The following is a 72,089-nucleotide window of genomic DNA, read 5'->3' as shown; positions in this document are numbered from 1 at the left end:
CTGCTTCATCGCTGCACTACCACAGTATCCCAACACCAATGCGGCCTTCCTTTCAGCTTCACCAATACACTTCAGTCCTGCTAAACCCATGTAATCCACAAAAGTTCTGTTATAGTAGTTGCAAGGAGAGATTTGCTCATCTCGCATCATACGTTAGATTCTGCTTCTCCCTGTGCCAAACAAGGCTAAATCCTATTTTGCACGTTTATCTTTATTTACCCTTGGAAACAAGTTTGTCTATCCTTTATTAATACAATAACTCTGTTTTACTTTGTTGCGCTTCCAACTCTGCTTGTGCAATTATAGTCTGAGCCTTCACTGTTCATCCCTGTTCATCCCTGAACTGTCTGGCTATCTCATTGACTGTCATCTTATTTGATGTGTGGTGCTTGCTGTGTCCAGCTTGTTTAAACATTACTCAATGTTGAATGTGAACCATTGCGGATTGAGAATTTATAGAAATATGCTATTGAAGTACAAATCTCTTGTAGAATAGACACATTTTTTGTGCAGCTGCTCTTACTGTTAGAATAGAAGCTTGTAGTTTCTGCACATAGTTAAAGGGAAATTGTAAATCTGAAATGTCATTGACCCCTGCGAGCAATGCATTGTCAATACACACAAGCGTTAAGAGCAAATGACCTACAGATTATGGACACAGCCACATCTTGTTTTTAGTCAACATAATGAAGATAAAGCTGAATGTTGATGTTCTGGGGAAGTTATTAAATAAGGAAAGTAAAGCTTATTTACACTGATAACAATGATACAAGTGCATGTAACAAGTAATTCCATATACAGGCAGTCCCCGGGTTACATACAAGATAGGGTCCGGAGGTTTGTTCTTAAGTTGAATTTGTATGTCGAAATTGTATATTTTATAATTGTAGATCCAGACACAAAAAAATTTGGCCCCAGTGACAATTGGAGTTTAACCGGTTAAGGACCGGGCCCTTTCCCGTTTTTTCATTTCCATTTTTCACTCCCCACCTTCAAAAATCTATAACTTTTTTATTTTTACACGTAAAAAGCTATGTGATGGCTCGTTTTTTGCGTAACAAATTGCACTTCATAGTGATCGCATTGAATATTCCATGCCATGTACTGGGAAGCGGGAAAAAAACTCCAAATGCAGTGAAAATGGTGAAAAAACGCATTTGTGTCGTATTCTTGTGGGCTTGGATATTACGGCTTTCACTTCACGCCACAAATGACGCATCTAATTTATTCTTTGGGTCAGTACGATTACAGGGATACCAAATTTGTATAGGTTTTATAATGTTTTCATACATTTACAAAAATTAAAACCTCATGAACAAATTTTTTTTTTTTATTTTGCCGTCTTCTTGTGCTTATAACTTTTCCATACTTCGTTGTATAGAGTTGAGGGTGATGTCATCTTTTGCGACTTTTGATGATGTTTTCAATTATATTATTTTTAGGACTGTACGACCTTGATCACTTTTTATAGAATGTTTAATTTTTTTTTAAATGGCAAAAAAGTGCCAGTTTTGACTTTGGACGTAATTTTCCGTTACGGGGTTAAACGCAGTGAAAAACCGTTCTCATACTTTGATAGATCGGGTATTTTCGGACGCGGCGATACCTAATGTGTTTATGATTTTTACTGTTTATTTATATTTATATCAGTTCTAGGGAAAGGGGGGTGATTTGAATTTTTAGGTTTTTTTATTATAATTTTTTTTTTTTACTTTTTTTTTATTTTCATTTTTACTATTTTTCAGACTCCATAGGGTACTTTAACCCTAGGTTGTCTGATCGATCCTATCATATACTGCCATACTACAGTATGGCAGTATATGGTGATTTTACTGCTCATACATTACAATGTGCTGATAGTACATTGTAATGAATGGGTTAACCCGAAGTAGCTTCGGGTCTTCGTGAGACCCAAAGCTACCATGACGTCACGGGGAGCGACGATCCTCGGAAAGATGTCCTATCTTTTACCGTAATACGGCGCCGTGCGCCATTACTTCCTATGGAGAGGGGCGGGGGTGAGCTGCGCTCACCTCCTCCTCCTCTCCCTGTACACTGCCGTTGCCCGCTACGGTACGGGCAGGCAACAGCAGTGTGAATATAGCCTTATACTGTATTACTTGGTAAGATATCAGGTAGATAGCTCTCTTAAGGAAAATATTAGCATATTAGCAAAAAAACTCACCACAAGATGTATTTAGAAAAGAGAAAGGACGCTGTGGAATGGCGCTGCTGCACTGGCGTATGGACGCAAAGTGTTTTGTATGGGGAGAGCTCAGCTTGCTGTCTGACAAAGGCGGGTGTGGCTGAAACGTCACTTTTACACTGGATTATATAAACACGTTTCAATTACACAAATTGTGCACAGTCTTTTTTCAACAAATTATACAATGGGGGGCAGGGGGCTGTCTGGCTATATACTAGGGGGCATGAGCTGGCTTGCTATATACTGGGGGGGTATGGGTTGGCTGGTTATACTGTAGAGGGCTTGAGCTGGCTAGCTATATATTAGGTGGAAGCTGTGACCGATCCATTTTCCACCCTAGGCTTATACTCAGTCAATAGGTTTTTCAAGTTTTTTGTGTTAAAAATACTCAGCTAATACTCAGGTCCGCTTATACACAAGTACATACGGTAATCACATTGCAAAAAAGCATGATACAAGTGGGCAGTGGTTGTGAGGTCACCTCAATGGATAGTGTGACGCCTGTTTCACGGTGTGAACTTCTTCTGGTTTTACGCCATAGAACATAATGTATGTTGCCCAAACATTCAGTGTATCCAAGCCAGCTTGCAGCCTATAAACATGCTCCATAGACTAAATGGTACTACACAGCTTGGTGTCATCTGCAAAAATTAATCCCATCTTGTATATCATTAATAAACATAACTGTCACCAGAATTATGCTATCCACAGGGCTCCGTTGACCTGGCATTTGGCAAAATAATGTTTCATAGACTTAGACCATGTATATGCTATGTTAAAAATGTCTTCAATGTACAGTGTTTGCCTGCTCTGAATTTAGTTTTTATGTAAATTTTACGTTCACTTATGCTTTTAAAGAATTTTCATGTTATATCATAATAGAAGATTATTATTTTAATTATGAATTTCATGAGCATATCTTAAATACTGGACTTACCTTTTAACCTCCTTTTAATTGCCTTCTCCAATTATTCCTCCAAGGGCGAGTGAAGAGAAATAGAGCAGCAATTCTTGCTCATGTACTGAGCTTACTGTCTAGGCCCCCCTCTTTGTTTGCATTTACATGAATATACATTTTATATAGCACATTTAGCATAACCTCTTATATTTTACTTCTTACTGTGCTACTGCTTGAGGTTATTTGCCATGTGAACAGTAGGATGAATTTCCCTGGCCCCTTCCTGACTCCATTAACGTTAAATAATTTTCCAGGCAAGCATCTCAATATATATTAATTTTACGTACACTACATTGGCTATCATATCCTGCTGAGATAGCTCAGTTCCTGGATTAAACATAAATCTCCTCTACATCTAAAGTACAAATGGAATACATGGAACATTAACAATGTAATTCATGATGATCTTATTTAAAAAGGATGGCAGTTGTTCTAGAATGCAACAGTGCCACCTAGTGCATTCTGGGAATAAGACAGACCATTATATGTGTTCCAAAAGCAAACAATTCTTCTGGTTAGCAAACAAAAATCATTTTTTTTAACAATTTAGCATTTTTTACACAAAAGTGTTTAATCACACATAATAATTTGAAGCCAAATCATTTATTTGCAGATGTAAAACAGGCATAAATATGGAGGGAATTGGTAAAACACACACACAACATATAGGGGATTATAGGAGCCCTGAAATAATTGCAAATGCTAGTTTATACCAATCTGCCACCTCTCCGCCCGGGGGGGAACTTGAAACGAGGAGTGGGTCGGTGGGGAAAATAATGATGTATCCGTCTACGCCAGAGCATCGGCAGGGCTACCATACGATAAAATAATCCCCTATGTCTGTTTTTGGAGCTCCGCTGCCCATGAGATTTATTAAAGTGGGTTTGGTCCTTTAATAAATGTTTGTTTGCTCTGGGATTTTTTTTAGCAAAAAGTTCCAGCACATACTCTAGCCTGGGACTGGAGTAACTATTCGACTTTTTATGGGACTTTTTGACAAAGTCCCACGTTATGAATGTGGCTTTGCAGAGTGTTGCACTAGCAGTAGTTCTATGTTTCTGCCAGATTAATAAAGTGGAAGAAATAGTCTGATGAGACTTTTTAGCAGTAAAAAGTCCAAAAAAATCGCAATGTGACTTTTTTGAGAATTTTTTACACCACAAAAGCCCAACAAAATCATTGATAAATAACCCCCATAGAATGTAGGATTATGAAGGGGTTGACCAGGTCAAATACAAAGCTGCATTAATAGCAGACAAGAGTGATTTCCCATGCTGGAATGGAGGGATCAGGTAAATGTATCTTACAGTATGTTATCAAAGCAGCTTTGTGTTTGACCCAGAAAACCATCACATGTTTAAATGCAAGACACTGAGCACTGGTAACCAATTGCATGCCTTTTCATGGATCAAGCCAAAGCCCATGGTGCTTGTGTTGCATTTGTAAATGCAATGCAAGTGTCACTTGTGAAAACAGGGCAACAGTGACCCAGGGGTCTGATGGGCTATTGGTGACTGGTTCCAATAGCCTATGCTGATTTTAATAAAGCCTTTGTAGGTATTCTAAACCATTTCAGTAGTTTATAATAGTTAAATTTACATTACCTGGCTCCCTGCGGAAGAGTGATAGCTGGTGGGACTGGGGCAGGTGGGAAAAAAAAGCGGCTGAGGACAGCTGTCGCTGCCGGCCGGACTGCATCAGCGGAGCTGCGGGGGAGCATCGGAAGGGTGAGTATATATATAGCTGCTGGCTATATACACAGGAAGGGGGGTCAGTTGGCTGTATACTGAAGGGGGTAGGAGGGCTGGCTGGATAGAGGGGGCAGGTTGGCTGTATACTGGGTGGGCAGGTTGGCTGGCTGTATACTCGGGGGCAGGCTGGCTGGCTGTATACTCAGGGGGGCAGGCTGGCTGGCTGTATACTCAGGGGGGCAGGCTGGCTGTAAACTGGGGGCAGGCTGGCTGGATGCTGATGTGAGGCAGGTAGGTTGGCTGTATTCTAGGAGGGCAGGCAGGCTGGCTGCATACTGTGGGGGCAGGCAGGCTGGCTGTATACTGGGGGGGTGGGCTGGCTGTATACTGGGGGGCAGTCGGGCTGGCTGTATATATGGGGGCAAGCTGGCTGTCTGTATACTCAGGGGGCTGGCTGTACACTTGGAGGGCAGGCTGGCTGTATACTGGGGGGGACAAGCTGGTTGGCTGTATACAGGGGGGCCAGGCTGGCTGTATACTGGGGGGGCAAGCTGGCTGCATACAGGGAGGGGCAGGTTGGCTGTATACTGAAGGGGGTTGGCTGGCTGTATACTGAGGGGGCTGGCTGTATACCGGAGAAGGCTGGCTGTATACTGGGGGAGGCTGTCTGGCTTTATTCAGTGGGGGCTTGCTGACTATATACAGGGCTATACCTATGGAGCCCCTCGGACTCATTTGCATAATCGTAAAATACTTTGCGGACGATGACACAAGTCGACACCTGGGACCGGAAACTAAGTGGCACCCAATTTTCACCAGAGCCACCAGTTCCACAGGTGCGACTTATTCGCGGTGGCAGCCAAGGTCGAAGTACCAACTCAGCAGGCAGTCTTGGATTCTGGAACAGGCAAGTAGTGGGGGCAGGTGGCAGAGATGCAAGGTCAGGGTCAAGTCCAGGATTACAACAGGAGAGCAAAACAGGAACACAAGGAACGCAGGAAGGAAGCTTTCTCAGAGGCATATAGCACAAAGATCCGGGGGAAGGGGGGTTGATGGGAGCAGCTGGCTTAAATAGAATACCCGGAAGTGGCCAGCGCCAATCAGGGGTGCACTGGCCCTTTAAATCTTCGAGAGCCGACACACATGCACCCTAAGGAAAGGGGAAGCGTGAGCAGACAAGCTGGTAAGGAAGCAGGTGCGTTGAGAGTGAGTGTCGGGGTGGGCGCAGCCATGGAGAGGGGAACCCGTGAAAATAAAAAGCTAAAAGAAGGGCAGGTCCTGCCAGGGGGAGCACATACCAGTATGTAAGTATGTTTGGTTTACAATCCTTCATCCTGGTGGTAGATGTCCTTTAAAACAAATAGTAACAGAAACCTTTTTTACAGTGAACGCAAAGTTGCATCAAGTTGTGTATAGCAACAGATTTTTACACCAGAAGTATTCTCCCTTTCTCCATTTACAAGCATTTTTTCCTTTTGATGGAAGAAAGTGGAAAAACTATTTTGTTTGTTATCAATGTTTTCTTAATTTGTCCTTAATGGACTCTGATGCCTTCACTCATACTTACATTGAATACCGTCTTTCACTGGCATTATCTTGGTGCCTGTCACTTCAACCCTCCTGAATGTGTAATTAAGATTCCCACGCATGTCAGATTTGGAATACACTATAGTCACTGTTTTGTCTCACTGTTTTAAAGTTAACTTTTAAAAGATATAGTTGAAACGTTGAAATTGTCACAAACTCTTTGCAGTCTTTTCTTTTTTCTTAAGAATAATAATTTTTGCTGTCTTTTATCAATATTAGACATTTGCAATACAAATTTAAACCCATTGCACAGATTCATATTCATTGTGCTTTTTTAGCATGTGGCCAGCATGGGAGAGTAGGTGGCGAGGGCGTGCATAATTAGCAGCCCGGAGCACCGGATGTCTTGTCCCCGTGCTCTGAGCTGCTAATTATAACTTTCTTTTCTAGGTGATCACAGCATGTCAAGCCTAGCGACGGACAACGCCGGGATCAAGATGAAAAGGAGTGGGCGTAAGTATCTTAAGCTGTTTTTTTTTTAAGTCGTTGGTTTCCTTTAACTAAAGAATCAGATGTATAGTCCCTGCTGAATATACAAGTCGAAATAAAAGGTACAGATGGGAATAAGTTAGCCATATTACAATAGTTCTCTAAGCTAGACCCAACTCAGTGAGTTTATGAGAAGCTATTGGAACTAGCACCCTGAGGTGGAAATAGGAGCAAATAGTTTCACCCAGGAGATGCATATATTACCCCCGCCTGCTGATCACAAGATAATATATACAGTATATTTGATTAAAAGCTTTTGAATCCAGGGAAACCTCAACACCTGCTGATATACAGTGGTTGCCGAAATCTATAATAACTGCATCAGCAGGAAATATAGGGTAAATACTCCTCCAGCTGAACAGTGACAGTACTACAGCTTAAAACAATACTACCAGCAGATCTCTGGGTCCATCTTGCAACGCCTGACCAATAAGTTAGATAAGGGCAAAAGCCCATAATTTTAACAAAATTTTGATTTGTTATAGTATTCTATTCAGGAAGACTGTAATTCACAGGCTCCCACCACACCGCTATCGGCCATAGTAGGAAATCTTACAGACTCCTTGGGCAACTTGTAACCTGGACAACCTTAGCCTGGACATCCATTCTTAATTTCAGCCCATAGATCCAGGATAACTCCCTGACCTGGATGGCCCACAATTGTTACCTGCACTCCTTGTTTGCAACACAACATGCAACCCAAGATGATACAGGCACTATGGAGGTCTGGAAGTTCCTGAAACTAGCAATAGAGGTCAGTATCCACTGCTTGGAGGCCAGATATTGTTCTGACGTCAGCACCCAGGGGCGTAACTATAGCGATAACAACCACAGCAGTTGCTATGGGGTCCTCAGTGTCATGGGGTCCTGGCATTGACTTGCCACACTAACTGGGCACAGCAGGATGGCAGGACTAGGCATCTCTTATCTACACTTCCTGCTGTCTACTCCCCCCATGTGATAAGCAGCCACTAAGACAAATATGTGGTTAGCAGCTACTGACAGAAGCTACTGAGACAGATACAGTTGTTTTGCAGAATACTGCATAAGTGGTCAAACCCCTAGGGTTTAAGTACCCTGGGGGGGCTGAAATAATATACCTTTTTTTAGTTTTGGAAAATATGAAAACATTTTTTAAAAACATTCAAATCACCCCCCTTTTAATAGAACACATATAAAAATAAACAAGTAAAATAAAAAACAAAGTAGGTATCACCGCATCACAAAATCACAAAAAAATATTACTGTTGTCAGAATATGGCAACTTAAGACAATTTTTTTTGAATGCAAGGCTTTTGTAGACAACCAAACTACATAAATTCGGTATCGCTGCGATCATACTCATCCAAAGAATAAAGAAAAGATGTCATTTCGACCACTTATTGAATGCTGTAAAAATCAGAATATGGCACAATTGTGTTTTTTTTCTGACAAGTCCGCCATTTGGAATACTTTTCCAGCATCCCAGTACATGGCACAGAATATTAAGTGATACCACTAGAAAATAAAACTTTTCTCGCCTTAATATAGCTTTGTAAATTAAAAATTCTAAAAGTTACAGCTTGCAGAAGAAGAGTAGAGAAAAAACAGAAACACAAAAAAAAGTCTTGAATGGCTTAAATAACTAATTTATCCTAAACTTCACTACACTCTGCAACAAGATCTTGTCGAACCTCTCCTCTTACTATCTCCTGACTTTCTCCCTGGTACTTAGACACAGCCTCCCTTATTCTCCTGCCTCTTGTACATCAAACTGAGTTGCTTAGTCCATTTTTCACCAATTCCAGATTGAGAACTACCCCTTTGAGATTCCAGATTTTGACCTTCGTTGAGCAACCCATCAGTACCAACACAATCTTTTTTTTACCAATTCCTCCTCTCCCTGACATTTCTTGGGACAATTACAAAACCTGTACACTAGCTCAGATATTAACACTCACCTGCATGGTTGTGGAAAAGAACGACTAGATTCTATCTAGCTGTCATATATGTCAAGTAACCGTTACCCGCTTCTTTCTGGAAGTTCCAGACACTTTCTCTCCTAAAACACTGCAGACAGATGTTTACTGATTTTTGTTCCTAACATTTAGATAATTATATTTAACTGAATTCTGAAGTTTGAAATGCATTGTTTCATTTACCCTTCTAGATGTATGTCATGTTTTTAGCATGTTGAAATAAAAGAATTATTTCTGATCGAATGCTGGAGGATTACAAGGCTTTTTTTCCACTGAACTGTATTTCCTAGTGGCTCTGTTAAACAGAGAATATGGTGCAGGCCTTGAGCTTACCCGCAACCTCTGTCACTGCCTACTTGGCAGGTGGCAACTGGTCGACGTTCCTTACTCTGAGTATGTGTTGAGAACAGATGACAACAGTCAAAGAGACAGTCAGACAAAAGAAGTCAGGATAAATGAGTCAAAACTAAGATGGCTAGATGGTCTAGGAAGAGTAAACTATCCAGGGATTGGCTGTGAAAAGTTAAGTCATTAGACGATATAGCAGGCTCTTTTATCTCTAGCTGTCAGCTGCTGTATGAGACAAGTGAGGAAGAAAGGCAGGGGGAAAAAAAGGACCTAGGTGCATAACTGACAGGACAAAACTGGGCAATAATCCCAACCATGGGGTTTGTCTAAGACAGACAAACAAATGGAAACAAGACAGACAACTAAGGAAAGTCAGAAAAACAAAGTTGGCTGCAAGATGCACAATATTGAAACACAAGAATAGTCTAGGTACAGGCAAAGGGTCAGTATAACCGCATTAACACAAAAGAGAAAGCATAGTATATCAAAAGAGCCAAAACAAGCACACGTACCTGTATTTATGTGAATGAGGAATATATGCAGTGATTGGACAATATCCCAAAAGCTGATTGGTTAAACACACATCAAATTGATAGGAGCATGTGCACACCCTTTTCCAACAGAGGGAGAGGCATTTCTCAGGCAGCCCTCTGCAGAGTATACACGTGGGTCTGGAACTACAAGCAGGAGAATTCAGACTGAAAGCCAAGATCCTGATCCTAGAGTTGTGTGATGGCTTGTTTCCTGCGTAACAAATTGCACTTCATAGTGACCGTATTTAATATTCTATGAGGTGCACTTGGAAGCGGGAAAAAATTACAAATGCAGTGAAATTGGTGAAAAAATGCATTCCCGACATTTTCTTGTGGGCTTGGATTTTACGGATATCACTGTACATCCCACATGACGTCTACTTTATTCTTTGAGTCGGTACAATTCGGGGGATACCAAATTAGTATAGGTTTTTTGCATCAAAAAACAGATAGGATGTGCATAAAATGCCTATAAACAAATGAATTGACAAAAAATAGAAATTTTATTGAATACACTAAATACACTGAGCACTAACATTTAAAAACATTTAAAATCAGCACACAAGGATGTTGTGCTGTAAGCAGTGCATGACAATAACATGCCCTGTTATGATCTCCCCCCTTTTAGATCATGGTGGACCTCTACTTGGCTTCTATTCAGATAGAGAGTGATGTAAACAATGACTGACTGTGCATTTGTAACCCTAAATGGTAAAGGTGCAACAGATATCCTAAAATCAATGAATGATACCTATATCCAAGGAAAACCTGCAGCAATATAAAGTGTAAAAGAAATAATATCACCAAGTATTATGTGGAGGAGATGCAGCGCCCCACACGTTCCGCCTCTGATGTGGCTTCCTCAGGGGTATAAAGTCTAGTGCCTCTAAACCATATATATATTGAATAGTAATGTGGGGGAGTGGGCTCACCTGTGCAGGGTGTTGGTAGCGAGATGACCATATGCATGTGTCAGTCTCGCAAGATCTGGGCAGGCACATGCGCAGTGGAGCCGCGGCACAACCTCACCTCTACACGTCATTCTGCTTACAGCACAACATCCTTGTGTGCTGATTTTTAATGTTTTTAAATGTTATTGCTCAGTGTATTAAGTGTATTCAATAAAATTTCTATTTTTTTGTCAATTAATTGGTTTGTAGCCATTTTTTGCACATCCTATCTGTTTTTTGATACATGAAATTTTTGGGAATGTGTGGCACTTTGAGTTGCCTATACTTCAATTGATTAGTATAGGTTTTATAATGTTTTCATACATTTACAAAAATTGAAACCTCCTTACAAAAAAAAAAGTTTCTGGTGCTAATAACTTTTTCATACTCCAGTGTACGGAGCTAATTTTTGCGACTTTTGATGATATTTTAAATTTTTAGGATTGTACGACCTTTTGATCACTTTATATAAAATTTTTTATATTTTTCAAAATGGCAAAAAGTGCCATTTTCGACTTTGGGCGCTATTTTCTGTTATAGGGTTAAATGCAGTGAAAAAACGTTATTATATTTTGATAGATCGGGCATTTTTGGATGTGGCGATGCCTAATGTATTTATGATTTTTACTGTTTATTTATATTTACCGTATATCAGTTTTAGGGAAAGGGGGGTGATTTGAATTTTTAGGGGTTTTTTATTATTATTTTTTTCACTTTTTTTTAATTTTTACTATTTTTCAGACTCCCTAGGGTACATTAACCCTAGGTTGTCTGATCGATCCTACCATATACTGCCATACTACAGTATGGCAGTATATGGGGATTTTCCTCCTCATTCATTACAATGTGCTAATCGCACATTGTAATGAAATGGTTAAAACGAGACAGCCTAGGGTCTTCGGAACACCCGTTGCTGTCATGGCGACCTGTCATGGTGCCCCGATGACGTCACAGGGAGCAACAATCCAATTTTTAATTTCATTTTTTTTGTAGCTGGGAGCATAGGGTGGGTTAATATGCAATATGCAGCAAAGACTTACCGACTATGAAGAGGGCTCAGCCTGTGAGCACTCTCCATGCACCCGCACCCGACGTGTGACATACTATTATGTCCCATTTCAGTAAGGGGTTAAATCCAGATAGATGTATCTTCAATGTTCATCTATGGACTGTCAAAGATCAACAGGAAGACAGAGATATGTAACTGGTCACATAGAAAAGAGCAGTATTTGTGCATTGTACATATATTACACATGTTTTGTGCTCTCTTTCTATGCTGCACAGGGAGATTTGTGTTGGAGTCACTTTTGCTTGCTGGTTATACACATAAGGGGGCGGGAGGAATAATTAAGATCTCCTCCCTCGCATAATGTTTACTAGAGCAAACAGATGAGACAAGCGATACACGGCTGATAGAAAGTGTTCGTCACTGAGTGGACTCTTGTATTGTAAGTATTCATCCGTATTGCTATAGGATCTTTCCATTAGTATGTCTTATGTTTCAGAAGACACGTGAACTCCTAGCTGCCTAAAAACACATTTCCAGAGCTGCAGGAAGCCAGATTTTTCATTTGGCTTACAGTGATGTGCTTGGCTATTATGTTCTCAGGCAGAAGTAATGTTTGATAAAGCAGTGAGCTATACTGTGTTCAGTATATCAAGTCACCATTTTTATCACAGCTGCAGTCTACACATCATGGATGGCACAGCTATTATTTAGGGATTGTAAAGACAAATAGATTCCCCTGTAGCTTACAAATATAACTATACTGGAGGTTACATAAAGCAGCTCAGCATTCTATGTAGGGCACCACGAGGACTCAAGGTAAGCAAGTGTTTTATAAGCAAGATGTAGAAATATGGATTTTTTTTCTTGTTTACTTCATGTTTTTACACATTTATCAGGCAAGAATAGCAAATTACAACAGGGGAGAGGGACATTTTATTAAGGGACAGAATGCATTCGATATTTCTAACAGCAAAGCTTGGTGAAAGGATTGTCTATTATATTTTGGGACAGGCTTGTGCCACACTCTTCAGTCTGATGATGAATTATATAACGTGATACCCACTGATTCTACAGTCTCCTCCAGTAATTTGACTTTAGTGCTCCACCTAGTGGCAAAACTCAATAGTTCTTTTATAACAATGGTTTAATTTGAATGTAACACTAAAGAGAAAAACTCTGACTCTTTCCTTATGAAATACCAATTTATTCATTATAAGTATAGGAGGAGTAGAAAAACTTATATAAAAGCTGTTCCAAAATAATTTTTCAGTAACATGTTGAACACAAAAAAATGTGATGTGATGGGCTCCACTGACTATACTGTAATTGGATCTGTTGGATTTCTATTATGATGTCCATTATTTGTCAGGCCTTAAAGTGCTGGATGCAAACCGTTTCGATGTTATTATGGATCAAATCTACACAGAAGGCTTCTGACAGAACTTGTGACACACATGTGATCATACCTTTTGTTATATGTATCCCTAAATGGGGCTATCAAAAAATACATCCCTTGCAAAATACAAGCCCTCTCAACAGTTATGCCAACAAAAAGATGTAAAAGATATAGATAGATACATGTCACTCCATATGGAACAGACGGTGCCCAGCAGAATACTACTCCTTTTAAAAGGGATTCCACTTTAAGTACACTACCCCAAATAATTGATATTGGTTGTATAATGAAATAGTTATAAAATACACTTTCTGTATCAATTCTATGTTTTTCTACTTATCTTCTTTCTGTCATTCAACAAAAAGCTTCATTCTTTACTTCCTGTAGATAAACATCGGTCCATGGTCATGTGATGTCACACAGGTGACACCTCGTTATATCACACAGTGTAATCAGAGCTGTGTGATACTTATAAGCTGGCCACCTGTATGACATCAACAGGAAGTAAACAATGAAGCTTCGTCTGCTGAATGACAACAAGCAGAGATCTAGAAAAATGTGAAGAATTGATACAGAAAGTATATCGGAAAATTGCAACAATATTAATTATTTAATGTAATGACTTTCAAGTGGACAATCCCTTTAAATCAAACTAGTAACTTGGTACTCAAAATTTTAGTATTCTTTTATTTAGTTGCAAAAAAGTATGGCAATGCACAAATAATTTGTGATGTTTCTATTTCAATCCACCTTCTTCACAAACAGGAGTGATGGTGGGAGAAGAATATGTGGAAAGAAGAGAGCTCCACAAGACTCCATGAGCCTTTTCTAGAGTGAGTCTCTACAAGGCCTTTAGCCTCTACACACTCTCCACTACCTCCAGCAATCCTTTGTCTGAGACCAAAACATCACAAATTGTCTGTGAATTGCCATATTATTTTGCAACTATATAAAAGAATACTAAACTTCAAGCTATTTTGAGTGACTGTGACACAGAACATTTTTTTAGACATTAATTCCTAAATGAGCCTGGAGTCATAGATACCTATATTTCAATATATATATATAAAATAGAACGTTTTCCCCTCTGCATTAAAAATGTACAACTAGAACCCTCTTATCCAAGAACTGTAGAATTTATAAGTATGAATAGGGCTGTAGTGCAATGCCAGTCACAGTGTCTGCTAATAATTGAAGGTGGTGTGACATGTTCCATTCCAAGAAAGCCAAAAATGGGGATCATGCGCACGGAGTGAGGAAGTCAGGCCGCTCACAGACAGTAGTACAAAAAACGTAGAGAAAAACTCCAGCGAAGATCCAAAAAATATGAAAAAAATCTAAATATGAAAATCAGAAAAAAAAAAAGACATATAAACTAACTTTTAATCCAAAAGTTAAAAAGCCATGTGCACATGGGGGTGAAAGAGAGCCATGACGCGTTTCAGAAGTTAATCCTTAGTCATATTGTATGACATGCTCCATTCTAGCAATTGAAGGGGTTACTACTTCTGGTTGTAGTAAATGAGTATCACCTGTGTTAGAAACCCCTTTCTTGCTAGCCATAGTGTATTTCAATATAACATATTGCAGTGAAGATATATTATACATACTTATAATAATAAATTTCTTTTCTAGTAAAACCATGCTCCGATTTCAGACTCAAGATGACATTAAGATTAAGTTTCAGCAAATGTAGATCCTATCTTTTAGGTTTACCGTCTCAATGAATGCTCAGAAAGCAATGTAAATGTTACCCCATAGTCATCATTATTTGTAGTACAAGCAGTGCTTCTAGTTTCTGGATCTTTACCTTCCTTTCCCAAGAAAATATACTTCTTATACCCCTTTTAATAAGCCTGATATTTCTAAAATTGTAATATTTCCTAGGGAACAGATATAACCAGTTCACAGCAATATAATGGTGACTGACTTACATGAAACAGGTGACACTTTTGGAGCCGCTGGAGTCAGGTGATCTGTACCTTAAAGGTGTCTACCACCAGGATGAAGGATTGTATGCAAATAGTCCTAAGGGGCTCCAGGCTCCACTAACACCTATGGAGCCTGGAGCCCCTGGGGCTAATTTGCATACAATCCTTCATCCTGGTGGTGGATACCCTTTAAGGGCTGCTATCCCGTTAAGTTGTAATATGTACTCCAGAGTTTGTTGACGGCAGCAAGTGAACACAGAGAAGTTTTTGGTTGCAATGCCCAAAAGGGATAAACCCATGTTTATGGCAGCAGTCAGTGAAAATGCGTCAGATCATGTTTGGCCTTCATCATTAAGTTAATTGGAATTGTAGTGAGAAGCCAGGCATGACAGTATGGCTAATCTTAAAAGAACCATAGAAGTAAATTAAGAGCACTCCGCATGCTAAAGTTCCTCTACTCTCACTGCAGTGAAAAGATGGAGGGTAGGGGAAATGTGTATGCAAGTATTATGATGCAAAAGAGCTTTGTAAATATTCTGTTTTTAACATAGTTCTTCATTATTAATCAGTACTTTTTTATGTTTTATAAAGTTATGCTTTGGAATGTCATGTGAAAATATTATGTATGTTTTGAAAAAAAAATTAATTAAAAAAACAACAATAAAATGCTTACATACTAAAAAAGATGCCCAATCATTGCAATGGGAATAATAAACCTTCTACTGTTTTACTTTTATGTTACATTGGCAATGTCAAGAGTATAGACTAAGGTTCAGGAAGGGAGGCTATCGGGTCATGCAGGACAACCCTCTGACAGCTCTCTCCCCTCCACAGTGAATTTAGCTGCCACCAATCATTATATATCAGACTGACGAGACAACTTGCATAAATTATGCCCATTAGTTAAATCAATCACTTCAGGTACTGTCTCTTGTGAGTTATGGAATCATTAGAACACAAGAAGGCACTTTTTAAGTTTTAATATCAAAAAGAGCAGTGCCCACAAACAAAAAGGGGTTATCAAACAAAAAGGGTAACAATTAAACAGACAAATATACAATGCAAAATTACCAGTTTGATAAAATAAAAGGGATAAAAAACTGAACTTAATACATTGTGTGATGTTCTGTCTGGGGAAGCAGAAATACATGATCAATTCTATCTGCTAGGGATCCTCAAAAGAATGACAATTTCATATCTCCAAACTTCTAACTAAATATGATTCTAACATCCCCCCCCAGTCCCCCTGCCTGTGATGACACAAAGGAGGCATGGAATTTGTTAATTGCTGTTTTAATTACTTGGGGTTTATGTCCCCTGTTATGATAAGGTTACATAGTTACATAGTTTATACGGTTGAAAAAAGACACATGTCTATCAAGTTCAACCAAGGAAGGGAAGGGATTGGATGAGGAATGGGTATGTGGCCAAAATATGAATTATGCCACAAATTCCTTTGATGTGTATAGCAAGAAAGTTGTTTCTAGCTGTGACCTAAAAGCCAGAGGACATGACCTCTTCCTGACCTCGTTAATAGACGTAGAGAGAATCTCTTCTTTTGCGTTATTGCCCCAGTGTCTGGTGTTCCTGAGGAATTTCAGATGCGAGGGGTGCCTACCACTCTTAATTTTGAGATATTCTAGTATTTACGCTATACCACTCTCTTTTAGATATTGGCATAGGTTTATTGATACAATTCTCCACCGTTTCTTCCTGGTGGGACAAGCCATCAGCATTGCTGTGATTGCCCCCATTCTTGTGCTGTATGGTGAATTCATATTGCTAAAATGACAAAATCATCTCAGCAATTTCCCATTATCACCTGCCACCCACTGTGAATCTGCACCCATACAGGTAAGGCTGTAGCTTCTGCAAGGATCACACAGTAGCCAAGAATTCTTTCTTTCCTTGGTAGCAGCTTTGTGCTTAGATAGATTATGAGATGTTCCTGCCCCCGGGTGTTCACCTGGCTGAGTTCTGCACCTAGGCCATACATGCTGGCATTTGTCTGTACCAAAAATTGGCACATGAGCTCTAGTTTTCTTCTTTCAATGATGTGAAAAACCATCTACAGACTGGAGTCCAATTGACATTTGGGGCAGTTTCATTTTTGTGAGGTCTGTTAGAGGTTTTCAAGGGTACTATTGTAAGGAATAAACTTCCTATAGTAACCTGCTGTTCCTCAAACAGACATCACCTGCTTTTTGTTTTTTTTGGATTGGGTCAGTGCGAAAATAGTATTTACCTTCCCTGGTTCAGGTCTCCGATCTCCTGCACCCCCTTGATGTCCAAGGTACTATACTTCTGTCATTGATATTGGGCACTTTCCAGGCTTGACTGAACTGGCTGTTTGGATTTGCTAAAGAACCTGTGACAGGTGCATAAGGTGATCCTCCCAGGTCTGTCTGAACACAGAAATGTCATCCAGGTAAGCTATGGCAAACCCTTCAAACTCATCCAGCAGCTGGTTAACCAAGCGCTGGAAAGTGGCAGGTGCATTTTACATCACATTTGGACGTATTTCATCATAGTATCATCATAGTATATAAGGCTGGAAAAAGACGCAAGTCTGTCAAGTCCAACCTTTAAGAATTAAATAAATGTTTTATCCCCATAACACGTGATATTTTTGCTCTCCAGAAAGGCATCCAGGCCTCTCTTGAACATGTACATAGAGTACGCCATAACAACCTCCTGTGGCAGAGAGTTCCATAGTCTCACTGCTCTTACAGTAAAGAACCTTTGTCTATGGTGATGGTAGAATCGCCTCTCTTCTAGGCGTAGAGGATGCCCCCTTGTCCTGGTCACAGGCCTAGGTATAAAAAGATCTTTGGAGAGATCCTTGTACTGTCCGTTCAGGTATTTGTACATTGTAATGAGGTCTCCCCTCAGTCGTCTTTTTTCTAAACTGAATAATCCCAAATTTTGTAATCTGTCATTGTATTCTAATTCCCCCATTCCCCTAATAATCCTGGTTGCTCTCCTCTGCACCCGTTCCAGCTCTACTATATCCTTTTTATACACTGGTGCCCAAAACTGTACACAATATTCCATGTGTGGTCTGACCAGCTATTTGTATAAGGGCAAAACTATGTCTTTATCATGAGAATCTATTCCTCTCTTGATACATCCCATAATTTTATTTGCTTTGGCAGCAGCTGCCTGGCTCTGGTCACTAAATTTAAGTTTGCCATCCACCAATACCCCCAAGTCCTTTTCAGCTCCAGTTTTACCAAGTAATTGACCGTTTAGAACATAATTATACTTTTTGTTTCCATGGCCCAAGTGCATAACTTTACATTTATCTACATTAAATCTCATCAAGCATTTCTCTGCCCACTCCTCAAGCTTCCACAAATCCCTCTGTAATGCTAAACTATCGACCTCAGTATTTATTACTTTACACAGCTTAGTATCATCTGCAATTATTGAAACTTGACTGTGTAAACCCACTACAAGGTCATTAATAAAAATATTAAAAAGAAGTGGCCCCAATACTGACCCCTGTGGCACTCCACTAGTAACCTCAACCCAATCAGAGAATGTGCCATTAACTCCTTAAGGACCAGGCCCTTTTTCGTTTTTATTTTTCACTTCCCACCTTCAAAAATCTATAACTTTTTTATTTTCCATGTACAGAGCTGTGTGATGTCTTATTTTCTGTGTAACAAATTGCACTTCATAGTGATGGTATTAAATATTCCATGCCGTGTACTGGGAAGCGGGAAAAAAATTCTAAATGCAGTGAAAATGATGAAAAAACACATTTGCGCCATTTCTTGTGGACTTGGTTTTTACAGCTTTCACTGTGCGCCCCAAATGACAGATCTACTTCATTCATTGGGTCAATACGATCACAGGAATACCAAATTTGTATAGGTTTTATAATGTTTTCATACATTTACAAAAATTAAAACCTCCTGTACAGAAAAAAAATTCTTCATTTTACAGTTTTCTTGCGCTAATAACTTTTTCATACTTTAGTGTACAGAGCTCTGGGTGGTGTCATTTATTGCGACTTCTGATGACATTTTCAACGCTTTTATTTTTAGGACTGTGCGACCTTTTGATCACTCTTTATTGAATTTTTTCTATTTTTCAAAATGGCTAAAAAATGCAATTTGCAACTTCGGGCGCTATTTTCCGCAACAGGGTAAAACGCAGTGAAAAAAGGTTATTATATTTTGATAGATCGGGCATTTTTGGACGCGGCGATAACTAATGTGTTTAAGATTTTTACTGTTTATATCAGTTCTAGGGAAAGGGGGGTGATTTGAATTTTTATGTTTTTTTAATATAATTTTTTTACTATTTTTCAGACTCCCTAGGGTACTTTAACCCTAGGTTGTCTGTTAGATCCTACCATACACTGCCATACTACAGTATGGCAGTATATGGGGATTTTGCATACCATCTATTACAATGTGCAGATCGCACATTGTAATAGATGGCCTCGATCATGACAGCCTCGGATCTTTGTGTGATCCGAGGCTGTCATGACAACGGATCGCCGCTCCCTGGTGACGTCACGGGAAGTTAACACCCCCGATCTCAGCCCGTGAGCCCTCTTCATACTCCCCCATGCGCAGCAAGACGTAAGGGTACGTCTTATTGCACTATGGGGTTAATGACGACCCTATGTTTTCTATCACTAAGCCAATTACTTACCCAAATACACAGATTAGTCTGACAGGACCGATCTCTCATAAACCCATGGTGACGCTGGGTTATAAGGTTGTGCACAGTGAGATACTCCAGGATAGCATCTCTAACAAACCCCTCAAATATTTTCCCCACCACAGCAGTTAGACTCACGGGTCTGTAGTTTCCAGGATCGCTATTTGATCCTTTTTTGTATATTGGTATGTATATTGTATATTGTTATGCGCCAGTCCTGTGGAACATAACCAGTCCTCAGTGATTTGTGAAGTCCAAACGGAGTGATAACAGCGGACCTCTCCTGCGCCTCTTTGGATATGGAGATCTGCCAGTATCCCCCACTCAAGTCCATAATTGTGATGTTCTTGGCACTGGTTAGCTAATTCAGTAACACATCAATAGGGGCATCGGGTATGCATGAAACACAGCTTTCAATTTTCTGTAGTCTCCACCAAAACGGATCATCCAATCCTTTTTGGGATTGTGAACTTGCACTTTTAAGGAGACTCAATAGGCCAGTGGTGGCAAACCTATGGCACGGGTGCCAGAGGTGGCACTCAGAGCCCTTTCTTTGGGCACCTGGGCCATCACCCAAGTGCACCAGACAGGACCCAAAGAATCTTCCTGGAGTTCTAAGCAACTTAAAAGATGCTGCATTCAGTCATATTTTGATACTTACTTCACTACTTGGGACTGTAGGAAGAGGGAGAATTATACAGGGTCAAATTATTTTTGGGGGACCTCCTGCTGGCCCCTGTGTACAGAGGGAAACTGGAAAGAAGCTAAAATGATTAAAAAAAATTCATCTTTTTACTGTGTTGCTGTCCTCAGGAGCCCAATATGATTGAAAGTTGTTGAACAGGGAGCAATAAGTCACTGCTTTAATTTTTGGTTGGCACCTCGGGATAAATAAGCAGGCATTTGGGTTGCAGTTTGGGCACTCTGCCTCTAAAAGGTTTGCCATCACTGCAATAGGCTGACTGCCGGATAGGGTGATGAACCGTGTGTCCACATGGTGGATTGTGAGCTGGGTTTTCTCAGGTTTCCCCATGAAGGTGGCTAAGAAAGGGTTAATTATGTGATATGTGTGCCTTCCCCCTTTGTTACTGCTTCTCCTTCTTTCTGTGTATACCCCCTGTGAATATCCAGGGTTAAAGTTGCCTAGCCCAGATTATACCCCAGGTATACTTTGGCATAGGCCAGATTTTACCCTGGGGTATAAAGTGGCCTAGGCAAGAGTATACCCCCATCAGTACATCAGTACATATTCCCATAGTATGATATACACAAGAATATTGGTGCATTCAAACTTTGTACTGTAAGGGTTCACTAGTAATCACTGTAGCCTGTGTCAAAATAAAGGTGCGGGTTATATCTGAGAACTATGCAAGGTCTGACCTGGCAAAACTTGAGATAGCTGACGTTAACTATGTCTGCAAAGGACTTTCTATGGATTTTTACACCTCTTCTTCATGTGTTTTTGCTTTACCTGTGTCATTTCTCATTATTACATGAAATGACAACTTAAAATATGGACATCTACGATTTGGTTCGATGTTACCAAATATGTGACATGCTCAATACTTCTTTCACAAAATATATGTATAATAAATGCAGGTATCCACCAGGATACATGAAGGTGTTTGGCATGGTCTCTAACCTTTGACAATTTATATATCTCACAGCTATATAAATATTTCTATGCTATTGTTTTCAGCCTTATATGCGGGTCACAGAGGTAATCCTGGACACGGAATTATTTATTGTACCATAGTTACGCTATGCTTAGAAAACTGATCTGTTTGCTATAATATAACGTACTGCTACAATATAATACAGTAAAAAGTTGTTTTGATGCCTATGAAGAGTGTGAAAATAAATATTTGAAGAAAAAAAAATTGAGTGATCTGTCAAAATGTTACAACAAATTCTGTCTAATAACTGGTAGGTACATCACCCAGAAACATAGGTGTCAGCTAACCATCAGACTTCTTGATATTTTATTTATGTCATGGTTCTCCAGAAAAACAATGAATACCCTTTTGCTGTTCTTAGTAATGAAGTTATAAAATATGTACAGTATACTGTATATCTGGGGTAAAGAGGCTTAATCTTAGTCAGTGTCTCAATGTTTAATGTAGCTGGTTTTATTGGCAAAGGAAATCCAACAGCTTTAAAGTGCTCCTTTTCATCACAATAACTTGTAATCCATGGAGATGCCACAGAAACAACATACCATATTTTTCGAACTATAAGATGGAATTTAAGCAAGAAAAGGTATTTCTAAAAAAGTGCCTATGTCTTATAGTCCTGGGGATTTGGTGACACTTTGATAAAGTGCTTTAAATGACCTCTGAGAGTAGAGCCTCTGTACTGCTCTCTTGCTCTACCGACTGTATTGTACTGTAACACAAGGATCAGTGGTGTCATCAGGTAATGTGACAGTCACATAACGTGGAAGAAGAGGCTCTGCCTGAGCTCTGTATCTACATGGAGAGTGTAAGTAACTGTGGGGTGCAGCCAGAGGAGCTGCAGGAGGGAAAGGCAGGTTATACTGAGGAGTGATGAGGAGTTAGGGGAACATTTTATATTACATTGTTCTTTACCCACAGCTTTGACATCTTGACAACAATCTTTTTTAGCTATGAAACTTTATTAAACAGATTTATCTATTTTAAAGATTGTACAAAAACATCATAACAATATAAAACTATTCCTACATGCCTCTCATACATAAGAAAGAAATTAAAATGTAGAAAAAACTTGTCACTCTTCCATCCTGCAAAGATAAAAAAAGAAAACCCTTATATTAGTGAAGTCAACAAAACATTTATTGGTTCTTCAAACTGGACACTTTAATACAAAGATAGAATGCAATTATAATATCGTGTATACTCGAGTATAAGCCGACCGAAGTATAAGCCGAGGTCCCTAATTTTACCACCAAAAACTGGGAAAGCCTATTGACTCGAGTATAAGCCGGGGGTGGGAAATGCATTGGTCACAGCCTCCCAGTATATAGCCAGCAAGCCCCCTGTAGTATATAGCCCCCAGTAGTATAAAGCCAGCCCCCAGTAGTATAAAGCCAGCCCCCAGTAGTACAAAGCCAGCCACCAGTAATATATAGCCAGCCAACCAGCCCTCAGTAGTATATAGCCAGCCCCTGTAGTATATAGCCAACCCCCTTTAGTACACAGTCAGCCACAGTATATAGCCAGCCAGCCCCCTTTAGTATATAGCCAGCCCCCTTTCCAATATAGCCAGCCAGCCCCCAGTTTGAGCAGCACAAAATAAACTGACATACCCACCTTCTCCGATGCTCCTCTTCTTTCTTCTCTCTGCTGTATTAGCCAGCAGAGACGCGTCCATGTGCTCTGCTGGCCAGCGCACACTATGACATAATCAGCTGCGACACTGCAGCATCATAGTGTGCACCGGCTAATACAGCAGAGGGAAGGCTGAAGAGGAGCTGCGGGGACGGGAGCATGGGGGAGCCGCGCAAAACATTGGGGGCGCTGGAAGGTGAGTACGTAAGTTTATTTTTTAAAAGACTTGTGTATAAGCTGAGGTGTGGTTTTTCAGCACACAGTAAGTTGTCCAAGCAAATATATTTATCTTAAGCAGTGAAAACCAGATATGAAGCAGATTTGTTGGGTTTCTTATGCTAAGTATAGGTCATTAGTATCAGATTGGTGGAAGTCCAACACCCATCACAGATCAGAAGTCGATAGACATAAAATCGATTGCAGAGAGCTCCATTCTCAGTGTAGTGGTTGAAACAGGCCACGGCAGCTTAGCTTCCATCCAAATGGATAGGAGCTGATGTGTTTTAACCTGGTCTGACAACTGCACTGAGAAAAGAGCTCAATGCTTCATGTTCCATTCTTTTTTACCAGCTAATAACAGTTGACCTGAGGGGCTGCCCAATTAAAAAATATTTTGCTGTAAAAATTGTGATGTATAGTCGGAACAGTTCCATGACATAAAATACAACTTCATCAGTGGAAAAACACATATGAACAACAGGCATTTAAAGGGCATCTTACATCACTCCCCCACCTGACAGCATCATACAAACTCTAGTTCAGGAGCGCATCCCCGTGCAGTCAAACACTCCCACAGAAGAATATCTGCGCAGTGTCCATGTGGCCAGTGACACATTTGTATACTAGTACTGCTATGCAGGGCACCACTGGCGTACACACTTCAGATTAGAGTGGGGTCGCGGTGATTGCAAAAGATTTGAATCAAAAGATTGCTGATGTCATGACAGAAGATGGAAGGAGAAATTGGCCAAAACTGAGCTTATAGGGGAGGAGAGAGGTGTGCCAGAGTGCTGCCCAAGCACAAGTTTGTAACATCTGAGCTGCAGCGAGAAATTCATTTGAATACGGAATCTGTGTGCGCTATATAAATAAAGAATTATTATTATCATAATAAGCAACATATTTTTCCACCAAACGTCTGATTTAAGTGTTTCAAAAAGCATTTTGATGTGACTAGAAGGACTGCAGGGAGCAGCATCCTAAAATATTAAAATAGACTAATAATAGAAGGGCACCCATACTCTAAATACCTCAAAATAAAGCTACATGAAGTAAGCTACAGCTGCTCAATAGAGATTACATCAGTTGGACATCAGAGGTAGGACTTTCCAAAGCAAATTAAGGCAATGTAAGATGAACATGGACATAAAACCTTACACTTTGAAAGTTGAAAGTGATACTTCAGTATGTACAAATTGCCCCTATGAAGGGGCTTAAACAAAAACTAAGAGGGGCAACAAATGCTAGCAAGCAGGGATGACTCTTGAGGGTAGGTATGACTACTTGTACTCTATTAGCAAATAGAGTTTACCATAACTCCTATTAATAGAATAGATACCGTATAGTATTACCTGATTAAACAATGACCTCCGAGCCAGAATGATGGTTCTTCTTCAGCCTGCGCATGTTATGTGCTGAAACCTTTATTGATCCTTCAGCAAAGGCATCTCCGACCATATTAGTAGCATGACATTGATATGTTCCTTCATCCTCTTTTGTCAATGGTTTTATCTAGAGATCAGATGTATAGCATATATTAGTCATATTATTATTACTTTGGTATTTTTCTGTATATATCATAAAGGTCTGAACCTACCATAACCCAGCTAGAACTTTCGTGACGTGAGGGGCCACCACGAACTTGAACAGCAACATTGACTCTGTCTCCAGGAAGCTCTTCAAACAGCCTTATTCCTTTAGGAGATTCAGTAACCTCCAATAAAAGGAAATATGTATTAAACATCAGTCAACAAAAATATATTACAAAAATGCTTAATTATCATCTGATTACGGTTCCCTTCATGTAGCAGCATGAAGGGAACTGGCACTGGCCAGTGTAAACTGAGGGTTCACTCTCTACAATGATGCAAACTAGATTCATGACAATCATTTGTTATAATATAGAGGTTTTTATAAACATCCATTTATTATGTAAAGGCCTTTGATCCATAGAGGACACAGTCTTAATTATGCAGCAATTTTCTTTCTTACATCGAGTTCTGAAAACCATAACTTTTTTATTTTTTTTATATTCTTGCACTATTGCTACAGATTCTTGCTACAGCTGCTCTTGGTCTGTGCAAAAGGACTGAGCTCCTAAATCATAATAAATTTTATCCTACAAAATTTATCACCAAAGAACATTCCATGTAGATATTGAGGCAGCTCTGAAATTCTAGAAATAAGTATGTAGGTTTAAGTAATAATTTACAGAGTCAATATGAGATATGCAAGCACTTTTTAATGTACATGAATTCTAAATACTTATATCCATCTGTCAGTTGTAAAATGTGTTGGTGCTATGGACCACATTGAACCTTATTACCTTTCTCCATAGGATACTAGGAGTAGGAATTGCCTTTACTTCACAGGATAAATAAACTTGAGCTCCAGTTACATTGTGAATCTTTTTTGGAGCCACAGTGATCACGGGAGCTAAAAGAAAGGAGAAAGACAAAATATTAAGATAAATGACAAATACATAATTAAACTTTAGATAGAAATTACAAAAAGCTTGGCAAAAATCAGACTGAACTCCTTTCACCATCCACAAAAGGGGAGATCACTGGTGACAGGCAGCACCTGTCATTTTCCAAAGGCAGCGGAAGTAATGCGTTTTCATGTTATTTTAGGATATGCAATTCTTTAAACTGTTAAGACCTAATACAAACAATTTTACAGCTGTGCATATACAATGAAAATAACATAAATATTTTCCCTTCATTCTGTTCATATAAAATCACCATTTGTGGGAATTAGAGGTCATGTTTACAATGTATACAATGGATTGTCCCAAATAGAAAATTTAATAGAAAGGCAGGTAAGTTAGGGTAAGTTAAATATCAGGAAAAGTATTCTATTGTGATACTTTGTGACATATGATTAATGAGCAATGTAATCCAAACATAAAATTAAGCCCTGTCCGAAAATGGTTAAAGGGTGCAGTTATTAGAAGAAATATTGAGTATTTACGAAATGAATTGCTAAACCTTAAGTTTTAATACATTATTCTTTATGAATACTTGAGCTAAAAGGGAACCTGTCATCAAGGACTGATACAATAAACCTTACTTACCCCAGCCCCCCCCCCCCCCCACACACACACACACTGTGCCTTTGTTGAAAAGTGCAGCACAGGCGTCCCAGCTTAAAGGAAACCTACCACTTCTGAAGGTAGGTATGAGATGTAAACACCGGGCACCAGCTCAGGGTGAGCTGGTGCCGGAGCTTACCTGAGCTAGTGTTTTAAACCGCTATATCGCGGTTTAAACACATTTTGATTTACAGCCCCGAGGTAGCTTCGGCGCTGCGCGCGGCCGTGCGTGCATGACGCCTCCGGCACTTCCTACGGAGGCGCGCGCGCGCACGGCCGCGCGCAGCGCTGAAGCTACCTCGGGGCTGTAAATCAAATGTGTTTAAACCTCGATATAGCGGTTTAAAACACTAGCTAAGGTAAGCTCCGGCACCAGCTCACCCTGAGCTGGTGCCCGGTGTTTACATCTCATACCTACCTTCAGAAGTGGTAGGTTTCCTTTAATCCCTTCCTGACATGTGACGTAATAGTACGTCACATGTCGGGTCCCGGTACATGGAGAGGGCTCGTGGGCATTGGTAACACCTGCGTGGTAACACCTGCGTGGTAACACCTGCGATCGGTGCCGACACCGATCGCGGGTGTTTTACTGCTGATCGCCACCGACAAAGGTGCCGGCGGCTTCAAAAAGATGGCAGTGCGCGGGCGCCGCCATCTTTCTGAGGATCGTCGCTCCCCGTGACGTCATCGGGGAGCAGCAATCCGTCGCCATGGTAGCTTCGGGTTTTCGTTAACCCATGCATTACAATGTGCTATCAGCAAATTGTAATGTATGAGCAGTAAAATCCCCATATACTGTAGTATGGCAGTATATGATAGGATCGTACAGATCGTACAGGGTTAAAATACCCTAGGGAGTCTGAAAAATAGTAAAAATGTAAAAAAAAATTATTATAATATAAACCTAAAAATTCTAATCACCCCCCTTCCCTAGAACTGATATAAATATAAATAAACAGTCATAAACACATTAGGTATCGCCGCGTCCGAAAATGCCCGGTCTATCAAAATATGATAATGGTTTTTCACTGCGTTTTACCCCGTAACGTAAAATCGCGCCCAAAGACGAAAATGGCACTTTTTTTGCCATTTAAAAAAAAAATACAAAATTCCATAAAAAGTGATCAAAAGGTCGTACAGTCCTAAAACATTGTAAACGTCATCAAAATCCGGAAAAAAACAGCACCATCCACAGCTCCATACACCAAAGTATAAAAAAGTTATTAGCGCCAGAAGATGGCAAAATCCTAAAAAAAAATTTTGTACAGGAGGTTTTTATGAAAACATTATAAAACCTATACAAATTTGGTATCCCCGTAACCGTACCGACCCAAAGAATAAAGTAGACATGTCATTTGGGGCGTACAGTGAAATCCGTAAAATCCAAGCCCACAAGAATACGGCACAAATGCGTTTTTTTACCAATTTCACTGCATTTGGAATTTGTTTCCCGCTTCCTAGTACACGGCATGGAATATTAAATACCACCATTTTGAAGTGTAATTTGTTACGCAGAAAATAAGCTGTTACACTGCTCTGTGCATGGAAAAATAAAAAAGTTACAGATTTTTGAATGTGGGGAGTGAAAAATGAAAACGCAAACACGAAAAAGGGCTGCGGCGGGAAGGGGTTAAACCTGCCTCCTCCAACCATTAAAATCGCTCACCAAATTTTTTCTGCCTTTGTCTATGCTGGCTCTTTTGCTTGGCTCTGCCCACCATAGTGTGCGTGAAATGGTGAGAAGATCTGCAGTTTGCCACACATTGCTCACTGCTCAATTCACCATGCAGTGAAAGGGACAGCATTCTGATACGGACACAAAGTGGACAGGGAGAGGACCTGTCTGTTCAGGACAAAATATGAAGAGACAAAGAACTGTCAATTAAAATAAAGGGAGGGTGTTTACTGGCAACCCAAAGTAAACATGACTCTTCTGTTCAGAAATTGACTCTTCTATGCACATTTGCATATCAGGAAAACGGCAATTATTAAGGTACAGTGCCTCAGTAGCAGATCATTTTAGGTGATATGAGGAGAACTTTTGACCCTTTTCCAGCAGGTAAGGGTGTGAATTGTAAAAATCATTTCATTTATTTTATTATTTTATTTTCTGTATTCTTGGGAATGGGGGCGGGAGTTATGATACATAACAAAAGCACTGTATATACTAGAATAGAGAGAGGGTAGTATACACTATATACAGTGCAGCTGTTACCTCACCTGTCTTTCCCCTGATCGCTAAGACTGGTTCTTTCCTGTTAGCAATAACTGATCATTTTAAGAAGAACCAAAAGAGTCACTTGAGGAAAGGTAAGAAAAAGCAGTATAAGGCAGCCGGAAGCAGTGACAGGTCAGACTCCTTCACTTGGCCAGCACTCCCTCCGTGAAGCCCTTCCCCTGCCCATATACCTCTTGCGAGGACCGATGTCCGTCTTCAGATTGTAAAAGCTACCACAATGGGAGGAGATAGATCTGGGACATGTGCAGTAGCTCTAGAGCCATCTTCTATCTCTATGCTGGCAATATGGTACTCACAGGCCATGTCTCCTGGCCGGCCCATGACTGTCTGTGGTCCAACTAAAATCCCTCTTTTGGCAGCCTTAATGTAGGAGATCAATGGTAACAGAGCTGTAACTTGCAGTTGCTGTCCCCAAATGCAAAATCTGTACCAGGCCCCCAACTAAGATGCATTGGTAAATAAATGGTCTCTATGTAATGCATTAAGTAAGTTGGTTTTATTATTGTAAAATGTTTTCAAACTTTATGTTCTTATATAAAATATATATTTTTAATAAAATAAAATGAATACTGAAGATAATAAAACTAAATTTAACCAAGGTGCAAAAACTGAAAAATATTACTAAATAACAATAAAAACTAAAATTCTTAACATGTAAATAATAGATGGCTATTAATTCATTATAGCATGATAATAAAGAGGCACCCCCTGTTTCATATCTATTATACTGGTAAATGACAGTGGCACAGTATGCCATGTACTGTTGGTATACAGTATGCTCACAGATTAATGATCAATCCACGTAGGAGGCAGGACTCCCATGGATACTTTGGCAGCTGCAAGAGGTCACATCATTTCTCCAAATTAGATGTGAGGGAAAGAAGGACCATCTGTCAAAAGACATGCCTTCTGAAAATTTACCATTGTAACAAGTATATCTGCATCTATAAGTGCCTAATTGACTGAGCTGGGAGATAATGCTGCTCTCACAAAATCCCCAAATTATTCCCCTTGAGGCTAAGCATTAATACCTGCCAAGTGTCTGACAGCCTCCTTTGTTGTCTGTGTGATCTGAAACCTACAGCGCATCAGAGATGACCCTTTAAAGAGGCTACAACAAAAGCAGTAGGTAGAAATGAAACAGAAAGATAGATGGATGTTTTATTTCCCTTTAAATCCAATCCAACATAAACATATTTGTCTTTTATTGATTGTTATCAATAATGATAATAATACATTTTTTCATTCTCCTTTGTTGGATTATAGTAATTGTTGGATTATTGTTGCATTTTATTACATAAATTATATTATTGCCAAGGAGAATTTATTTGTAGTCTTTTCCAGAATAGCCTCTTATACACCCTCTGTATATTTAAGGTCACTGCTTGCTGTCATTTACCCACAACCTTACATCTGATACCTGGACTGTAACTTGTCATGCCCCTGTCTGCTCAGATCATTATTAATACAAAAAATGACAAATGACACCAACCTGCAGTCTTTTTTAAAAAACAAGCTTTGCCTAGGTCATTCCTGAAACTGAAGTGTCAAAATGTCCAGCAGAATTCTGCTCATCAATACCAATTGGACTGCAGGGTCCAGCTGTAGAAGCTAGGACAGAAATAACTCTGTTCTCAGGTGTTTATCCCCATAGATGGCCACAGTAAATGCTGATCTCGGCATCTCAGCCCCCATGGAGATAACAGGGACTCCATGGGGGCTATGTATCATTAGGCTGACTCCTTGTGATAGTTCTATGTCGTTCTTGAGAGCTCCGATGCCCTTCTTATAGATGTCTCAGTTACAGGGGAAAACTTACAAAAGAAAATAAATAAATAAATAAATAAATGAAATTGTCCCCCAGGAGTCTTTTATGACATCATGTGGGGCATACAAGGTAAAAACACACCCCCAATAAATATTAATAACTATTCAGAAAAAAATACATTTACATTTCTCAATATTATAAAAAAAAAAAAACCCCGCTACACTACAAAAACAATGCCATAGTCCCCCCATTTGCCCAAGACTATACATATTATATATCAAAACAACCAAAACATAATAGGGAATACATTAATGTTAATTTTGAGTTTATTTGAAAATTTAAAATTTTTATATACTATAAATTAAAAAAGGCTTTTTTTTTCACTTTTAACCCCAAATAAAACTGAAAATAAAATTTTTAATTTTTATTACATTAAAAACAGTAATTTTTTTAATAAATGAAAAATCCCTATTTATTACATATACTCTTCTTGCAAGAAATGTAAATCCATCACTCCGAGTAGATCGTGCAAGTCCGATGACCCACCGGGTGTTCCAAAAAAGGCAATTCATCAACTGCAAGACTTGATGACATGCCATCCAGTACGTCCAGTACGTTAGAAAGACATTCAAGAAATTCTGGATGTGAATTGTGGAACGTGTCAGGGACATTAATAACTCTAAAGACACCACAATTGCGTGGTTGGATTGGTGGTACCATCAGCACGTGGGGAAGATTTTGACCGTGTCCTGCTCCAACAGGAAGTGAGATATGTGTCCTGGCCACAGAAAAACATCTGGGCTTAAATGAACAAATCAGCTATAGTTGCTTTTTACAATCCTCTCTACTTCTTTGATTGTTCTACTTTTGGTTTTCCTTTATGTCCCTGTAATGCGCTAATATCTTCCCTTGAGATGCCGTGATTGTGGGCTAGTCTGGTGCCTCCCCTAGAGGGGGTGTGGCGTTCTCTTTATATCCCGTGTGTTCACGGTGCCGGCAAATGCGCGGAAAATGTGAAGTGTGCATTTGCAGCTCAATCCTATAAGTTAAATCTGTATGCCTCTGATGACACCCTACCCATTAGGCTAGTATAGAAACGCATCAGGCGGAGGAAATATATAGGATGAATACGAGTGCTTAAATACCAATGTAAACAGCACTCGATCAGTGTTTATGCTACGAGACAGTGTGCAGGGATCTGAAATTGATTAATAGGGCTGCACAGATGCGACACACAAACTTCATTCAGTAGTATGCAGGTGTGTATGTGTGATTGGGGCTCTTAAAGTGGCAGGTTTCCAATCCCCCATGCATATACTGAATTGCCTGATTTGTGAATTTTGAGGCTGAAGAGTGGCCCCAATTTTTAATATGTATAAATATAATATTGGAATTTTAAGTGTTCTAATCTTCAGGCAGTTAAAAATTTATACATATAGCCTTATGAAAGTTATGGAACATCTTGAAAGCCATGCTTGGCTCTGAAATCTAGACTTGTTTCTTGTTTAAATAACAGAAACGGTGTCAGTCTGTGAATGCCTACTCTTTATCTTTTGCTTATATTTTAACAGATTAGTGTGAGTATCAAAAAAGGGGAAAGTATGCAGTGTTAAGGGGGACATTAACTTAAATTGCTAAATTTTAGTCTACAAATCTGGTGTAGCTTATATGACATATTATGCCCCACTGTTTAAATATCATTTTATTGGCTTCACATACACATCAATGTATATTTTACTATTCAGCTGTTATCTTTATTTTTATTCTTCTAGTGACTGCAAGTTCATTTCAATGAGTCTTCATGAAAAGGAGACTACAAAGGCCTTTTGTATTAAAGAAATCATCTTGTAAAGCCATGTAAATTTGTCTTCCACATTCACCTCTTTATTTTCAGTAATCTTAATGCCCATAGCTAAATATTTATTCAACAAAATTCATTCTCAAAATCCTAGGCTACCTGCACATGAAAGTTGGCAAAATCGGACCTTAACATCTGTTTTGTACAGAAGATTTGCAGTCTGGATTCTGTTTTTCGAAGATCCTTATAAAGTATAGTATAATAGTGATCTGTGAAAAACAGTTCAAACCAGGGCATGCTCTGCTTTTTAACAGATCGGTTGCATAGTCCTTTAAGGCAGAGGTCCCCAACCGCCGATCCGCGGACCAGGACCGGGCCGTTGCAGTTTATCAGCCGGTCCGCGCAGGGGGCCGCGGCTCCGCTTCCCCCGTTGAGTTGTCGGCTCAGGCTCCAGGCCGAGGCCTCGTCCACAGAGAGCAGCCCCGAGCTGACGCCATTGTTGTTCACGGGGGCCCCCGACACCGCGGCCAGGCCTCCGCCGCCTCTGAAGGCCAAGGTCCTGCAGTTCATCTCCGCACCTCACACAACACACGGGGCGCCGGGAGCGCCCGCTGGGGAACTGCTGCCTCCCCCTGGTACAAGATGTGATGTGCCCGCTGTGCGGTGCCGCTACTGCCGCGAGTTCTCCGCTCCCTCCGCCCCTCGCTCCCGGCTCCCTGCCCCTGCTGAAGCTCCACGCTCCCCTACCGCTCCCTCTGCCCCCCGCTCCCGGCTCCCTGCTGAAGCTCCACGCTCCCCTACCGCTCACTCCGCTCTCCGCTCCCTCTGCCCCCCGCTCCCGGCTCCCTGCCCCTGCTGAAGCTCCACGCTCCCCTACTGCTCCCTCCGCTCTCCGCTCCCTCTGCCCGCTGGTCCCAGCTCCCTGCTCAAGCTCCACGCTCCCCTACCGCTTCCTCCGCTCTCCGCTCCCTCTGCCCCCCGCTCCCGGCTCTCTTCCCCTGCTCAAGCTCCATGCTCCCCTACTGCTCCCTCCGCCCCCACTCCCGGCTCTCGGCCCCTGCTCAAGCTCCACGCTCCCCTACCGCTCCCTCTGCCCCCCCCGCTCTCGGTTTTTCACCTACCCGCTTCCTGCTCTCGGCTCCCCTTTCACTCTCATCTCAACCCGGCTCCGCTAACGTTCCCCCCCCCCCCTCCAGGCTCTCGGCTCCCTGCTCCCCCTGCCCCTGCTTAAGCTCCAGGCTCCCTAGCCTCCCGGCTCTCACGACCTACCCGCTCCTAGCTACCTCACCGCGCCACCACCACTGCAGGACAAGGCACCGAAAATTCCAGGAACACAATAGAGAGGTAAGGTTACTTTATCTTTGCATATATATGTGTAATATGTGTATATATGTGTAAATATATGTAATATGTGTGTGTATATATATGTTTGTATATATGTATATGTGTGTGTGTATATATGTATGTGTTTGTATATATGTATATGTGTGTGTGTATGTGTGTGTGTGTGTGTATATGCTGTATCTGTTTGTTTATGTGTATATATGCTGTATGTATATGCAGCATTTGTGATATTTATCAGGGCTTCTATTTTGTACTACATGGCAGTACTCGGTATGCATTTTATACTACTTGGCGGTACGTTGTATCTATTTTATAATACTTGGTGGCATGCTGTATGCATTTTATACTACTTGGTGGCACGCTGGATGCATTTTATACTACATGGCGGTATTCTGTATGCATTTTATACTACATGGCGATACGCTGTATGCATTTTATACTACTTGGTGGCACGCTGGATACATTTTATACTACATGGCGGTATTCTGTATGCATTTTATACTACATGGCGATACGCTGTATGTATTTTATACTACATGGCGATACGCTGTATGCATTTTATACTACATGGCGATACGCTGTATGCATTTTGCATTGCTTTATTTTTACACCAGACCGATATGATGGATCTGGTCCTGACACTCCCTGATATCTTATATTATAAGCTCCACCCCATATGACCAAAGCCCCGCCCCCACCGGGCCATGGAAAACTTGTCTAGCTTAAAGCCGGTCCCTGGTGCAAAAAAGGTTGGGGACCTCTGCTTTAAGGTAACAGACATGGACACTGATCCATTAAAAGTATTGCATTTAGTGCAGCTCTGTGCCCTCAGGGTGTATCTAACTATGAGAGTAAAACCTTGTAGAGCTTCAGGTGGGTTCAAACACTCATTTGCATATCAAAAAGGACGTAATTCAAGGTACAGTGCCTCAGTAGCAGATCATTTTACGTGATATGGGGAAGACTTTTAACCCCATTAAAAAATGGTGTTTATTATCGAAAAAAAAACAGGAAAGTTTCATAACAAACCTGATATATGAGGCTGATATTTTGCAATTCTATCATTGTTCGGTTATTAAGAACCTGGTATCATTTAGGATCTGTAAGGAGAATAAAGTGTTCTCTGCTGCACATCTCGGGCAGTTAGATACTGTTCTTAAACCAAATTGGAATATCAGGGAAGGTTTTTATATACCCTATAGATGAGAAACAACTGAGACAGCCGTAGTCCCTCACTGGGATAAAACAGTGGTACGGCCACTAAAACATCCAGGCTTCATCATCTGACCTAGGCACTTGTACTTTGCTAGCGCATGAACATTTAAAATACATGCCAAATTTATAACCCTTTGGATATGTCACATTGGGAATACCCCTTTTAATGTATTTGTAGCTTTAATAATAACCTGCTGTAGGCAATAATTGGCACTGTAGTGGTTTATACTGAAGTCTCTATTATATACACTCATCGGCCACTTTATTAGGTACACCTGTCCAACTGCTCGTAACACTTAATTTCTAATCAGCCAATCACATGGTGACAACTCAGTACATTTAGGCATGTAGACATGGTCAAGACAATCTCCTGCAGTTCAAACCGAGCATCAGTACGGGGAAGAAAGGTGATTTGAGTGCCTTTGAACGTGGCATGGTTTTGGATGCCAGAAGGGCTGGTCTGAGTATTTCAGAAACTGCTGATCTACTGGGATTTTCACGCACAACCATCTCTAGGGTTTACAGAGAATGGTCCGAAAAAGAAAAAACATCCAGTGAGCGGCAGTTCTGTGGGCGAAAATGCCTTGTTGATGCCAGAGGTCAGAGGAGAATGGGCAGACTGGTTCGAGCTGATAGAAAGGCAACAGTGACTCAAATCGCCACCCGTTACAACCAAGGTAGGCAGAAGAGCATCTCTGAACGCACAGTACGTCGAACTTTGAGGCAGATGGGCTACAGCAGCAGAAGACCACACCGAGTGCCACTCCTTTCAGCTAAGAACAGGAAACTGAGGCTACAATTTGCACAAGCTCATCGAAATTGGACAGTAGAAGATTGGAAAAACGTTGCCTGGTCTGATGAGTCTCGATTTCTGCTGCGACATTCAGATGGTAGGGTCAGAATTTGGCGTCAACAACATGAAAGCATGGATCCATCCTGCCTTGTATCAACGGTTCAGGCTGGTGGTGGTGGTGTCATGGTGTGGGGAATATTTTCTCTTTGGGCCCCTTGCTACCAATTGAGCATCGTTGCAACGCCACAGCCTACCTGAGTATTGTTGCTGACCATGTCCATCCCTTTATGACCACAATGTACCCAACATCTGATGGTTACTTTCAGCAGGATAATGCGCCATGTCATAAAGCTAGAATCATCTCAGACTGGTTTCTTGAACATGGCAATGAGTTCACTGTACTCAAATGGCCTCCACAGTCACCAGATCTCAATCCAATAGAGCATCTCGGGATGTGGTGGAACGGGAGATTCGCATCATGGATGTGCAGCCGACAAATCTGTGGCAACTGTGTGATGCCATCATGTCAATATGGACCAAAATCTCTGAGGAATGCTTCCAGCACCTTGTTGAATCTATGCCACGAAGAATTGAGGCAGTTCTGAAGGCAAAAGGGGGTTCAACCCGTTACTAGCATGGAGTACCTAATAAAGTGGCCGGTGAGTGTATATTACATATACATAACGAGGCACTGTGAATAATCAGCCAAGGGGTTTGCAATGGAATGGCTGCGACCCTGCTCATATACAAACAATGCCCACATTACTCCGGCTTATACTCCAGTTTTCTCGCATACAAGGCATGAAATGACACCAGGTGGACATGGATGGGCGGGAAGGAAGAGCGGTCATAGGCAAAGTGGGCCGGGGCAGACGTTGATGCGTATATACCAGTATGCAACCATTCACTGAATGGGCACTAGTTAATACTGAAAATCTACGCCAGGCAGGAGTCTTCTAATGTATCTGGTGGCACCAGAAGCTCCGGCTTATGATAAATCACTCCCAAGGTTTCTTGCAGCCAGTTGGCTAATTTACTCCACCGTTACTAAGCACTATTTACTGAACCACTAATTTATTATCAATTGCACAATCCTTTAACATAATGGCTTAGAGAACTGATCCATTAAAAAGGACTATATTTAGTGCAGCCACGTTCAAATAATGGTCATGTGCATCTGCCCTTAGGGGAAAACATGCACATGTTGTAACATGCACATATTAAACTAAGCAGTGATATTGGACTATGCTGCCAAGAAACATTATGCCCAGCATAGTATGTCATATAATAAGGGGTGAAATGTAAAAATATTGACACCATGAAATGACACTTTGCTAGTATTTGACTAGTTTTATATGCAGCAGAGACATTACATATTCATTTTCAGCTGTCAGATTTCCACATAATAACGTAGACCCCATTACTATTGGTTGAATTCTTCGGACTGTGTCCTTCACTTTAACATAAGCTTAGTATAAAATGGAAATAGTGGATGTTTCAATCCTCTGCCACATTTTAATGATCTCCAATTACTTGTGGCTTTTCCTGGTGCTTCAATAATTGGAATTCAACAAGCATTTCATAAAGCTAATTTCTTGTTCATCTAATCCTCAGTAGTGCTGAGGTTTAATTACAAGTAAACAGTCAGGGGTCAGCCATTTTCTTGGCAGGAAAGCCTCACTCATTGTTCTGTCACTAGTCTAGGGAGACTTAGCTCTACTTAATAAGATCCATTCAATTTCTGGGAATGGCAGCAGAGATTTTTTTCAGTGTCTAATTAAAAAAAAATATTTAGGACGGAGACTTACAAACAGGTATTGATATAGAATTTTGTAAAACAAGACCCAAATGTAAATGAGTCATCATCAGACTTTAAAAATATTCTTATAAAGATTTTCATGATTGTGTTTTAGATTTCAGCTTAACCATGTTTTGTCTTCATAGACAGATCTCCCGTGGGATAGCGTCAGTGCCTGAAGAGAACTGCAATCCTTAGCTGCCAGACACTCAAGTGAAAGGTTGTTTTACCATTTCACAGAGCAGGTGTAAGAAGATCTGAAGAAATGGCGATTCACAACCATACAAGGGTAGTTAGGTTTGTACAAAAATACAAATTATGCTTGCACATGAATTCTATTCTCTGATTTCAAAGTAAAAACCTTAAAATTGTGTACATACAACAACACCCCTGTAAGCCGCTGCATGTGGAAGTGGCATCTGCTTCACATTTTCACAGAGCATAAAAAAATGTAAAATTTTGAAATTCTAAAATATACTGGCCAGATATAGACCAAAAACACACTTTTATGGGAATGTCCAGTGGACATTATTATCTCATGCACCAGGAGCTTCAATGGTGCATGTGTAGGATTTACAATATACATGTAAATCAATGTGGTGCGTCATCATTTTGGGGAGGATCATCTCTCCTTGGTTACATCACGGGCAGCGACGATCTTCCCCAAAATGGTAGTGTCCACACACCATTGGGGTTTAAATGCCACCGGCGGCTTTGATGGAGGTATTTAACGGGTTGCCAGCAATGATTTTGGGTGTAACCTGAAAACATTTTTAAAGATAGTGCCCAATTTATTAAAGCATCTGCACCAGTTTTCTGTCTGACTTGGCGCTGAAAAGAAAGTAAACACCGTTACAAGTATTAGGGGGCACGGACACAATGTACTCCTACCAGATTAAACAGATTGTTTCCAAAATCAAATAACACCACAACAAAGAGGAGACAGGGGTATAAAAAGAACGTGCAAAATGCTTGCACATATATTTATAAAGTGCATGCGCCAGTATAGTGTCGCGGCTCCTCTATGACCAACGCGCCACAAAATTCTACTCCTAATGGTCCGTTCCGTTGCAGAGTCAGACTTTGCACCACAACAGACCATGCACCACCACATTTATTACAGCAATACTAAAGGTGCACTAAACAAAAGTTGGTGCACATTTCCCGAGCAGTTGAGGGGGCGCACTATGCACACTCAACAGGAAACTACACTGCAGTTTTCACTACTTTCGATGAATGTGGCCCAGTGTCTATCTGACCGAACATCAATGGGTGCAGATATCACTAACTGTCACCTCTCCTGGTCTAATCTCTGTTTAGTAATTATTACTTATATTCTGCATAGTATTAACAGTATTTTGTGCACTCAGATGCTACCTGGCCTGTCATTCTCCATTTCCAATAACCAGTGGCATAGCTGGAGTTTCAGCACTGGGGGGTGAACACATCTGAGTGGGACCGCAACCAAATGGCTTTAACTGCAAAGGAACATACTACTATTTTTGAGAGCTGCTAGATGTTGGCATGTCCTTGGGTGAAGCAGATGAATGGGTGCTGTGAACTTTGCCATTTTCACAGCGTCATTGTGTCACGCCCATCACCGGTATCTTCTGCTGCCCAGGAGCTGCCAGTGAACACAATGTTCTATAAGGCCTATCAGAAGTGAATTGAAATAAAATGTCCCTCAAATACTACACATATAGATAAACACCTGAAATCACAAATATTAACCCCTAGGCGCACCAGGACGTTATAGTACGTCCCCGGCGCTAGATGCTTAGCGCACGGGGACGTTCTATAACGTCCTGCTTCTGGCACCGGCTCACGAACGGAGCCGGTACCAGAAGCAGCGGCTGTCAGCTGTCTAGTACAGCTGACAGCCTGCGCTAACACCCGCGATCGGAGCCGGCTCCGATCGCGGGTGTTAACCCCTTACTCGCCGCGGTCAAACATGACCGCGGCGTGTAAGGGTGTTTGCGCTGTGGATCGGATCCCCCGTGCCGCTTACCGGGGGATCCGATCCACTTCTGGGCAGCTCCGAGGACTGGCATGCGCCCCGGAGCTGCCCAGTCTCCATGGCAGCCAGACCCCTTCCGGGTCTGGCTGTAAACTGTCTGAGCATGCGCAAGCTTGCTCAGACAGTTTACACTGCTCTACAATAAAATAGTATTGTAGAGCAGTGTATTGAACTTAAACCAGTGATCAGAGCATCACTGGTTTAAGTTCAAGTATGTAGAAGTAAAAATATGCAAAAACACTTAACACTACACATTATAATAAATAAAAAATAAATACATAAAAATATAAGCCCCTAAAATGTCACTTTCCCATAAAAACACTTAATAAAGTATAAAAAACACAAAAACACAAAAAACCCCGCATATTTGGTATTGCCGCGTCCGTAACAATCTGTATAATAAAACAGAATCGTTACTGGACCCGCACGGTACACGCCGTAGAAAAAAAACGCAAAAACGTTCCGAAAAAAGATAATTTTTAATTAATACCTTATCAAAAAATGCTCTAAAAAGTAATTTAAAAAATGTTATGCACTCCAAAATAAGCCCACTAAAAAGAACAACTCTTCTCGCAAAAAATAAGCTCCTAACCAGATTTGTCAGCCGAAAAATAAAAAAGTTATGCATATGAAAAGATGGTGATGCTAAAATGAACAAGATTTTCTCCAAATTGGTTTTTATTCAGTACAATTGAATAAAATACACAAAACCCCCCCATATTTGGTATCCCTGCGTCCGTAACAATCTGCATAATAAAACAGAATCGTTATTAGTTCCGCAAAGTGAACCCCGTAAAAAACAAAACAAAAAAAAGCTCCATAAAAAAGATCATTTTCAATTAATACCCTATAAAAATGCTCTAAAAAGGGATTTAAAAAATGTTATGCACTCTAAAATAAGACCACTAAAAAGAACAATCCTTCTCGCAAAAAATAAGCCCTTAAACAGATTTGTGAGGCAAAAAATAAAAAAGTTATGCATATGAAAGACGGTGATGCTAAAATTAACAACATTTTTGCCAAATTACTTTTTATGCAGTAAAAATGGGAAAAAAATAAAAAATCTATATAAATGAGGTCTTTTTGTAATCGTGGCGACTCATAGAATAAAAATAATATACTATTTTTATGGTATGGTAAACGGGCAAAAAAAAAAACCCATAAAAATCTTCCTGAAAAGTGATGATTTTCATTTCCTCCACCAACAAAGAGTTAATAAAATCTCACCAATTAGCCTATAGATTCCCCTAAATTACGTACCATGTGGCAAAAGAAATAAGCCCCTATAGGTCCACATTAAAAAAAAGAAAAAAATTATAGCCTGTACAATGTGACATAGAAAATCTGATCTGGATGGCGCCTCCTTCCCTTCTATGCCCGGCCGTGCGCCCATACAACAGGTTACCACCACATTTGGGGTATCGGTGCATTCGGGAGGAATTGGGTATCAAACTTTGTGGAGCCTTTTTTTATTTAATCCATTGTAAATGTTTAATTTTCCACCCAAAATGGGTGTATTGTGAAAAAATATTACAATTTGCAGACTGCACCTCCATTTTGTTTTAACCCCTATAAAACACGTAAAGCGTTAACAAACTTCTTAAAAGTGGTTTTTCATACGTTGAGGTGTGTAGTTTCCACAATGGGGTAATTTACGAGTCTCGCTATTATTTAGGCCTCTCAGTGTCAATTAGAAGTTGAGCAGGTCCATCTAATACAGGTTTTGGTGATTTTACAAAAAATGTGAAAAATGATACCTAAATTCTGAGCCTCATAACATTCTAGTAAAATATGTGGAATCTTAAAAAACCATGCCAACATAAAGCAGACATTTGGGAAATGTAAGTTATGAATTTATTTGGGTGCTATGACTATCTGCATCAAAAGTAGAGAATTTAGAACGTTGAAAATAAAGAATTTTTCCAAATTTTTTCCAAATTTTGTTTTTTTTCATAACTAAACACAAAAGATATCATCCAAATTTTTAAACTAATTTGAAGTACAATGTGTCACGAGAAAACAATCTAAAAATCCCATGGATATCTCATAGCGTTCCAAAACTATAACCACTTAGGCCCCTTCTCCACTGGCGTTTTTCACGCGCGAGTTCTGCGCGTGCATTTGACGCTCAGAACTCGCATTGCACTCTGTCCCATTGTATTCAATGGGTCTTTCTCCATTAGCGTGGTTTTTAACGCGCATGCTTGCGTTCGTTTGCACGCGCGTCAAAATCGCAGCATGCTCTATTTTTGCGGGTCACGCGCGTTTTTCACGCCCCATTCAAGTCTATGGAGATGCATCAAGAACGCATTGCACTCGCAATCATTGCAATTGCAATGCGAGTGCAATGCGTTTTAAACGTAAGGGTTGCTAGGTGACCAGAATAACATTATTTCCCCTGCTCGCGATCGAGCATTTAATTAAAAAAACACAATGAAGAACAGTGAAGAATAGAATAAAATCATTGTACACAGTGAACACAGTGACCACAGGATCATTTAAGATAAAAACACAGTGCAGAACACAGTGCAGAATAGATTACAGATGTTCGGCACATCTGCTTACTTGTCGGGAGATACGCGCGGAACGGTGCGAACAAAATAGCATGTGAAGAACAATATATATGTGTGAAGAACACATTGCAGATGTATTTAAACATCTGCAATGTGTTCTTCACACACATATATATTGTTCTTCACATGCTATTTTGAACAACAATGTGCCCATCCTTGTAGTGGATAACATCGGTTACACCGCGGCTGGCAGCGCCTCCTCTCCCCCGCAGGACATTCCCGCAGGGTGTTATCAGATAACACTCCCGTGTGTACTGTATGCGGCACTGCCTGCCCTCCATGTAACTGAAGCTTTCCCTCAGTCATGTAGCACAGCGTTCATACACGTCAGGGACGTATGACAATAGTAAGCAGCCGCCACCCCCTTAATGTGTGCTGCACAGGTGCCGTGTCACTGCTGGGGCTGTCCCATTGTCGCAGGAGAAGAGGGGACACGAGGGCTCGGAGACTGTGTAGTATGCAGCTGTTCCCTCACTCAAAGTCCTGCAGCGCCGCAAGGAGGACGGCAGCAGGCACCTGCTGTACACGGGAGCACGCAGCCCGACACCTGCGGCTGCTATCCCGTACAGAGAAGGGGAACCTGGCGGTGTGTGAAGGTTTCCTATGTCACTGGCACCGCTCAGCAGACGTTACCCCGCGCCTGTGTGTACAGCTACGAGTAAAGGGAGGGTGGGCGACACCTGGGAAACTTTGTGCGCGCTCACGCCGTGCCCTGTCTACACCGCGGGGAGAAGAACAATATATATGTGTGAAGAACACATTGCAGATGTATTTAAACATCTGCAATTTGTTCTTCACACACATATATATTGTTCTTCACATGCTATTTTGTTCGCGCCGTTCCGCGCGTATCTCCCGACAAGTAAGCAGATGTGCCGAACATCTGTAATCTATTCTGCACTGTGTTCTGCACTGTGTTTTTATCTTAAATGATCCTGTGTTCACTGTGTTCACTGTGTACAATGTTTTTATTCTATTCTTCACTGTTCTTCACATCTGCTAAATTGTCGGGAGATAATATACGCGCGGAACAGTGAAGAATAGATCGCCGATGTTTGCAAATTATCAGAAGACATTATTTTTCAATTAAATAACACATTTTAATCCCAAACCATGGTCCCTTTGAAATATGCTCGAGTCTCCCATTGAATCGCGCGTCAAAAATGCGCCGAAAACGCAAAAAAAACGCAAATTACTCCAAGGAAAAATGGAACAAAAACGCAGCCAAAACGTCAGTTTTTCACGCATTGCACCCTGACGTGAAACGCAACGCTAGTGTGCAAGAGGCCTTATAGTGACACAGGTCAGATTTGAAGAATGGGGCCGCGTCCTTAAGGCCAAAATAGGCTGTGTCCCCTAGGGGTTAATAAAAATATATTCCAGCAATGAATATAACACATAGATACAAATGACTAGGCCACACATATAAATATTTACCAGCAATGAACAAACAGCACATAATAAGATTCTGCACATATAAGGCCCCACACGTGCCCAGCATTATACAGGTAGCCCCCACACGTTCTCAGCAGTATAAAGGTAGCCCCCACACATGCTCTGTAGTATACAAGTAGCCCCCACACGTGCCCGGCAGTAAATAGTAGCCCCCATACGTATCCCAACAGTATATAGAAGCCCCCACATGAGCCCAACAGTATATATGCAGTACCCACAATTGCCCAACAGTATGTAATAGCCCCTTCACATGCTCCAGCAGTATATAGTAGATAATAATTGAAAACAAAAAAAAGGAACAAAATATAATATTCCCCTCCCCTTAGAAAAATTATAAAAATAAGCAATAGAAATCATTAACATGTTAGATGTTGTTACCACAATGCATGTTCTGATACTTGGCAAAGGGCATGCAGTTGCCCTATTTATTTATTTTTTAAACCTAGAGCTTATATGTCCACTAGATGTGTGATATTCAATATGGTTCCACAGTGTTCAGTGCTTCTCAATTTAATGTCTGAATTCATTTAGCATGACTGTGTTACTCAAATGAAGACCAGCAGGATGCTGTATCTTTTAATAGAAATTACTTTCTAGATGTGATAATGATATTGCTTAGTGCAAATAGGGACAGTGGAGGGGACTTGTGAGTCACCTCATGTTTTCAACCTTACAAATTGCTTGACTGTTCAACTAGACCCTGAAATAAGACATAATAATGGCTTCTGCAATCTGCAAGGCTCAGTTAGCTGTCTAAAATCTCCCAAATTCTTTTATACTCAAACCCTTAATAGCTATTGTACTTTAAAGAATAACAGATACAATTGTGGTGGCGAACCTATGGCACAGGTGCCAGAGGTGGCACTCAGAGCCCTTTCTGCGGGCACTCAGGCCATCGCCCGGGACAGAGTTCACCATACACTGCACCTCCAGCAGTCCCAGGCAACTTAAGAAATGCTATTTTAAGGCGACACTTCTTTGGCTGTTTGAAACTGCAGGAAAAGTGAGAGGGTTTTGACAGAACTGCATTCTCTTTGGAGGTCCTCCTGCTGAACCCACCCTTCTTCCTATACAGAGAGACCCTGGCGAGAAGCTGCAATGATGGTCTAAATTTACCCTCCTTCTTTCAACTGTATTGGTGGCCTCAAGAGGCCAGTACAATTGAAAAATGTGTAAGAACAGGTAGTAATAAGTTACAACTTAAATTCCATGTTGGCACTTCACAGTAAATAAGTGGATTTTGGTTGTAGTTTGGGCACTCGGTCTATAAAAGGTTTGCCATCGCTGACCTAAGGCATCAAAATGGAAAACATTTATACTAACCTCAGTCTAAAGATCTTGCCATATAATGCTGCAAGTGAAGCTGGTGAAGTACACCCTTGATTCACTGCACAAGTGCTGATGCTCAGGCTCCCTGGATGGCCTCTACTTTGTATGAGCATGACACACAGTCAGGCTCCATGCACACATTCGCATGAGCAGGCATGTGCCGTGAGCTGCATAGGGAGCTAAGCGGCCACACCGTAAATCCGTGCAGGTATAGGTCCTTCCCCACGCACAACTATGGTGAAGGTGAGCTTCCTGCCATTTTTGCGGATGTTTGCATTTAGCCTCAGTCTGTGGCAGCAGGTTGGTCAAGAATGAAATTACATTTTTTTTAATATGAAAAAAACTCCCAGCTATTGAGGACAAACCCTTTGTAACTGGACACCTTAGGTACAGACCATCAAGAGCCACTGATTCTTTGTATTAACAGTTAATTATTACTGTACAGTCTTCTAAATATTTTCCATTTTATCCATTCTTTTTATGGTCTTTATTTGCTATATAGGGAAAAATTAACAACCAAAATGGACAAACAAAACAAGACCCAGGTGCAAATGTAACCAGAGTATTTGCTAACTCCTGTGCTCGGCACTGTCAGGTTCAATTGCACTTCAAAGACATAGACACTTGCTATTCAGCAGTGGATCAGCCTTTGAACAATAGTCCTCAATAAAGCACAGGCCACAGACCAGACCAAAGCTTCCTCTAATCCCTCCTGATCTGTGCAAGCTTTAGGAATAAAATGACTATGAAAAACCTTTGTGCGAATGGCAGGAAATAAATATTCAAGAGGAGTAATGCAATATGAAGGCCCAAGCTTTGTCTATTAACAGCTCGGATCAGTAGCATTGAACTTCTCAGAGGAGAATACTACAAGAGGACCTATTCCCCGTGTGCAGAGGTTAATCAAATCATGCATCCTATCAGGCAAGCAGAACGGAACAAACCTGCCAAATATTTATGCAAAGAACACAAAATTAAATACTTCAATGGTGCATTTAGTTATTCATTTTTCAATTATTTTTATACAGGAGTGATTTTTGTAGGATTTGTTATGGCACATTAATCATACATGCCCTTCTTAATCTCTACCCTAATTTGGACTCATGAAATCCCTAGGCAAGCACATTCTATACTAATAACTTTTTGGTACAAAAATAAAAAGGTTAGGCATTAATACAGAGTTTATACCTTGATCCAACTCCCACCACTACATGTAACTGTACAGGATATTTCATGGGAAAGAGACTCCTAAAATGGAGTTTTTCAGCACCCTTACCATAACCCCAAAAGGGGGCAGAGCTGGGATGGCTCCACTGGATTGGCCAACTTTTGCATTTCTGATGCAAAGCTTGTTATTTTTCACTTCCCTACTAGGGTCAACTCGGAGTCATGCACAGAATATATATGACGAGACCTGTGCCTCATCATGTGCGCAGGGGTTAGAGAGAATCAATTTCTGCCATTATCATCAACGGAGGCCAGGCAACTTGGCCTTTACAACATTACAACATTGGTGTAATGTAGACACATGCCTTTTAGAAAATATAAAAAATTTCCAATGACTATCCCCTCCTCTAAAGTTTCCTATGCATTGGAGGGCTTCAAAAGGGGGCAGAATGCACAGCTTTGTTCCATGATATCGCATACTTAGAGGATGTGAGTCTGCAGCCCACCTATTCCTGCATCATCCGAAAAACTGAGGTTCAGGTGTCTACTTCCTGTTGTCTGTCCTCCTTTGTATGCCTGTGTAATAAGCAGAGGATCTATGCACCACTGCTGGGTTCTCATCTGTGGTTCACAACTTCCCTAGAGATCTTTTTGTGACCAACAAGGAAGGGGAGTTGTCTGACAGTTTTGGAAACCATGAATTAACACATCAGAATCCCACTTCTTCTTCTGAGCTGTTTCTTCAACAACCAGTCCAGTAGCATTGACTTCATCCTACCACATTAGGGCTCCCCTATCTCTGGGATTCCAAGCAATTACACAGATGCCCCTCCCGCCGGTATGCTTTAGATTAAACCCGGACAATTCCTTCAATCTCTTGTCTTTATGTTTATTTGTTAAAATGAACAAAATAATATTGAGGAATGCAATGGATTGGCTTTTGTTGTTCTGTAACTTATAGCAGAACATAGTGTTTCCCATCTTAAATAATCCCTACTTTTGAGTGATTTTTGACCTTTGCACATTTTTCATTTACAGGCCCTAATATAAACATGAAATATGATTTATTTTAGGATAAAAGAAAAACTTAACATTATCTAAATAAAGAGTACAAGCTGTTGCTAAACTAGTTTTACAGCCAGATGTACTCCAAAGTTTAGAAGCTATATAAAGTTTGTGTCCATTATGTTTATGGAATCCATTCATTGTTTGGATTGTCTGATCACAAGTGGACCACACAAAAGCCCACAGAACAAGAATATTCCATACATTGACATGAGATGTCGTCAACATTACTTCTTTTTCAATGGGCTCAATTGATAAAGAGGCCCTGGTAAGGTTTTCACTGGGAAGACACATGTTAGAATGACTCTGCCAGGGATTTCTGAAATGCAATCTTGCATTAAAGAAATGCATTAAAGGCATGCCTAACATAATAAAATACATGTATGAATAAAGGCAGTACAATATTCTACTTTTTGATAAGCAGATTGGTTCAGAGGAAGATGATCTAGCCTCTATAATTATAGATTTTGCCTTAATAGTAAATCCAAATGAATAGTTCCACCAGAATCTATAATCAACAACCCTTATCAGTTCATATTTTCAGTTTACATAAGGTACTACAAAATTAATTCTAGACACTCATTCAATTATTCAGAGATGTATAATAAAATGTTTAAAGGTAGACAAAACTAATATCAATCACTTGCAAAATAAAGGAGTTGTTGATTTTCAATAAATAATTGATATTTTTGTGTAATAAAAAAAGTTATATTTTCCAATACAGGCGGTCCCCTACTTAAGGACACCCGACTTACAGACAACCCATGGTTACAGACGGACCCCTCTGCCCACTATGACCTCTGGTGAAGCTCTCTGGATGCTTTACTATAGTCCCAGGCTGCAATAATCAGCTGTAAGGTGTCTGTAATGAAGCTTTATTGATAACCCTTGGTTCAATTACAGCAAAAAATGTTAAAACTCCAATTGTCACTGGGGCCAAAGAAAAAATTGTCTAGAACTTCAATTATAAAATATACAGTTTCAACGTACATATAAATTCAACTTAAGAACAAAACTCCGGACCCTATCTTGTACGTAACCCGGAGACTGCCTGTATACTTTCTATATTGATTTCTCAAAGTTTTGTAGATCTTTGCTTGCTGTTATTCAACAGGAAGTTTTATTGTTTACTTCCTGTTAATAGAAAGCAGTCCATGGTCATGTGATTTCACACAGGTACAGGGCTCATTATAAAACACAGCTCTTAGCACTAACAAGACACAGAAAGTAAACAATGAGGCTTCCTGTTGAATGACAGCAAGCAGAGACCTAGAAAAGTGTGAGAAATTGATACAGAAAGTATATTGAAAAATTTTAGAACTTTTCATAATCTAAACAATATCAATTACTGTATATACTTGTGTATAAGCCGAGTTTTTCACCACAAAAAATGTGCTGAAAAACGTCCCCTCGGCTTATACACGAGTCAATACTCAATAAGAAATACTTAAAAAATAATAAACTTATATACTCACCCTCCGGTGGCCCCGATGTGCAGCGCTGCTCCCCGATGTCCGCACCGCTTGTCTTCAGGCTTCTGCGCCCGTCTTCTTTCTTCTGCTGGACGCCGCCATGTCTTTCCCCCGTGCAGCGCCTAGTATGACGTCAGCAGCGGCGCCTCATACTAGGCGCCGGCCGGGAGAGAGCAATGGCGGCGCCCAGCAGAAGAAAGAAGACGGGCGTGGAAGCCTGAAGACAAGTGGCGCGGAAGCCTGAAGACAAGTGGCGTGGACATCGGGGGAGCAGCGCTGTACATCGGGGCCACCGGAGGGTGAGTATATAAGTTTATTTTTTTTTAATGCTGGGGGCAAGCTGTATACCACTGGGGGCAAACTGTATACCACTGGGGGCAGGCTGTATACCACTGGGGGCAGGCTGTATACCACTGGGGGCAGGCTGTATACCACTGGGGGCAAACTGTATACCACTGGGGGCAGGCTGTATACCACTGGGGGCAGGCTGTATACCACTTGGGGCAGGCTGTATACCACTTGGGGCAGGCTGTATACTACTGGGGGCAGGCTGTATACTACTGGGGGCAGTGCTGTATACTACTGGGGGCAGGCTGTATACTACTGGGGGCAAGCTGTATACTACTGGGGGCAGGCTGGGCTGGCTGTATACTATAGGGGGCTGGTTGGCTATATAATAAAAATGTAAACAGTTTAACAATTAATAATGAAAAATTTCTAGCATAAAGATTTATACTAAACCCTAATAAACCATATTTTTTCTGAAAGCAGACACTTGACCCATTTACATAATTTTGTTAAAAATATATAACACACAAGGTAAAAAAACTCCTATACAGTCAAAATATTATTTGTCATAAAGCACAGCTTTCCATGTATACAAAAATAATTTTTTAATTAATACTCACAAGCACCTTCAGGCAAAATTGCAGCAAATTGTGATAAAATGCAAAAATTACATTCAGAATTTCCACTAAAATATGTACAAAACCAGAGTACTTAGGCTACATGCACACTGCCGTGAGCCCGCCGCACCGTAGCACGGCGGGCACTTGGCAGCGCGGGGAGAGGAGGTGAGCCCAGCTCACCCCCGCCCCTCTCCATAGCGATGTATGGCCGCGGCGCCATAATACAGGAAAAGATAGGACATGTCCTATCTTTTCTCGGGCTACGGAGCGGTACGGTGCCGCACGTGTGAAGTGTATGGGGGACGTAAATCGGTCGCATATACGTCGGCCGTATATACGTTCCCCATACTGTAGTGTGAATGCAGCCTTATATAGAGAAAATGTACTTTCCAAAAAACTGTGGAATCTGAGGAATTCATACATAAACTGCATATATATTCACCAAAATATGCAGCAAAGAAAACGTTAGTAGGGTGCGCCAAACTATTTTTGCAAACAATTTCACTTAGCTTCACATAGATATATTGTTGTACACTCCCTTACACAACGATATCCCACATAAAAAACTATTGGGGGAATTTATCAGTGCTGATTATCCTTTCAACTTGAAGAAGTGCGGCTGTTGGGGGACATTTGTTTGCAGGCTTTGACACAAAACTACGCCAGGCCGGGCCAGGGGGTGGGCCAGGCGGTATGCATGACGGCTAGGTTGTCCAACGGATGCATCAAGAGGTCTATTCCTCTTGATATATACACTGTGACAGGAGGGGCATGGCCTTTAACATATGCTTGCACTCAGCGCATGATAAATTTCCCCCATAAAGCCAACTAAGCTGTGATAAGAAAGGTCACTTTTAGATGGGTCTTATTTGTTCGCCATTAAATGAGCAGTGGCGGCTGGCCACCTCACCACGCCAGGAGCCGTTCTGAGCGCAGCTTCAGTGCCCCTGCAAATAAACAGGTGCACAGCTCAGAGAAATTGTGGCGTGGGATACTGGGAGGGCCCACAGAGGTAAGTACAAGTTTATTATCACTATTATAAACCCAAAATAGCATAAATAATTAAACACTTAAAAGGACATCTTACATTAAAATCAAGCATGATTAACCAGGGGCACAAACTTGATTCATGCACCGTGACTGTGGTAATCTTCTTATATTGGTTATCCAGGTTCTCCTTCCTTCTAAAATAAACTTTAAAGATTGTATTAATAGGCCAGAAGGGCTCTCCCTCCGTTATCTGGCTCACAGGCTTTTATGCTGTGAGGAGGCACTTCCCTTCTCCTACTGTGTGCTGATGCCATTAGAATACAACGGGAAGAGAAAGCGGGAAAGTACCAGGGCGAGGGGAAACAGCTTGTGAAGCTGCAGCATGGAGGGGTTCTGGTAAGACCGCACAGAGCTCTTCTTGCTCATTAGCATAATTTTAAAAGTTGCTTTTAGAAGGAAGGAGGCCATGGATAACAACTATAAGAAGATTACCACAGTCACAATGCCTGGATATATGAGTAAGTACCTTGGTTTATCATGCTTGATTTTGATTGTAGATTTTCTTTAGATTCATGTACCACAACAGACTTGTGGCTAGTGCAATATTAAGTCTCTTCTCTTGGGATGTGAAGTCATTTATAAACAATGAATCAGATGGGAGTGCCAGGGGACAAGGTCATTGTTTCTACAGGCACTAATATGTTGGCAGATGGCATAACCCCATGTTCAGTGTGTTTTGACCACATCTCCCAAGGGGTGCTTGCAAAATTAGTACACTCATTAAATTAGCATACATAACACTTTTTTGTTCTCTATTTAAAAACATGAAACTTTTATAAAAGACAAAGCAGAAGAAAAGATACTACAGTTTTATGCGATTTGTCTTCCTTTCGGAAATTTAAACCTGCAAAGCTAAGCCCAAAAGCTAACAGTACGATGTGTGTATGTAGTAACAATGGCAATCATTAGACATACAGTCACAATGCACTGACAAAGGTCTACAATGCATTCCTGATGTTGTACTGGGGCTATTGTGTTGTCAGCGATGACAAAAGCAGTCAGGTATTGTGCTCTTCATGCATTCAGCCTTCATTGTATTACATTGCAATCAGCAGAATTCAGAACTGATGCTCATTGCAAACTGGTGTCAGTATATACTTATACTATATGCCAACCGGAAAAAGACAGAACTGTAAATAACACTACTGTCAATGATTCTGTCAGGTGAACATTGGAAAATATGTCAACATGTGGCAAATATTTATTAGTACATGCTCTATTTCTCTTATATACTAATAGATGTCAGAATAACTGGTGCAAAAAGAAAAGAAAATCAAAAGATACAAATTGATTACTGAAAGATTAGTATCTGTCCGAGAAGCTAGGATTGTTTCAAGCTGATGGTCCTTTAAAAACATAAAACATGATAGCAGAGTGGAAAGCCTATCCAACAATTAGGAGTAAGGGAAGAGTGATTTATTTTCATTATCCATGTATCTGATCCGGAAGAAATTGCTCCTCCCTAGAGATTAGCTGAACTGGTCAATGAACATTTAATGTGCCACAATATATATCTAGACCAGTTTAAGGTTATGTCCACATGGGACATGCTGTGCAATTGGAAATACCCAATGCCGACTTGTTGTGTCATCTCCACCTTTTTCAGTGAACAACAAAGTGTGTAATTCACTCTAAAAGCTTTTATATAATGGGAGAAAAAACATATTAAATACCTATGTAAAAATACCACAGTTTAATATCCAGTCATGATATATTAAATATATGAAAAGTTATAAAAGAGCATGTATCACCAATATATGAGTTTGAATAGTTGTGTTCTACCTTTTTCCATTAAGTACCATAAAGTTGTCTGCATTCAATGCTTGCAGGAATTTTCCAGCTATCTGGAATACACATTAGTGGTTGCAAGAGGTAAAAAGAAGGCTATCTCACCTACACTGGGTGCCCAATTTTATCAGCCAGGACATTGTGTGGAGAGTACAAGGATCACATATATTATATTCAGAACCTCTCTGTAAACACTTGGTCCAGTATGCTTATAATTCCATCATTGCAATGGTAAAAGCCTTTGACCTCTTTAGAACATTTGCATCTTTTATTGAAGACATCATATGGTGGCATAGAGCAAGTTAACAACTAACTTTCAATCAGTTAATTTCTATAGCAGTGTCAGATTCAGTACTACCTCTAGAATGGTTCAGTAATTTATGTTATGGGAATAAGAATGTGAAGAGACTTGGGACTCAGTATATGCTGCTGATTCACAGTGGCCATGGTGTTCTAATACCTATACCTAAAACCATTGTCGGATTGGGTTGCCTTAGACCCACTAGGGAAAATCAATCTGGGGCACACTCTTTCTTATCTGCCAGGAAATAGACTCTAGCAGCTTCCAAATTGGGTTGATTTCTGTTGGAGTTCAGTATTCAGTAAGGTTGAACCAGGGCCCACCGGATGATCCTCTGGTGGGCCTGTCCATCACTGCCTAAAACACTGTTGTCTTTCCCCCTTAAACAACTGTGTGCACAGTGGCCGTAAAACTCCTTACTAAAGAGCTATACTTTGTCCATGTGCATCCATACAGGTTCCATCTTCCTGGAAATATACTCCCTCAGAAGTAAGGGGAATGTGAGACATACAGAAGTACAATTACACAGCTTGTCCAATCTCAGCACATAAATGTTATTGTCTGTATATTGAAACATTACAAGTTTCCTTTATACTTTCTGTATACATTCCTCATGGGTTTCTAGAGCTCTGCTTTCTTTCTTTCAATACTGGTGTCAGAGGCATGAGAAAAGGCTTCTTAGTACAAAATGGCCCGTTGCCTCATTGCAACCCATCACGGTATACCTAAGAATAAGACGATTGGTGAGAGGTGCTATACATCTTTAGCTATATGTTCATTCTCTAGGAAGCCTCACTGTTTACTTTCAATGGCTAAAAATCAGTCCCTGGTAATGTGATCGCACAGTATATTAGACGATTCCGATCTGTGTGTTATAAAGAGCCATGAACCTGTGTGACATCACATGATCATGACTGATTTCACACAAAGTAGACAATATAGATTGCTATAAGCAGAGAGAAAAATGACACAGAAAGTATATTGAAAAATTGCATAACTTTTTATTTTACAGATAATAGCAAATAAATACAAATAAAATTGAAACAAGACAACCCTTTTAAACATAATTTCAATTCTGAAATTTGAAACTTAACACTAAGAAAGTAATTCTGGAATGAGAAGTCTTATTATTACCACATACTGGTACACATTTATAATGTCTTGTCTCCATTAATCTGGTGCCCCCTGCACTGCTCTGGAAGTGAGCACCATATTTTTGGTGCACTTTGTTAATGCAGCAGAAATGTGGTGCAGACAGAATTGCGGAGCATGTCAGTAATAAACGTGGCACAAACTCAGACAATGCAGTAACAGCCCCTTTAGGTGCGCACTTTTCTATCTTGTCGGATACAGTGCAGCTGCGACAAAAAACTGGCGCAGAAACTTTGTAAGTACATGTGCAAGCAGTTTCCATGTTCTTTTTAGTGCAGACAGAAACCTGGTGCAAACACTTTATTAAATGTGGGACACGGAATGGTATTTCTCTTTAGCATTATCAAATAAAATAATGAATCTTTAGTATATACCATTTCAATGAAAAGTATAACTATGGTCTACCTCAAGGATCAAACTACAGATATAAGAACACAAATCAGGTAAAGATGGAAAGCTTCTTATTCTAGATATATACAAGTTAACTTTACATATTAAAAAAAGTTAAACATCTTCACATGTTGGGACATGCCCTTGGCTTTCACAAGCATAGTAATATATTTAGAGAAATCTTACCGAATGTACACTCTCCATCATGAACCTTGTGAACAGAACCTTTGCCTTCACTTTGTGTCTTCCAACTGTGCAGACGAAGGGCACACACACTTGCATGGGTTCTTCCATCAGAGCCACATACAGCACCATCCTCTTCACACAAGCAGAATCCTGATCCCTCAGAAAAAGATGAAGATCCACTTTCAAAACTGGACCGACTTACACAGACCATGCCAGGAGCGCAACGGGCTCTGTTCTCATCTCGACCACCACATTCTTCTCCTTCAATGCTGAGGCACCGGTCGCAGCAGTCACATTCATCTTTGGTGAGCAGCTCAGGAGCTGCACAAGTGACAGATCTGCAGTCATCCTTGACACAAGGACCACAGCCAGTCGCACCGACTTCATGTAGCTGGTGCAAACATAGAGATATTATCAGCAAAAACAAGAAGTGCTGCATGTCTCTAGTCCCTCTACTGACTATATGCCTGGTGACTGGCTATGCTTGTTATCCCAAACAAACTGTGAGTACTAATGGGCTCTGACAGTAAAACCATGGACAGCTGGGGTTTAGAAGCCACTCCCCTGGATCACTAATGTGCCAAAGAAGTTTGGAAAAGGACAGTTCTTTCCATCACTCATTAAGCTACCATGTATAGCTAAGCCTCGCAAATTAGATACAGTGATCTCCTAGGAAAGGCTGCTGTGGCTTCTGTTATCTTCCTCTCCCGGTAGCCAAGTGGCTATAATACCACTTTCATTAGAAGCTTCTCGTGAGAAAGAAAGCCCCTTCCAAGCTGACTGGTTTCATTGAATAGCAGCAGAGATAGACAATAGAGCTTACAAAGGATGTGGAACCACAACAGAGCACTGCTTCAGAAGCAGTTAGCAAACACCAAACAGTATAACACGGACTAAACAATATAAAGCATATAGTAAAATTTACAAGAACTGATAAACCAGAAAAAATATTAAAGTGTATTAATTGAACCGAAGCAGTATATGTTTGTTTTAACAGAAAAATACTAATATAATACAGGAGTAATAAAGGTGAGTATATCTAAATAGACCGGACGAGTTTTTAGAGGCTACTCTGTCATGCCGAACCTAAACCACATGTCCTGCAGCTCCCACCTTACTATGTCCCTGTATGATCACAATATCTACAGGCATCAAAAATAGTTTGATATGGATTATATCTCCTCTCTGTTTTTTTCCAAAAATCGAGGTATAACCAGAAAGTCAGACATAAATTACCAACCTCCCTACTGCCCGGTTACACCTGCCATATATTCTACCAAAAACTGCCACCATGATTTCTCACATTGACAGTTGTATTGTTCAAGACTCCCACAGGGCTTCATTGTACAGTATTGTTCAACATAAAGAGCATCTGATCTGGTTTGCATAGACCCCTGATGTTCTGCAAGCTGCTAGCCCTACTTGAAGATATGTTCTAATGAATTCCTCAATACAGTGAATGTCCTACAGCCATACATATATACATATATACATAAATTGGATAAAAAATAAAGTAAAAACTGTTAACTGGGTAGTAAAGGTGGCTAAAGTGATCTAAACGACCAGTATGTATTGTGTCACTTGTTTTCAGATTAACATTATATATAGCGAAGAAATGATTTTTCAAGGATTTACACTGCCAACTGTTTCCCATAAAGCTAAATATTTTTTTTGCATGCATACAGTTTAAAAAAACAATTTGCTGCATTCACAACAAATATTGTCTGCACAATTGTCTCATCCTAAGCAATAGATCTATTCTCCCAGGGGTCAGAGGTGACTTTTAGGGGCGTGTCACATGGCAGAAATGACTGCAGCTGACAATTGGTTCAGATTTTTTAAAGGGGATTGTTTTGGCAGTAATCCCATGGATTCCTTCAAATTGCACTTGCTCAGTCTGAGGATAAACAAAGTACAGTTTATTATGTTCATTTCATTTAGCTTTCCAGATGAGTGTCTACTAGCTTGGGGTCTCTGATCAGGGTTAGGCTTATATTGTCTCAATGGGGAAGTACAGCACAGTCTTTGGCCCACATTTTTAAAGCATTTGAACCAGTTTTCTTTGTGACAGTTTTCTGTCAATGTAAAGAACGTACAAACTGCGCATGTATTTATAAAGTGTCTGCACCACTTTTGTGTCACGACTGCACTGTATCCTATAAGACTATACTGATGTGTACCATTTTGCAGGATGAAATAGCTTGTGCATACAGGATCAGTCCAAAGTCACTGAATACCCTCTTTTTCAGAAACAGGGATATATATGATATATGTGGGAGGCACAGTGTGGTCAGTTGTGGTGTGAGGGGTGTACATGATATATGTGGGGGCACAGTGTGGTCAGTAGTTGTGTGAGGGGTATATATGATATGTGTGGGGGCACAGTGTGGTCAGTTGTGTTGTGAGGGTATATATGATATATGTGGGGGCACAGTGTGGTCAGTTGTGTTGTGAGGGTATATATGATATATGTGGGGGCACAGTGTGGTCAGTTGTGGTATGAGGGGTGTATATGATATATGTGGGGGGCACAGTGTTGTCAGTTGTGTTGTGAGGGTATATATGATATATGTGGGGGCACAGTGTGGTCAGTTGTGGTGTGAGGGGTATATATGATATATGTGGGGGCACAGTGTGGTTAGTTGTGGTGTGAGGGGTGTATATGATATATGTGGGGGTACAGTGTGGTCAGTTCTGGTATGAGGGGTACATATGATATATGTGGGGGCACAGTGTGGTCAGTTGTGGTGTGAGGGTATATATGATATATGTGGGGGTACAGTGTAGTCAGTTGTGTTGTGAGGGTATATATGATATATGTGGGGGCACAGTGTGGTCAGTTGTGGTGAGAGGTATATATGATATATGTGGGGGCACAGTGTTGTCAGTTGTGGTGTGAGGGGTATATATGATATATGTGGGGGCACAGTGTGGTTAGTTGTGGTGTGAGGGGTGTATATGATATATGTGGGGGTACAGTGTGGTCAGTTGTGGTATGAGGGGTACATATGATATATGTGGGGGCACAGTGTGGTCAGTTGTGGTGTGAGGGGTATATATTATATACGTGGGGGCACAGTGTGGTCAGTTGTGTTTTGAGGGTATATATGATATATGTGGGGGCACAGTGTTGTTAGTTGTGGTGTGAGGGGTATATATGATATATATGGGGAGCACAGTGTGGTCAGTTTTATAAATCCACAGAGATGTATAATGGCTGGAAAAATACTGGTCTGTGTATGTATGTTTGCATTCAGTCATTATGTAATGGTAAAGGCCTTGGTATAGTGGTATTATTTCAGCCTTTTACAGAGATAATTAGTGATATTGTCCTTTACATGGTAGTGTTTGCATAATAACAATATGGTGGTAAAGATCATCAATGAATGGAGTTTATATTTATGGGTAATATGTGTATAGAGTCTTCTGTTCATTATCAGTATGCTGGTATTTTCTTAATGTTGTGGTAAGCAATGGGTCACTGTTTGGATCATTTGGATATTATAGCGCTATTGTTTGGTATATTGGTATTATGGTAGTTTTATTTGGTAGCAGTATTGTGGTATTAGTATTTAGTAACAGTATAGTGGTGTCATTATTTAGTAGCAGTATTGTGGTATTAGGATTTGGTAACAGTATTGTGGTATTAGGATTTGGTAACAGTATAGTGGTGTCATTATTTAGTAACAGTATTGTGGTATTAGTATTTGGTAACAGTATTGTGGTATTAGGATTTGGTAACAGTATTGTGGTATTAGGATTTGGTAACAGTATAGTGGTGTCATTATTTAGTAACAGTATTGTGGTATTAGTATTTGGTAACAGTATTGTGGTATTAGGATTTGGTAACAGTATAGTGGTGTCATTATTTAGTAGCAGTATTGTGGTATTAGGATTTGGTAACAGTATAGTGGTGTCATTATTTAGTAACAGTATTGTGGTATTAGTATTTGGTAACAGTATTGTGGTATTAGGATTTGGTAACAGTATAGTGGTGTCATTATTTAGTAACAGTATTGTGGTATTAGTATTTGGTAACAGTATTGTGGTATTAGTATTTGGTAACAGTATAGTGGTGTCATTATTTAGTACAGTATTGTGGTATTAGTATTTGGTAACAGTATTGTGGTATTAGTATTTGGTAACAGTATAGTGGTGTCATTATTTAGTAACAGCACAGTGTGGTCAGTTGTGTTTTGAGGGTATATATGATATATGTGGGGGCACAGTGTTGTTAGTTGTGGTGTGAGGGGTATATATGATATATATGGGGAGCACAGTGTGGTCAGTTTTATAAATCCACAGAGATGTATAATGGCTGGAAAAATACTGGTCTGTGTATGTATGTTTGCATTCAGTCATTATGTAATGGTAAAGGCCTTGGTATAGTGGTATTATTTCAGCCTTATACAGAGATAATTAGTGATATTGTCCTTTACATGGTAGTGTTTGCATAATAACAATATGGCGGTAAAGATCATCAATGAATGGAGTTTATATTTATGGGTAATATGTGTATAGAGTCTTCTGTTCATTATCAGTATGCTGGTATTTTCTTAATGTTGTGGTAAGCAATGGGTCACTGTTTGGATCATTTGGATATTATAGCGCTATTGTTTGGTATATTGGTATTATGGTAGTTTTATTTGGTAGCAGTATTGTGGTATTAGTATTTAGTAACAGTATAGTGGTGTCATTATTTAGTAGCAGTATTGTGGTATTAGGATTTGGTAACAGTATTGTGGTATTAGGATTTGGTAACAGTATAGTGGTGTCATTATTTAGTAACAGTATTGTGGTATTAGTATTTGGTAACAGTATTGTGGTATTAGGATTTGGTAACAGTATTGTGGTATTAGGATTTGGTAACAGTATAGTGGTGTCATTATTTAGTAACAGTATTGTGGTATTAGTATTTGGTAACAGTATTGTGGTATTAGGATTTGGTAACAGTATAGTGGTGTCATTATTTAGTAGCAGTATTGTGGTATTAGGATTTGGTAACAGTATAGTGGTGTCATTATTTAGTAACAGTATTGTGGTATTAGTATTTGGTAACAGTATTGTGGTATTAGGATTTGGTAACAGTATAGTGGTGTCATTATTTAGTAACAGTATTGTGGTATTAGTATTTGGTAACAGTATTGTGGTATTAGTATTTGGTAACAGTATAGTGGTGTCATTATTTAGTACAGTATTGTGGTATTAGTATTTGGTAACAGTATTGTGGTATTAGTATTTGGTAACAGTATAGTGGTGTCATTATTTAGTAACAGCACAGTGTGGTCAGTTGTGTTTTGAGGGTATATATGATATATGTGGGGGCACAGTGTTGTTAGTTGTGGTGTGAGGGGTATATATGATATATATGGGGAGCACAGTGTGGTCAGTTTTATAAATCCACAGAGATGTATAATGGCTGGAAAAATACTGGTCTGTGTATGTATGTTTGCATTCAGTCATTATGTAATGGTAAAGGCCTTGGTATAGTGGTATTATTTCAGCCTTATACAGAGATAATTAGTGATATTGTCCTTTACATGGTAGTGTTTGCATAATAACAATATGGTGGTAAAGATCATCAATGAATGGAGTTTATATTTATGGGTAATATGTGTATAGAGTCTTCTGTTCATTATCAGTATGCTGGTATTTTCTTAATGTTGTGGTAAGCAATGGGTCACTGTTTGGATCATTTGGATATTATAGCGCTATTGTTTGGTATATTGGTATTATGGTAGTTTTATTTGGTAGCAGTATTGTGGTATTAGTATTTAGTAACAGTATAGTGGTGTCATTATTTAGTAGCAGTATTGTGGTATTAGGATTTGGTAACAGTATTGTGGTATTAGGATTTGGTAACAGTATAGTGGTGTCATTATTTAGTAACAGTATTGTGGTATTAGTATTTGGTAACAGTATTGTGGTATTAGGATTTGGTAACAGTATTGTGGTATTAGGATTTGGTAACAGTATAGTGGTGTCATTATTTAGTAACAGTATTGTGGTATTAGTATTTGGTAACAGTATTGTGGTATTAGGATTTGGTAACAGTATAGTGGTGTCATTATTTAGTAGCAGTATTGTGGTATTAGGATTTGGTAACAGTATAGTGGTGTCATTATTTAGTAACAGTATTGTGGTATTAGTATTTAGTAACAGTATTGTGGTATTAGGATTTGGTAACAGTATAGTGGTGTCATTATTTAGTAACAGTATTGTGGTATTAGTATTTGGTAACAGTATTGTGGTATTAGTATTTGGTAACAGTATAGTGGTGTCATTATTTAGTACAGTATTGTGGTATTAGTATTTGGTAACAGTATTGTGGTATTAGTATTTGGTAACAGTATAGTGGTCTCATTATTCAGTAACAGTATTGTGGTATTAGTATTTGGTAACAGTATTGTGGTATTAGGATTTGGTAACAGTATAGTGGTGTCATTATTTAGTAGCAGTATTGTGGTATTAGAATTTGGTAACAGTATAGTGGTGTCATTATTTAGTAACAGTATTGTGGTATTAGTATTTGGTAACAGTATTGTGGTATTAGGATTTGGTAACAGTATAGTGGTGTCATTATTTAGTAACAGTATTGTGGTATTAGTATTTGGTAACAGTATTGTGGTATTAGGATTTGGTAACAGTATTGTGGTGTCATTATTTAGTAACAGTATTGTGGTATTAGTATTTGGTAACAGTATTGTGGTATTAGTATTTGGTAACAGTATTGTGGTGTCATTATTTAGTAACAGTATTGTGGTATTAGTATTTGGTAACAGTATTGTGGTGTCATTATTTAGTAACAGTATTGTGGTATTAGTATTTGGTAACAGTATTGTGGTATTAGGATTTGGTAACAGTATAGTGGTGTCATTATTTAGTAACAGTATTGTGGTATTAGTATTTGGTAACAGTATTGTGGTATTAGGATTTGGTAACAGTATAGTGGTGTCATTATTTAGTAGCAGTATTGTGGTATTAGGATTTGGTAACAGTATAGTGGTGTCATTATTTAGTAACAGTATTGTGGTATTAGTATTTGGTAACAGTATTGTGGTATTAGGATTTGGTAACAGTATAGTGGTGTCATTATTTAGTAACAGTATTGTGGTATTAGTATTTGGTAACAGTATTGTGGTATTAGTATTTGGTAACAGTATAGTGGTGTCATTATTTAGTAACAGTATTGTGGTATTAGTATTTGGTAACAGTATTGTGGTATTAGTATTTGGTAACAGTATAGTGGTGTCATTATTTAGTAACAGTATTGTGGTAATAGTATTTGGTAACAGTATTGTGGTATTAGGATTTGGTAACAGTATAGTGGTGTCATTATTTAGTAGCAGTATTGTGGTATTAGAATTTGGTAACAGTATAGTGGTGTCATTATTTAGTAACAGTATTGTGGTATTAGTATTTGGTAACAGTATTGTGGTATTAGGATTTGGTAACAGTATAGTGGTGTCATTATTTAGTAACAATATTGTGGTATTAGTATTTGGTAACAGTATTGTGGTATTAGGATTTGGTAACAGTATAGTGGTGTCATTATTTAGTAACAGTATTGTGGTATTAGTATTTGGTAACAGTATTGTGGTATTAGTATTTGGTAACAGTATAGTGGTGTCATTATTTAGTAACAGTATTGTGGTATTAGTATTTGGTAACAGTATTGTGGTGTCATTATTTAGTAACAGTATTGTGGTATTAGTATTTGGTAACAGTATTGTGGTATTAGTATTTGGTAACAGTATAGTGGTGTCATTATTTAGTAACAGTATTGTGGTATTAGTATTTGGTAACAGTATTGTGGTGTCATTATTTAGTAACAGTATTGTGGTATTAGTATTTGGTAACAGTATTGTGGTATTAGGATTTGGTAACAGTATAGTGGTGTCATTATTTAGTAACAGTATTGTGGTATTAGTATTTGGTAACAGTATTGTGGTATTAGGATTTGGTAACAGTATAGTGGTGTCATTATTTAGTAACAGTATTGTGGTATTAGTATTTGGTAACAGTATAGTGGTGTCATTATTTAGTAACAGTATTGTGGTATTAGTATTTGGTAACAGCATTGTGGTATTAGTATTTGGTAACAGTATAGTGGTGTCATTATTTAGTAACATTATTGTGGTATTAGTATTTGGTAACAGTATAGTGGTGTCATTTTTTAGTAACAGTATTGTGGTATTAGTATTTAGTAACAGTATTGTGGTGTCATTATTTAGTAACAGTATTGTGGTATTAGTATTTGGTAACAGTATTGTGGTATTAGTATTTGGTAACAGTATAGTGGTGTCATTATTTAGTAACAGTATTGTGGTATTAGTATTTGGTAACAGTATAGTGGTATTAGTATTTGGTAACAGTATAGTGGTGTCATTATTTAGTAACAGTATTGTGGTATTAGTATTTAGTAACAGTATTGTGGTGTCATTATTTAGTAACAGTATTGTGGTATTAGTATTTGGTAACAGTATTGTGGTGTCATTATTTAGTAACAGTATTGTGGTATTAGTATTTGGTAACAGTATAGTGGTGTCATTATTTAGTAACAGTATTGTGGTATTAGTATTTGGTAACAGTATAGTGGTGTCATTATTTAGTAACAGTATTGTGGTATTAGTATTTGGTAACAGTATAGTGGTGTCATTATTTAGTAACAGTATTGTGGTATTAGTATTTGGTAACAGTATTGTGCAGATGTAAAGCTGTTAATATTTAGCACAATATGACATAATTTAGATCACCCTAGCATTCTATACTGATCATGATCTACGTATAAAGGTTGGATTTCAACAGATTGCAACTATGCCCTATAACTACACTATTGATCTTATTGACAAAATTATCAATAATAATATCAACTTAAAATGTTGTATGCTGCCATGGAAAATAAAGGAAATAAATAATTTCTTAGAAAAATCTGTTTTTGTAAAATAAAGGTTGTAAAATAAAGAAAAAATATATTTGGTATTCTCAAAAAATACACAATATTTCCTGGTCCTGACCGCTAGGATTTTGATGTTATCAACTATAATGTGTGAGTGAAGCACAAAGAATTACAATGCCACTCTTATTACAGGTCTCTCCAAAGCAGATGTGCCCCCAGGCCGGTTATATCATATCTCATAAGTTTCTACATTTCTGTATCTAACAGAAATATAGATCATAAAATGAAACACATAATGAAACAGAAAATGTAACAAGAAGAAACAAAATATCATAAAGCTGAGGAAGAGATCTGAGTGTCTCAGAAGAATAATGCTATACCCTTGGGCAGCTGACAAAGAATAGAATACCATATGTGTGAGGTTCCCATATGGTAAGTAGAATCCACCAGCAAAGTATTACATCAAAGAAAACAGATGATGCCTTCTCTAGATGGCCACTTCTGCATGAATAATTGAATAACATATACTTAATTTTATGATAATTTCATATATTATACTATACTGCCAGACTGCCTATAATTGTATGAATTAGACTTCAAAATGCAGTATTTCACCTTACATCTCCTATCTATCTATCTATCTATCTATCTATCTAAAAAAATTGAAAAGCAAAAGCACTACAGGCTGTGGGTATACAATTCATAGGTGAAATTTATTCCATGCGCAACATTTCAGTGTGAGATACCTTCATCAAGCGTAGGGGCCACTGTCATGACATCTGTATACGTGCTATCAGCATGGGATATGGGCAAATATTACATGTATAGCTCAATGGCAGTCAAAACATGCAGTTCAATAATGATGCCATATGACAAGCTTTGTTAAAGCAGCTGCGTGACTGTTCCACTCTCCCCCTGATGGTGGCCCTGGTGCAGACAACTGATTACAGCAGTACATTCACAATATACTGTAATACAGTTGAATTACAGTATATTGTATAAGCAAACAGACCTCTCAGGGTACAATAAAATAAATAAATATAAAAAGTAAAAGAAAAATTGACTAGAATCCTTTGACTAGAATGCATCTATAAATACAATCATAAACATATTAGGTATCTTGCATTCCAAAACCCTCAATCTGTCAAAATCTAAAATAATTATCCTGTACAGCAATGCTGTAAGTGAAAATACAACATCCGGGTCAACACTTTTCAAAGTTTTAAATCGTTTTTAATGGTTACAAAACATAAAAAACTATACAAAAATAGTTATACCTGTGAATGTACAAACTCAATGAATAAAGGGGAGGTGACATTTCAACAGTGGAAGCTGTAAAAATAAATCCTGTAAACTGCGCTCCTTTTTTGTAATTTCCATCACATTGATATTTTTTTTCATCTTTTCGGCACATTATTATTATTATTTATTTACAGAGCACCATTCATTCCATAGTGCTGTACAATCAATAAGGGATTCACATACATTACACCTTTTTTTGTTTTTTTCATTTCCATTTTTCACTCCCCACAATCAAAAATCTATAACTTTTAATTTTTCCACATAAAGAGCTGTGTGACGGCTTGTTTCCTATGTAACAAATTGCACTTCATAGTAATGGTATTTATTATTCCGTGCCGTGTAAAAAATTTCCAAATGCAGTGCAATTGGTGAAAAGACGCATTTGCGCCGTTTTCTTGTGGGCTTAGATTTTACAGCTTTCAATGTGTGCCCCAAATGACATGTCTACTTTATTCTTTGGGTCGGTGCAATCACAGGGATACCAAATTTGTATACGTTTCATAATGGTTTCATACTTTTACAAAAAATTTATTTTGTCATCTTCTGGGGGGGGGGGAGGGGGTTCTAGTGATATATGGTGTTAGGGATTTTTATGCAGGGCCCCAACAGCCCTCTTGACTTTTGTAAGGTGAGTCCTAATTAACCCTTTGAGGGAGGATGAGATAGCTGCCGGCAGCGAGCTGACAGAGTCAATGAAAAACACAGTCGGTCTTCCAATGCACTCAAATCAAACTGTTTATTTCAAACAGACACAGCTATATTTTAACACATAGAGATCAGCATTTGGGGTGTTGTATGAATGGAGATAAGGTACTTAGATTCTATTGGCCATTATGTTTTTGTACCAGCACATTCTGGGAAAAATGACTAGGCCTTGTTTACAGCCATGCTTATCTACACAATGGCTCCTAGAAGCTTCTTCATAACCAAAATAAATAACAAGAATACAGAGGCCCGAAGGACGGTAAGAAATGCCAAGGATATTGTGAAAAGGCAAACAACAGTTTAAATGAGAAAAATAGCTGAATTAAAACATTTAACTCTATAGCTTCTAAAAGGGAAGCATACCCCCCCAAGGTGGCCGCTGTATCTAAGATGGCGGACAGTAGTCAAGATGGCGTCGGAAACCAGTGCGACCTCCTTAACAATTCCCCCCTTTTGAGCTTTGCTGGCCTGTAACTCCATCCTGAGCGACCTCCTCAAGCTCCAGGTACCCACAGGCAGGCTAAGCCCGTACCTGCTGGACTTGTTACCTCTTCACCAGATCCCCTGGAGGCTGGTCACTCAGGGGTTACAGGTCTGCATACTCAAATCACATCACTGAGTTCCCATGGTTCATAGGTTTGTAAACAGACAGCATCATCCTCCGCTCCGGGCACTTCTCCTGTCGTGGTTCTTACCGCTTGGACGGCCATCTGGGACATGGTGGACTTGATGAGGGGGACCACACTGCACGCCATAAGTGACAAGAGCAAAATCACAATCCCCAATATTACCCCCACTTAAAGGAAACCCTTCCAATTCCCCAACCACAAAATGAAGGACAAAGTGTCCACCCCAGAGTTTCTCTTGAGTTTCCTGGACAGTCCTTTAATCTCTTCAAGTGCATGGGTAATGGATCCATAGGGGGCGATGTCATCTGGGATGTATATGCGACAAGCCACTCCCACCATTTTACAGACTCCTCTCTTCTCAGCAAGGGTCATGTCCAAAGCCATGCGGTTCTGGGAAGCATCTCCGATATAATTCACAAATCTCTGTTGATTACAATAAAAAAACAGTTACCCAACCAACATCTTTACTCATAGCTCTCTGGGGAATAATGGACTCAAGACCTGCCCATATCTGATTGTGGGCCTTGTACTCATCTGGGACCCCCCTTGGTGCTCCCACTGTATCTATATAAACGTTGTCATCTAGGTGCTTCTCTCTCAGACCTCCAGAATCCTTTGGGATTCTCCACCTTTTCTTATGTGTCTGATCAAACTCATCCCTGGGGATCACGAGGAAGGAATACACAAGTGTTATCACAGTACACTCACCTTCCCAACCTCTAGGCCTGACCTGACTCTCCTATCCCCACAAATCCTGTACACATCAGACACTGCTAATACAGGGTTACCTGTGCTGTCAGTGTTATAGAAGGTCATTGTCTTGTTGCACCAACCGTAGGTAAAGTCTCCTACCCTGGGGGCATCCTGGTCAGCCCTATAGTTACAGTGATAGTCATGGTTGGGGTGTCCCTGAGCATACAGTCGGTCAGACGAGACCAGCTAGCAAGAAGAATAAGTAAGCATGGAATAGAAAGCATGGAAGCGTGCTGACTTCCCTCTAGCTTCACAGACGTGGCACTGGCCAGCAGGACTTGGAAAGGACCATCTTAGCGAGGCTCCAGACTGTCTCTCTGGTGCGTCTCTTTACCACCACGTAGTCTCCAGGCTTCAGGTTATGCGTCCTGAGGTCTCTGTCTGGATCTGAAAAAGGAATCAGAAACACTTTTGCGGACCTTTTCCAAGGCCTGGCTCAACTGTGCGGCATGTTCCACCTGGTTTCCTGCCATCAGCTATAGGGTCTGTGGGAAGTAGGGGCCTAGTCTGGGTGCACAGCCAAAAAGTACTTCAAAGGGGGACAATCCCATCTTTCTGGTGGGTGTGGTCCTAACTGAATGGTGGGCAGCAGGAAAGCACTCACGCCATGGTTTCCCTTTTACTTCCATGGCCTCCCGGATCTCTAACTTAAGAGTGCCATATAAAGTATCTCAAACGCACCACCAACTTGGGAAGGGCAAGGGGTGTGCAGGGCCTGTTCTATACCCAGGAGGGACAAGGTTTCAGGTCTTTACCTGTCCAATGAAGTTGGTTCTGCGACCGGACTCTATGGTCTCTGGAAGTCCAAACCTGCAGAAAAATCTCACTCACCAACTTCTTGGCTGCAGCTCTGGCAGTCGCCTTGGTCATAGGAGAAGCTTCTGGCCACCCTGGAAAGAGATCAATGCACACAGGCACGTACTCCTACGTACCACTTTTTGGTAGCTGGATAAAATCCATCTGCAGTCTCTGGAAGGGATACAGCAGCTTGGGTTTCACCTTCTGTGGGGTCTTTACCACCTTACCCGGGTTATGGCGGGCACAGACTATAAAAGCTTTCACTAGTCTAGTGACAGGGGTAGTAATGCCCGGGCAAACCACTTGCGGTTTATGAGCACTAGCATGGCCATTTGGAATATGTGTGTATGTCCGTGGGCTACTTGACTTACTGTCGGGTGCAGGGCTCTGGCCAGGCACACCCTCTCTCCCAGCATCCAGGTCCCATCGGCATCTGGGCTCCAGCTTTCCTCCACACTTCCTTCACTTCTGATGACACTCGGGCCACCAGGGCCTGGAACACCTGTGGATCAAACTTTTAGCTCAGAAATCACAGCTGAGACTTCAGGACAGTCTCTGGGCTCCATCTGTGCAGCTGCCTTCGCCATCCCGTCAGCCACATACTTGCCCTTGGCTTGTGGAGTTACCAAATTGTGTGTGCTTTTCCTTTTATTATCCCCACCTCTTGTGGAAGTAAGAGAGCATCCATGAGCTCTTTAACCAGCGTGCCATGCTTAAAGGGGGTCCCTGCAGAGGTGAGGAAATCTCTAGCCTTCCATATGGGTTCATAGTTGTGTTTAGACCCCAGAACTATACCTTGAGTATAGATGTTTGCCCTTTTACCTTCCACCAGCTGTAGCACTTCCCTGAGTGCCGTCACTTCACCTCCTGCGCTGACCTGTGTGGAGGGAGTGGTTCTGCTTGTACTACCTCATGTGCGCCACTGACCACTGTATATCCAGTGTAGAACCGTCTGTCTTCTCCTGCAGACCTGGAGCCATCTATGAGAAAAAACTCAACATCTGGGTTAATCACCCTTCCCCCCCCCTCTCTGAATCCTGGAATACTGGCGATAGAACGAAGGATTCAGAGCTGTGCACCTTATCAGTGTATCCTGGGGCATCAGGAGTGCACACTGGAGTCTGAGCTGTCTGGCCTTGGCTCACATGCTTGGGCTGTACTTGGGTGAGGACACTGTGCAAGGTATGTGGGGTTTGCACAGTAACTGAGTGATCTAGGGTCTAGGATCAGCTCACTGGCCTTGCTGAGCAGATTGCTGGCTGCATCTACTAACACATGAGGGGCTCCCCACACGACTGAGTCTAACCGGGCCTAAGAGTTGGGCCACTGGGGAGGCCACCACGTTCCTGGGCTAGGACACCTGTCTCCTAGATACTCAGTGCAAAATAAAATAAAAGGTCTTATCCAATAGGATGTGCCTAAGGCTGGGGCAGACAGGATTTGCCACCTTAAGGCTATGGAATGCATCAATTGCCTCCTGACTAAGGGCAAATGGGGAAGAGGCAATGCAGTCAGAAAGGGGCAACATCAGGCTGGGGGCAGCAGACCTTATCCTAGGCTGCAGGAGCTGGCCAGTGCTAGAAACATGTAAAGAGGCTTAGGGCCTCAGGGCAGGGGCACATTCTGGACTGCCAGCTTTCTTTCCTCTGTCAGGTATCTGCCTGTGGCTGAGAAGCAGTGGCCTAGGAAGACCACCTTCTCCTGGCAGTACTGGAGCTTGTCTCTGGAAACTTTGCAACCCTTCTGGAACAGAAAACACATAAGGTCAATAAATGCATCCTGGCAAACAACAACAGTAGGTCATCCGCATACTGAAAAGGAGAACATCCAGTAAGGGGCCAGTCTGCCAGTCTACTCCCTGTAGGGCCGTGGGGTATTGGCTGGGTGAGTTTTACCCCCCTTGCGGGAATCTACATCAGGTTTACTGGAATACTGGACTGGTAAAGGCAAATAGGTACTGGCAATCCTCATGTAGGGGCACAGAGAGGAAAACATTTGCCAAATCAATAACAGTGAATAAAAGGTCACTCTCAGGGACTGCTGCCAGTTTGGGCTAGGGACCACTGGGCTTCAGTGCACTCATTGGCAGCTTAGAGATCATGGACCATCCTACATGTATCCGGCTGTTCTTTCTGAGTCTTTTCTTGACCGGGAATGGGCTAAAATCACCATCGGACTAGCAGAGGAGAGTTCTACAATGAAAGGCGATAACTCTGTTTGGGGGGGCTGTTCTCGCTGACATCCTTGTCCGTAACCACCCCCCCTTATCTTGCCCTGTGGGGGCCGTCTCCGCCACTCACTATAGTAATGTCTCCTCCCTGCAACGCCCACTTGGGTTGGCCGGTTGAGACTTCCGGAGATGTTGTCAATCTGACTTCGGCGTGGTCTGTGAAACATCCTCTATTCCCTCTTTACGTCAATGTGTCAGAGTCCCTCCACCACATCTCCAGCCCAGTGTTCTGTGCTACCTATAAAGTTCTGGCCAGACTCCAACGTCTCAATAAAATCCAGGTACACTTGTGTTGGTTTTTAATCAAAAAGGAACAAAAGTCAGTCATAGGCTCTGTAATACAGTTGGGGGGCTCATTCTTGCTTAGTCTGTTCATGGGGTACACAGGAGGACATCACATCATACTGTATTCTTGTTCCACAATCAAATAAATTCCTTCAAGTCTTTTTTTAGATTGTCAGGGAGAAGTCTAAACGCAGCGATCTACCCCTCCCAAATGTAAATGTTCTCACTAGCCTGTAAACCACGAGATAACAGAACACAGATTCCAAGCAACTCAATATGGAGAAATTCAGTTTTCCATGAACATCAAGGCCACTATCGTCTCTCTCGTAGATAAGACAGACACAGCACATGTCAGTTCTTCACAAAACAAAACGCAGCTCCAACAGCCCCCACCCTTTTGTTAACCCCTCAAATGCCAGAAAGCAGGTACCAGAGACATTGTAACACTTTTTCATAGTAATTTTTCTCTAATTGTCGGGATCAATAAATTTGAATAATACTCAAACAACCGCCATCCCTCACTCCAAGACCCCTAGCAGACGCCCCAAGCATGGTCAGCTGTTATCCTACAAAGCCAGCTTTTATGGCTGCCAACAGCAATCAACTTATTGGGACTTGAAGGGAATATAACTTAAAATGTCCGCCACTGAAAAATAGTAGGGCGTGTGATCTTCTCTAACCACCAGATACAGGGGTGGAGTCTGGATTACAGGGGCCATTTTTCACTCCAAGGAAAATATAATAAAATCTCTTTTTCTCAAATTCTTTCCACATCAAAAACTTTGAAATGTCCCTTATCGCCTGTCTCTTTCTTCATTGGGCACTCTGAAGGATTCCTGTCACTCTGTCCTGGTCCGTCCGTCAGTCAGAGTCTCTAAGTGTCTGTTTTGCAAATCTGATCACTTGTACAATCATCAGATCATCTGACACACCCCAAAACCTTCAAACCTTCAATACTTTTTACTTCAAACCCAAAACTACCAGCCCTTATGTCCGATCATGTCAACTTGCACTTTTCCATCAGTTCTACTTATCTCAACAACCTTCTGTCTACTTACATCATGCCAATCTTCTGTCAACCTACATCTTTTTGTCTGCAATGCACTTGGCTCAATTCCAATTCACAACTCATCATAAATGCCTACTACTGCAACAACCAAACTTGTCCCCACAGACACAGCGAATGCCAACACCTCAATTTACTGACCCCAAAGAAACTAGATACCAGACTTCCACAGAGGACTCTACACCAAGTCAACTCTGACCTGTCACTACTCTTTCACCGACTCTACACCAAGTCCACTCTCTTACTCTTTACTAAGTCACTACTAGTTCTTACAGTCCCACGAGGCTGTTCAGACTCCCAAAAAAAAGAAAGCTAAACACACACTTGATCAGAGCGGGTCTCCGCTGCACGTGCACAAATTGAGCTCTATACCTCTATGGGCAACCCTATTGGCACCAGTCAAACAGTACTATACACTATGATAATCACAACAGAATATTTCCCACTCTAGCATTGCAGACATCTAAGGGTTACTACTTCCCGTCTCACAGTTTCAGCTAACACCACAGACTGTCTGACCATCCGTCACTGTCCAGTCTGTCCATCACCTTACAAAGTGGTTCTTTGCCAAAAACTCTGAGCTTAGGTTACAGTGAACAACAGTGGCAAATACATAACACAGAGACAGTCTTACCCGGTCCGTCCAACCAGTGAACCAGAAGTGACATATCAAGGTAGACAAGAAAAATTAATATCTTACCCTGAGAGCTCCCTGGTCAGTTCTGTTCACCAAGCTGGCGGGGACCCTTCACGGAGGCTGTCTTGGTGCTGTTGTTGTTGTTTACTTCTAAGCCCACCCAGGAAAGGACGCCAAATATTGTTAGGGATTTTTATGCAGGGCCCCAACAGCCCTCTTGACTTTTGTAAGGTGAGTCCTAATTAACCCTTTGAGGGAAGATGAGATAGCTGCCGGCAGCGAGCTGACAAATGAAAGACACAGTCGGTCTTCCGATGCACTCAAATCAAACTGTTTATTTCAAACAGACACAGCTGTATTTTAGCACATAGAAATCAGCATTTGGGGTGTTGTATGAATGGAGATAAGGTACTTAGATTCTATTGGCCATTATGTTTTTGTACCAGCACATTCTGGGAAAAATGAATAGACCTTGTTTACAGCCATGCTTATCTACACAATGGCTCCTAGAAGCTTCTTCATAACCAAAATAAATAACAAGAATACAGAGGCCCGAAGGACAGTAAGGAATGCCAAGGATATTGTGAAAAGGCAAACAACAGTTTAAGTGAGAAAAATAGCTG

The 72,089-nt window shown here is 40.4% G+C and overlaps 1 protein-coding gene across 1 annotated transcript; it reads right to left on the bottom strand.

Annotated features, from left to right (window-relative positions):
• Positions 1-22,337: 22,337 nt before the first annotated feature.
• IGFBPL1 (insulin like growth factor binding protein like 1) lies at positions 22,338-54,882 on the bottom strand. Its single transcript, XM_072154487.1, has 5 exons — positions 54,163-54,882; positions 25,587-25,696; positions 24,858-24,974; positions 24,613-24,772; positions 22,338-22,494 (listed from the first exon to the last, which is right to left on the bottom strand). The coding sequence occupies exons 1-4, from the start codon at positions 54,599-54,601 to the stop codon at positions 24,617-24,619; spliced, it is 822 nt and encodes a 273-aa protein (XP_072010588.1). The 5' UTR covers positions 54,602-54,882; the 3' UTR covers positions 22,338-22,494; positions 24,613-24,616.
• Positions 54,883-72,089: the final 17,207 nt, after the last annotated feature.

Source organism: Engystomops pustulosus, chromosome 1, assembly GCF_040894005.1.
Source record: "Engystomops pustulosus chromosome 1, aEngPut4.maternal, whole genome shotgun sequence".
NCBI classification, from domain to species: Eukaryota; Metazoa; Chordata; class Amphibia; order Anura; family Leptodactylidae; genus Engystomops; species Engystomops pustulosus.
The sequence above is the reverse complement of the archived record's forward strand: the minus strand, read 5'-3'. Positions and strand labels throughout refer to the sequence as shown.

Bases quoted from the DNA above. Each gene is read 5' to 3' on its own strand.
- IGFBPL1 (XM_072154487.1), bottom strand. From the start codon at position 54,601: ATGCAGCACTTCTTGTTTTTGCTGATAATATCTCTATGTTTGCACCAG. The intron at 25,697-54,162 runs GTAAGATTTCTC...CCTTTCTTTTAG, and splicing joins TGATGGAGAGTGTACATTCG to CTCCCGTGATCACTGTGGCT. The intron at 24,975-25,586 runs GTAATAAGGTTC...CTTTTATTGGAG, and splicing joins CTAGTATCCTATGGAGAAAG to GTTACTGAATCTCCTAAAGG.